Source organism: Quercus suber, unplaced genomic scaffold, assembly GCF_002906115.3.
Source record: "Quercus suber isolate HL8 unplaced genomic scaffold, Cork oak 2.0 scaffold_278, whole genome shotgun sequence".
NCBI classification, from domain to species: Eukaryota; Viridiplantae; Streptophyta; class Magnoliopsida; order Fagales; family Fagaceae; genus Quercus; species Quercus suber.
Genome location: NW_027069734.1, coordinates 365,560 through 434,692, shown reverse-complemented (window position 1 = coordinate 434,692; position 69,133 = coordinate 365,560). Strand labels below are relative to the sequence as shown.

Below are 69,133 nucleotides of genomic sequence, written 5' to 3'. Positions count from 1 at the left end.
TTATTACGGCTTCAATAATTTTTTTCAAGGTGTTTTTTAAGAAATATAAATTATAAGATTTAAAAAAAAAGGAAATTTATATATTAAAATAATAATAATAAAAAATTGCTTGCTCTTAATACCAGTCATCTTCTTCATCTTGAATTTCTCCACGTATGCTGTCACCTCTAGGGAATAACTCACCCGGGTGTTGCTCCCAACAAAGAAATGCTCATATGGGGCCTTTTGTTTCATCCAAACAAACCCTGTTTCTCTAACTCTTCCGCACTCTTCAAGGTCCTGCAATGGAAGAACACCCTTGGGGAAACCTAGCTCTTCCAAGAGATCTATGGAGTGGCGGTAACATTCTTCAGGACCATGCACAATCTCTGCCCCAGCACGCTCGTCCTGATCCCTTGATGTAATGCTATTGCTAGCCATTTTGAGTTAGTCACAGAACAAATTTTTTATGGGTTTGTGACTTTGTGTGTTGAGGAATGGAAAACTTGTATGATCAGATTTGTATATATGATGTATGGCATAGAGTCATAGACTATAGGGTTCGAGAGGTGGTTGGCTGGAGGTTGAGCTAAATAGGGTTATTGAAGAGAGTGGTTAACCAAATTAACGGGTACGTGCTGACTCTGTTGGCGTACTCAAGTTACCTGTACTGTATTTTTTTTGGTAACCCACCTGTGCTGTATTCATTCTTTGAAAATAAGAACTCATTACTCGCTTTATTATGGGTACGCTTAAATTCTCTTCCTTAGCTTTTAAGTAAATAAAAGTTACCAATACATGAGTTGAGTCCAAATCTTCTGTCCCATTTTTTCTGCTCCACTCCATGCTCTACCAATAAAAACTTGCCACATGTTCACCTAACTAATTAAATGCTACCATTTATTGACTTATTAATACTACCATCATTAATTAATGGTAGTAATTAATTAATTAGGTGAACATGTGTCAAGTTTTTATTGGTGGAGCATAGAGTGGAACATGAAAAGTGGGACAGAAGATTTGGACTCACATGGGTTAGCTAGCCAAACACGCAAGTTCGGAGTCGTTGATTGCGTGACTATGCGTTTAATTTGAAAATGAGACGGAGTTTGAAATGGGTTTTGGGCCATTTTGGGGGAACAAATGAAGACTAGTGTTATTACGGCTACAATAATTTTTTTCAAGGTGTTTTTTAAGAAATTATTGTTAATATACAATAATTTATATATTAACAATAACAATAATAAAAAAATACATAAATATATAAAGTTTACAATTATCTTCTACGAGTTTTCATATTTTGAAATCTGTGCATGATAGTCTCATTATCAATGCTACAAGCTACATCTATTTCAATATACACAACCAAGCAATCATTTATTCACTAAATGTTGAACAAATTATGAAGCAAAATTTAATTTTATTGGCATAAAAAAAAACTAAGAGTGTTCCCAAATTTTTTTTGAAGGGTAGACAAACAAAAAATTTTAAGTTATTATATATTAAAACAAAATTTCAGGACTGCCCTGGCCTTAAGGTGGCCCCGCCTTGGTTAGGAAGCACTAATTATCAAATTTCTAACTACTCTATTGCCATTAGTGTTTTATTAATTTAAAAATGGCACAAGTTTGAAGTCTAGTGTTAGGAAGCATTATTTATCAAATTTCTACCTACCCTATCGTGTTTTGGTAATGTAAGCTAGACCGATTTGTGAACGAAAAGGATGCTGTGGGTTCCGGTTTTTTCATTTTAAGAAAGAAATGTCACATTATCAAGAGTCAAGACACCAAAAGGAAAAAAGAAATGATTCTATTCATTTTAATATTCTATTTTTGGTGTGTGTCAAACAAAATCGTCACAATCTCTTCATCCAAACTTAGATGGGATTCGACATGAGAAAGTCTTTGGACACAATAAAACCCCATAAAATTTTCACATCAAGTTTGTTTTGAGTTGTGATGGATATACTTATGGTGGTTTGACATATTTCAACTTGTTGTAAAAATTTTGTAAGATTTGTTGGAACCCACAATGTTTTTGAGTGAGAATGAGAAAACAAATATGTGTGTATCTGTGTTTTGGGTTATCTTACAATGAGGAATTATTCAAGCAAGATTTTCAAGATGCCTGCTACTAAACCCTGTTTAGAATATTTTTATTTATTTTATGTAACATGTCTAGTTCTAGTATGGTACAATTTTTGTAGCAATAAACAAAGATAATGAATATATATATATATATGTGTGTGTGTGTGTGTGTGCACGCGCGCGCGCGCGCTCGTGTGTTGGGTTATCTTACATTACAGTGAGGAATTATTTAAGCAAGATTTTTAAGATGCCTACTTCTAAACTCTGTTTAGAATATTTTTATTTAATTTATGTAACATGTCTAGTTCTAGATGGTACAATTTTTGTAACAAATGTGGTTAGACTATTTTACTTCCTTTTGATAAGATACCTCGCAAAAACCATGGTAAGAGACTCTGAATTTTTAAGTGTAAAAGTAAACTTCTTTGTAATAAAATATATAATGTTAATGTGGGTTTCAGCTAGTTCTAATTGATAAAGTTTTTTATAGTTGAATAAAAAATTTGGGATTCATCTATATCAAAAATAAGTTAGTATTTTAATTTATGATGAAAGAGCAACTATGCACAAGTTGAAACCAAAAAAATAAAATAAAATAATGACCATCGGCCCAAAAAGAAGAAAAGTAGACATAGACGTTATGGACAACTCATTTCTTCCAAGGAAGTAACGAACAATCCAATGATTCACGATGGGCCCAACCTATAATCACACCGGGCCAGTTTTAGTCATGATGTTTTTTGGTTCTTTTGGACCCTAATTTGAGGACATTCATCTTAGACATGATCAAGGATTCAAGATCATACTCTTTTAATCAAAAGAAGGAAAAAGAAAAAGAAAAAGAAAAAAACTAAAAAGTGATCACGGTAATGATCAATCCAAGTGGTACTAACAATGTCATTGATTATGCAAACACTATTGATGCTCCCTCTGTATTCAACTTTCCAAACCCTTCATCTGATTTTGCTAATTGCTTCATTTTATATTACATTTCACATGTTAATAATAATAAAAAAAAACCAGGAAATGATAAGAATTAAGAAGATACGATGAGACCCCAGTTAATAGACATAAAAAATAAAGATGTGTCATCATAGTCATAGTTCATGTGTCTTTTTTTAGATTGGAGTGTAGGGCAAAGCAAAAGCATGTGGTCCGGCATGATTGAGTGTTTTGTTTTTGTTCCCCCCATCTCATACTCAATACTATATACTCTTTCATTTATGTATTAGCTAGTGTTCCATGTGATGAATTCTATCCTCATTATCTCCCACCATTTTACAAACCTCATTTTTTGTCTTTTGACTTTTGTTTCAGCTTTATTTTATTTTTTGTTCTTTTCCTAATCTTTCTCATCTTGAGGTAGGTAAAGTTAAAGGTTACTGCTGTGATGAGCCACATCCAAGGAAAAAGTTGTGGGTAGTATTGTTTTGTGAGGGAAGTAAAAGAAGAGAATAGTCAAAAAGATTAGATGGATGTCCAACCTTTTTCTATTGGTCATCGATTGGACCGCTGATATTTCACATTTTAAAAGCTAAGAATCTAAACAATGTAATAGTGAGATTAAAAAAAAAACACACACACAATATAATAGTGTAAATTTTAATTTATGGGAAGAAGGACTTCCTTTGATTTTCAACAAGTATTTTTAGATACGACTATTATAAAATTTTAGTTCCATATTTCGTGGTATAGTTAAGTGTCTATTTGTTTCTATAATAAAAAAAGTATCTATATTTTCTATGTAGCAACTCAACAAATAATTAGACTTTCCTTATACAAAGTGACAACTTGACAACTTGTTGTAAAACCACTTTGAGCAAATTACAAAATTCTCCTATAATTTGGGGATGGTTCTAAATTAAAACCTATGTTTTTAAACTATTACCATGAATTTTTTAAATCATCTCAATATAAACACTCAATGAGTATCTTTTTTTTAAGAAAATTTCTACTTATAATGTCTACTCCAAATGACAACTTTCTATTATCAGATCAAGACATCAATATACATACTCAATGAGTATCTATTAACTAAAACTAACATAAATTCACATAAGTTGTGACTAAAGTTATCTAAACACAATAAATATTTTCATGTGAAATTATGAGGTATTTATTATTACTATATAAGAACTGTGAAATTATATAAAAATCAAACATTTAATTATTGTTATCAAGATATTCATAATAAAATTACATATTATACATTCTAGTGTCTAAATTATATTATATCATATATTATATAGCATAGAATAAGAATTGCTTCATAAACGTTATAGTTGCATAGTTGGATGCACTCTCCTATTTTTGGTAATTTTTTTCTCTTACGTCATATGACACACAATAAGTATATTAAAATGATTAACAATATTTACTTTGAATAAAATTCAATTGCCAAAATTTTAAAAACAGTAGTTCTATTAAATTTGTACTACTAAGAGTTATAAATTTAAATGAATTTCATTAATTATTTTATACTATTTAATAAATATCCTAATTGTTTTGTTTTAATAGTAATGATTGGATGTATACATTGTACACGTATTGTGTAACTCAAGTTTTTTTTTTTTTTTTTGGGAAAACTCAAGTTGTATACTTTAACTTGAACATTATTACAAAAATTTTAAAAATTTAAAATACTATTCAAATTAAAAATTAATTATTAAAATTTCTACAAAGGGTTTTCATTCTTTATTTTAAAATACTTATGATTTTTTTTTTTGATAAAAATATATCTATGATTTTCATTAAACGATGCATATAACGAGTTCAGATCTTTTGTTCTACTTTTTTTTACTCCACTTTATACTCTACTAATAAATATTTGTCACGTGTTCACTTAATTAATTAAATACTATCATTATTGACTTATTAATAATATAGTTATTAATTAATAGTAGGTATTTAATTAATTGGGTGAATACATGACGAGTATTTATTGGTAGAGTATAGAGTTGAGCAGAAAAAATGAAATATAAGATTTAGTCCCGCATATAACTAGCATAACACTAATCAATTTTTTTATTATAAAATATTTCCATCTTTGTCACATTTGACTTTCTTTATTCGCTCAAATCTTTGACATGTAGTTTAATAATTATAAATAAATACTAAAAGAAATTAATAACACCCACATTCGGATCCTTTATTTATTTATTTAATTTGTGTGGATTAAGATAAATGGGCAGAACCGGACCTTCAAAGTTCCAATTCTTCGATTCGATCTACCTTTCTTTCTTTTCTCTCTCTCTCTCTCTCTCTCTTTCTCATTAGTCTTTAAAAAAAGAAAAAAAGAAAAAAAGAAAAAATTGAATCCACAAAATATATTATATAGCTGTGCTTTTGCAGCAATAATTATTGCATTTCATGGAAAGAGAGCTCTGCTCTCTAAAAAAGCTAGTCGAAGAAGAACGCACAAATAGAGATTATATCATAGGTAGTGTGTAATGGTGGTGTTGCCCATATTGACAAAAACGACGACGTGGTGGAAGAAGAAGAAGAAACAACAAAATACTACTAGTTTTGGTGGTTGTGGTGAGGGCTTAACGGTAATTTCACGGTGCTTCTTCTTGTTGATGCTATTCTTGTCAACCGGCGGTGATGGTAACAAATCGATCTTGCTCGTCGAAGCTAACAGTCACGGCGGCGGCGGAGGTGGTGGCGTCGGCGGAGGCTTCGGAGGCTGGGCTTCCTCGGCGTCTTCTAATGTCGGAATAGCCATCATCGTGACGGCCATGGCCGGAATTGCCTTGGCCGCCACCGTCGTCTACTCTCGTAGGTAACACCGAAAACCAAAAAACCAAAGCAAGAAATTGAAAATTGCAATCGATCTAAGCCGATTTCCAATTCATGAAACCCTAGAACACTGAGAAAAGTATTTCTTTTTTTTACCTTTGGATTCTACTTTTTCCGTTTTGTTTCTTAGGGTTTAGAATTAGGTAGATACATAGATAGATTGAAATATATGATTACGGAAGAGAAACCTGTAATGAGGGCCCTACGGCGAAGTCAAACTTCTTCACCGTCGTCAAATTCATCTTCATCTTCACCGTCGTCGTCGTCATCATCGTCGTGGATTCATTTGAGATCGGTTTTGTTAGTCGTTGCTTCGTCATCGTCATCGTCATCGTCCCCATCGTCATCACAGTCACAGTCACAGTCATCATCATCATCCTCACCAATTCCCACTGATCGGTGAGTTCCTGAATTTTCCACCAAAAAGTACCATTTGTTTTTTTTTCGTTTCAATTCAGTTTCGCTTTTCGCTACTTTTTTTTTTCTCTTCAGATCCCGATCTGTACAGTACTCAATTTGTTTTTTCTGATTCCAAACTACTATTAGTTAGTTGAAACACTCTCTTTCTTAGATTCAGATTCTCTCTCCCTCTCTCGCGCGCGCGCATAAGACTTAGCTTATACGGCTAGTTATACAGTGATTGTGACAGTACATTTTGTTTTTATTTTCTTTTTTTCCCTCAATTTTTATAATTTGTTTGTAATAAAAAATGTGATTGTGATAGTTGTTTTTTTTTTTTTTTCAATGTTATAAATTTTGAATTTTGAGTATGAAAATGTTAGAAATGAACTCCAGGCTATTTGTTTTGATTACGATATCATTTTCAAAAGCACTCATTATTACTGTCTATATGTAAGCATTGATGGGAGGATGTCTCTGTTGCATAGTGTGATGATAGATTTAGCTGTTGGGTGTGGTTTTCCTGTTCTTAAATTATTGGAAATGTGTTGCTTTCGGATTCAATGGGTTTTTCATGCACATCAAACATAGTCTCGAATTAATTAATGTTTGCACGCTTTGATAGATGCTGATTTTATTTTCGCTTTTGATGCATGCATATAGGGATAGTTTTTAATGATTGATGAGTTAAACTGATGCTTTCGCTCTTCATATAAGAGTGTTACTTGCTTTAATGCGCACATAAACGTTTTTACTTGTTTCCCCCCATCTGGGAAAAGTATTTAATTTGTTTCTTCTTATATTCAGGGGAAGTCTTAAATCACCTTGGTCACGTAAGAGAAGAAAACATGCCCTTCTTCCCAAACAATGGAAGAGGTTCTTTACACCAGATGGAAGGCTCAGCGATGGTGGAGCCAAGTTTCTGAAGAAAGTTCGCAGTGGAGTATGTCATTGATTTTTCTCAGACTTAATTATTTTTTAGATTTTTTTTTTTTGGTCTTTTTGGTTGCTTATGTTTTTCCCTGTATATTTGTTACTGCTGTGAAGATTTGATTCCTTATATCTCCGATTCAGGGTATTGATCCAAGCATTAGAAAAGAGGTTTGGCCGTTCCTTCTCGGAGTGTAAGCATTTCCATCACTGTATCTTTCTGTATGGATGTCTGTGTGTGCATTTGCATATACTCATATTTTTCTTTCCTCTCTTTAATTTAAGAACTTTTAGATATATTTAGTTATCTTCAATAATTTTTTGTTACATTTTTAGTCATTATGCTCAGGATAGCCTGGTCTTATGAATTGCTTGATCCATGGCTGACTGTAAGGCTTGGGTGATTTGCAATATTCATGTCTGACCCTTGTCCTGGATCCTTATTCATTCTTGTCTTAGACTCAAAATCTGGTTAAATGCTTATACTTCTCATAATTCTACAAGTGTCTAGTGCTTGTCATATGGGATGATTGAGAGGGCTGGGGTACTGATTGCTGGCTTGCAAATAACTGTCCTTGGGTGATTTGCAATATTCATGTCTGACCCTTGTCCTGGATCCTTATTCATTCTTGGCTTAGACTCAAAATCTGGTTAAATACTTATACTTCTCATAATTCTCCAAGTGTCTAGTGCTTATCATATGGGATGAATGAGAGGGCTGGGGTATCGATTGCTGGCTTGCAAATAACTGTGTCCTTGTCTGGCAACCTACATTTAGGTTTAGGTGCTTTTGTAACAAAACATTTTTATGTAACTACTTGTTTGAAAAATTCATTGTGTTGACTCTAGTTTGCTTGAAAGAAGCTTTAAGAAGTAGGCTTCCAGCACTACCATTATGGCTGCTAGGTATATTGACTTATGTTGAGAAATTCTTCTTGTCACATAGAGAAAACAGACATAAAGATTGCTATTTAATAGTGCTTTCATCTATGTTATTGGTTTTTTTTTTTTTTTGTTCAATGGATGCTGGTTGTTAATTTAATGGCCAAATTGCTCTAGATCTCCTTGCATGTATTGACTTATATATGCATGTGCAACAGCTATGACATGAACAGTACTCAGGAAGAAAGGGATTTGGTCAAAGAACAGAAAAGGTATGTATTGTCATTACATTCATTGGGGCTCTCCTTTGCAATTATTCAACACTTTTTGGTAGAGCATATTCATTCCTATGTTTTCCACCTCCCTCCCCTTCTTCCCTCCTCTTTTTCCCCTAGTTATTGTTCTTTTTTCCTGATGCAGAAGAGAATATGGTAGCCTGCGGAAGCAGTGCAAGCAAATTTTAAAACGCAGTGAAAAGAGCTTAAAGTTCAAGGAAACTTCTGGGATCAGCAGCAATGAGGGCAGTGGGGATTTTAGTCAGGTTTTAGATTCTTCTTGCTTAGAAGACATGGCCAGTGCCAGTAGGTCCCCTTCGATTTTTGGAAGAACATTGACAGAGGATCCTGATCCCCCTATCTGGGATCAAGCCCTTCAATCCCCTTCATTATTGGAAGAAGATGGTGATAAGAGTGGACTAACTTGTGAAGATGCCTCTGCTGGTGATACAGAGTCGTCGGATTCTGACTCCTCGGAAGAACCTGAAGACATGCAACCTTTACTTGCCACCAAGGGAAGTGAAGAAAATTATCTTGATGAGCCTGCCAAGCAGAATTCATCTTCCACTGATTTAGAAAACAAGTCTCCCTCCAACACTGAAAACAAGCCCAAACCATTCAATGCTGAAGACTTTGCCAAATGGCAAAGAATCATTCGTCTTGATGCTTTGCGGACAAATGATGAATGGATTGCCTACTCGCCTACACAGTCTGCAGTGTCAGAGATCAAAGCTCACCAGTTAGCAGATAGTGTCGGGTTGAAGGAATATGATCACTTGGAGCCGTGCAGAGTTTTTCATGCTGCACGCATGGTTGCTATCCTGGAAGCCTATGCACTACATGATCCTGAGATTGGTTACTGCCAGGGTATGAGTGATCTACTTGATCCAATAATCACAGTGTTTGAGGAGGACCATCAAGCCTTCTGGTGTTTCGTGGGTTTCATGAAAAAAGCTCGGCATAATTTCCGACTTGATGAGGTGGGAATTCAGAGGCAGCTGAAAATTGTTTCCAAGATTATCCAACGCAAGGATATTCATCTCTACAGGCACCTGGAGAAGCTTCAAGCAGAGGATTGCTTTTTTGTGTACAGAATGGTGATTGTTCTCTTCAGAAGGGAATTAAGCTTTGAGCAGACACTATGCCTCTGGGAGGTAATATGGGCTGATCAGGCTGCGATTAGAGCAGGGACTGCAAAGTCTACTTGGGGGAGAATAAGGCTGAGAGCCCCTCCTAATGAGGATTTGTTGCTTTATGCCATATCAGCCTGTGTGCTGCAAAAGAGGAAACTGATAATAGAGAAGTACAGCTCCATGGACGAAATTATGAGGGAGTGCAATAGCATGGCTGGCCGTCTCGATGTTTGGAAGCTTCTAGATGATGCTCATGATTTGGTGGTCACCCTCCATGACAAGATTTAGGAAAACCCTTCTCCAATGCTTAGGCCTTCTTTTCTTCAATCTTCCTTGGATTCCCTTTTCTTTTATGACTTTTAATTTGTTTGCTGCAACTATGAATTATCCCTTTAAAACAAAAGGGATCTCTCAGGTTGCTTCACACTGCTTGATACTAAAGTCTAATGGGCAATATCTATGATCAGTAAATTATGGGATTATAATGCATGCCCGCACTCGGGGCTCATTTGAGTGATGGTGGCGACACTTCTAATTTAGTTTGTTAGAATTAGGGTACTTGTATTTTATTTATATCCTCATAAACTAAGGTGATTTTCATTTTGCAATGTCTTTTCTGGACTTTAATTTGAACAATCAACCTCTAATATGTGTAATTAGTTCACTTAGTGACTTAGTGTGATTGTGTGATAATGTGCTCAGAATGGACCGGGATCCTCTTTGAATCACTGGAAATTGAGAGTATTCATAATCTAAATTGTCGTCTTTTAAATTTTTTTTAAAAAAAGGCTTAAGTATTAATGGTCTGAATTAAATTTTACATGTGCTAATTTTCTATGTCATACTCAATTAGATTCCAAAAAAGAAAAAAGAAAAAAAGCAAAGTATTAATCATAAAATTAACTCTCCGGTTTACTTGAAGTAGAGAAGGATCATATTCTTCCATGTGTATGAATTTCATGATTAGATTGTCATGGAGATATGAGTATTCTTCACAATTGGAAGCAACTGATCATATTTTCCCAACCCAAGTGTACGAATTTCATGACTAGATTGCCATGGGTTTCTCACAAAAAAAAAAGATTGCCATGGAGATTTGAGTATTCTTCACAATTGAAAGCAACTAAGTTGTAATTTATGCTTTGTCCATAATGTTTTCTTGAAAATGATCTATTTTTTAAGTAGTATTTTTTATAAACTTATCTCGTTTTCCTATATTTGGTAGCAACTTTAAATAAGTTAGAAAACAATTTCCTAACTTTCTTATTTAGCTTATTGTGTTATAAAGAATTTGTTTTTTTTTTTTTTTTTTAAAATAATGGTAAAAGATCTCTAAAAATAAGCCATACTTTTTATATTGAGCAAATATAGTTTTCCTTTAACTCATTTTTTTATACCGTCTAACAATAAAAAAACTCAAAAAATGATCTTTACACAAGATTTTCCATTGAAACAAATAGTGTAGGATATTAATTATTTAAAAAGAACTACTGGATATGTTCATATGAATTGTATTTGTATGGATAAAGATCCAAAATTATATATTAGGTCTTATTCGAGGACGTGAGAATGTTCAAGGAGGGAAAAATAGTTATGAGAGATTCTAGTTTAGAGTCTCATAAATAGGAAAAGGGGTAGAAGGCAATCCGAGAAGAAATTCCTTGACAAATATGGCTCAGATATGTATTCCAACGATGAACGTGATCTTCATAGAAGTTCCAATGATAGGGACATGTCTCACGAATATACGAGAAGAAAGGGAAACAAAAAAATATCTAAAGGAAAATTGCTACCATCGCATTAAATGCACTGCAGCTACTTTTCTGACCACATTTATATGGAGAAGACCTCTGAATAGTTCTGCTTTGGCTACCACGACTCACAGAAAGTTAGAGAAGGTATCTGATGGGACAGACACTCGAGTAAGGGCTCAAATGATCAACAAGTGTAGGGTTGAAATGACCTAAAATGAGATATATAATGCAAGAGACCCTCCATGAGAGGGGGATCAGAAAAATAGAGAGAGAAGATTGTAGCAATCAATATTACACTTGTAAATAGTTTAATCAATTTATATGGAGAATTATCTCCTCGGACAGTGAAATTCAGTTCGTTTTATGTTCCTTGTTCTTACTTGATCATCTCCTGAATCCATATTAACTGTTGTCTAATTCATTAGGGCCTAGTTCTTTGACCTATTCTCTACAAATTTATTGTACTTGGCTCATTGGGCTAACATCCCTTATCTTTTGGGCTTGGATTGTAAAACGTGACCTTACAGTATTGAATCATAGTAATGTAACACATTGTATGACATTTAGTCTAATATTAATGTAAATTCATAAACATTCATTTTTTTTTTTGAGAAGATATAAACATTCAATTTATTCATAATCAGTTTCTCAAAAAGAAAAAAGTTCATAATCATAACAACACAAAACAACCAAAATATAAATTTATTTTTTTATAATTTCACAAATAAATGATTCAAATCTTCCCATAAAAAAAAAAATTCAAATCTTAAATATCTTCATGCAAGTGTTAGTTTAGAACTAAATGACATATTTACCCTTCTTTAAAAATAAAAATATGGTAATCTGTCAAAACAGTTAGGCAAAACTACACTATTAGTTCTTAAAGTTCACTTATTGAGTACTTTTAGTCCCTAAAATTTTAAGTGAGCACTACCATTAACTTCTATTATTATTTTAGCTTATGTGTTTAATGGAACAATGACATGACATGTTTAAACTAATGTGGCAGCCTTTTATTTATAAAAAATTACACATTGGAGCAACCTATTTCTGTTACCCACCCAATTCAAACCGGTTTCTATCGAGTCTCCTTTGCCCGTTATTAAGCTTCATGATCAATAAGCAGAAGAGAGAGAATAGAAAAAAGAAAATTGTGAAGCGAAAGGAAACCTAAAGTCCAATGATCACGTGCCCACTTGCTCAAAGGAAACCCAAGCCATCAATTAATGAAAAGAAAAGTGTTGCAAAATGTTCGTAAAAGTCCCTAACTTGATTTCTCTAAAGAGGTTGAATCACTCTTCCTCTCTGATTTGCATTGCAAGATCAAGAAGGCTCAGCCTCAAAGAGTGTTTTAATTATTAGTCAAGAGATCAACTTTGCACAAGTAATTGTAATCTTGTAATTGAGGTTAATTTTGAATCTATCCACTCTCTTTTCTAGTTAGGGCTTTAGATCTTGATTCGGTGGAATTATTCTATGATGATGCCGAAAAAATCACCAGTGAGCCACACGTACTCGCACTCTCAGAATGCAACCTGCATAACACAAGAAAGGAGAAAGACCTAAACAGAGAGCATCGGTGTGGTGCCGGCCAAATACCCTCCGAAGGTCAAGTTAGAATCTTTTACAACTCCAGAGTGCTAGAGAGGGTCAATTACACGTACCTTGATTTATAAGGGTATTGGGGCTTTTATAGTAATCGAAAGTTGACCTCTTTTACTCGGAGTAGAGGTCTTTCCCAGTAGAAATCCTCTTAAGGAGTCCAAAACGTGATGGGCAAGTCTTTTCCTTATAGGGAAGATTCTCATTAATGCACGCAGCTAATAGAGTCCTATTTGCGTCGGGATTCCATTTTGTGGTGTATGCTGCAAGTATTCCCATCTAGGGTTTTTTTGGAAATCATGAAATAACAAAGTCAGGTCCCTTCTGGATCCAGTACCCGTTTGTATGGAGTCCGCCCAGGTACGGATCCATCCAGTATATATAGAGGCCCGTCCACATGAGGGTCCATCCATATGAAATTCTTCCTCTTCAGTTGCCCCCTTCACCCTGTGGGTCCGAGGCATCAACAAGGACACATTGGGTGACGGTAGGATAAGGCTTCATGAACTTAGTGTAACCTTGACAGTCATGATAGTAGACCATCAGATCATATGACACGTGTCACTTTCTCATTGGTTCTTCTCTCAGATCGGAGTGTTGCTTCGTCTTTCGTGTAATCCCTATATATATATATTGATATTCTTACAGAAATCAGTGGGCTGAAGATTCCCGGGTCTTGATCTTGAAGAGAATCCTGTAAAACAAAATTAGATCAGAGGAGACCGGTGGGTGCCGGCCCAGGGTCCTCTGATGGCAAAGTTAATATTGTCGCTAGTCGTCTAAAGAAAGAAGGTGCTATCCAGAAAATGTTTTTTTAGAAGAATTTTTCATACCTCGCTTCTCTGCCAACGTGCCCTTTATATAGTGTTCGGCAAAAACGGTTACCTTGTAACTTCTCCAGTTGTTGCGGGTTTTGAGAGTAACCGCTTGCAACCGCTATGGCAGTTATAATACTTAGATTTCATAAGTGATTATTTACTGCAGAATGGTTGCTAGAATATTGCACTCATTGAAAGCAGACGCAACCCTTCATCTCGTCCGTTTTACCTCTACCAAAGATGAGATGCTATCATAGTGCCTGGCTCGTCCATCCTTAAGGACGGACGGGCCATTTTCACAATGCCTCATCTTTGTTCCTCAGGATGACGGAGGCAAGGACGAGTATTGACTCCATTGGTGAAGCTCTTTTTTCCTGTGGTGAGGTTTCATAGACGACCCGAGCTATCTTTTCCTTCCCCATTGTTTGGACGAGTCGTGTGGACGACTTAGGAGTTAGACATTTTTTTGCCTTTTCATCAGTTGCCCCCTGTCCACATGGGTCGTTCAACTAATGGGGTGAGTTTGTTCAATTCGTCCTTAGACGTTCGCAGCTAACTTAAGATAAGAGCATATGCCACGTGTTAGCATCTTATTGGTAATTAGTCTCGTCGATTCATTTCTTCGAGGTAGATGCCACGTGTCACTTTCGTATTGATGACGTCGTTTCAAATGCCCAGGTCAACATCCTATAAATAGTTGAATCTCTCCCGTGCCCTTCACATTTCTAGAATTTTCTGCCCTTAACATTCCTCGTCTAGAGCCTCGTCTAGGAGTTTTCACGTGTCTATAGCCCTCATCCGTCTTAGAAATAGGTATTCCTTCCTCCTTCGTCTTGTAGGTTTCTTCAATTTTTCTTTTCAAAGAAAATGTCAGCAACAGTTATCTCTTCGTCTAGTGATAGTGTAGAGAAAGAGATAGACGAGTATTACGACGAGACTAGCTCCAATAATTCTAGTAGTTCTAACGATAGTAGTGGTGGGAATTCTTCGGACGAGTACATTTCTGGAGTTCCTGGTATTCCTTTGGAAGTTGTTCAAGATCAACTTCGAAAGGCCTCAGGGTCCCGGGCAGGTACCTCGTCCAACACTCCTCCTAATGCCTCAGACGAGCAGACCACTGTCTTTAGTTGTGCTCTAGATATCCCCTCTAAGACAGACGAGCAGAGGTTGAACAATCTTAGGACGTGGTACCAAATTCCGGACGAGTTTAACCCCAGACTGCCAGTCCGTGGAGAATGGTGTTGTGACCCTCGTTTTGGGATAGGCGTCTATGAAGCCTATCTTTTGGGGGGCCTAAGATTTCTATTAAATTCTTTTACCAGAGAGTTACTATGTAGGTTAGGTTTAGCAGTATGTCAGTTTAATCCCAACGCGTGGAGGTTATTTTTTTTTTTTTTTTTTTAAATAATGGTAAAAGATCTCTAAAAATAAGCCATACTTTTTATATTGACCAAATATAGTTTTCCTTTAACTCATTTTTTTATACCGTCTAACAATAAAAAAACTCAAAAAATGATCTTTACACAAGATTTTCCATTGAAACAAATAGTGTAGGATATTAATTATTTAAAAAGAACTACTGGATATGTTCATATGAATTGTATTTGTATGGATAAAGATCCAAAATTATATATTAGGTCTTATTCGAGGACGTGAGAATGTTCAAGGAGGGAAAAATAGTTATGAGAGATTCTAGTTTAGAGTCTCATAAATAGGAAAAGGGGTAGAAGGCAATCCGAGAAGAAATTCCTTGACAAATATGGCTCAGATATGTATTCCAACGATGAACGTGATCTTCATAGAAGTTCCAATGATAGGGACATGTCTCACGAATATACGAGAAGAAAGGGAAACAAAAAAATATCTAAAGGAAAATTGCTACCATCGCATTAAATGCACTGCAGCTACTTTTCTGACCACATTTATATGGAGAAGACCTCTGAATAGTTCTGCTTTGGCTACCACGACTCACAGAAAGTTAGAGAAGGTATCTGATGGGACAGACACTCGAGTAAGGGCTCAAATGATCAACAAGTGTAGGGTTGAAATGACCTAAAATGAGATATATAATGCAAGAGACCCTCCATGAGAGGGGGATCAGAAAAATAGAGAGAGAAGATTGTAGCAATCAATATTATACTTGTAAATAGTTTAATCAATTTATATGGAGAATTATCTCCTCGGACAGTGAAATTCAGTTCGTTTTATGTTCCTTGTTCTTACTTGATCATCTCCTGAATCCATATTAACTGTTGTCTAATTCATTAGGGCCTAGTTCTTTGACCTATTCTCTACAAATTTATTGTACTTGGCTCATTGGGCTAACATCCCTTATCTTTTGGGCTTGGATTGTAAAACGTGACCTTACAGTATTGAATCATAGTAATGTAACACATTGTATGACATTTAGTCTAATATTAATGTAAATTCATAAACATTCATTTTTTTTTTTTGAGAAGATATAAACATTCAATTTATTCATAATCAGTTTCTCAAAAAGAAAAAAGTTCATAATCATAACAACACAAAACAACCAAAATATAAATTTATTTTTTTATAATTTCACAAATAAATGATTCAAATCTTCCCATAAAAAAAAAAATTCAAATCTTAAATATCTTCATGCAAGTGTTAGTTTAGAACTAAATGACATATTTACCCTTCTTTAAAAATAAAAATATGGTAATCTGTCAAAATAGTTAGGCAAAACTACACTATTAGTTCTTAAAGTTCACTTATTGAGTACTTTTAGTCCCTAAAATTTTAAGTGAGCACTACCATTAACTTCTATTATTATTTTAGCTTATGTGTTTAATGGAACAATGACATGACATGTTTAAACTAATGTGGCAGCCTTTTATTTATAAAAAATTACACATTGGAGCAACCTATTTCTGTTACCCACCCAATTCAAACCGGTTTCTATCGAGTCTCCTTTGCCCGTTATTAAGCTTCATGATCAATAAGCAAAAGAGAGAGAATAGAAAAAAGAAAATTACGAAGCGAAAGGAAACCCAAAGTCCAATGATCACGTGCCCACCTGCTCTAAGGAAACCCAAGCCATCAATTAATGAAAAGAAAAGTGTTGCAAAATGTTCGTAAAAGTCCCTAACTTGATTTCTCTAAAGAGGTTGAATCACTCTTCCTCTCTGATTTGCAATGCAAGATCAAGAAGGCTCAGCCTCAAAGAGTGTTTTAATTATTAGTCAAGAGATCAACTTTGCACAAGTAATTGTAATCTTGTAATTGAGGTTAATTTTGAATCTATCCACTCTCTTTTCTAGTTAAGGCTTTAGATCTTGATTCGGTGGAATTATTCTATGATGATGCCGAAAAAATCACCAGTGAGCCACACGTACTCGCACGCTCAGAATGCAACCTGCATAACACAAGAAAGGAGAAAGACCTAAACAGAGAGCATCAGTGTGGTGCCGGCCAAATACCCTCCGAAGGTCAAGTTAGAATCTTTTACAACTCCAGAGTGCTAGAGAGGGTCAATTACACGTACCTTAATTTATAAGGGTATTGGGGCTTTTATAGTAATCGAAAGTTGACCTCTTTTACTCGGAGTAGAGGTCTTTACCAGTACAAATCCTCTTAAGGAGTCCAAAACGTGATGGGCAAGTCTTTTCCTTATAGGGAAGATTCTCATTAATGCACGTAGCTAATAGAGTCCTATTTGCTCCGGGATTCCATTTTGTGGTGTATGCTGCAAGTATTCCCATCTAGGGTTTTTTTGGAAATCATGAAATAACAAAGTCAGGTCCCTTCTGGATCCAGTACCCGTTTGTATGGAGTCCGCCCAGGTACGGATCCGTCCAGTATATATAGAGGCCCGTCCACATGAGGGTCTATCCATGTAAGGGTCCGTCCATATGAAATTCTTCCTCTTCAGTTGCTCCCTTCACCCTGTGGGTCCGAGGTATCAACAAGGACACATTGGGTGACGGTAGGATAAGGCTTCATGAACTTAGTGTAACCTTGACAGTCATGATAGTAGACCATCAGATCATATGACACGTGTCACTTTCTCATTGGTTCTTCTCTCAGATCGGAGTGTTGCTTCGTCTTTCGTGCAATCCCTATATATATATCACCCATCCTCCTTCATTTTCACATTTTTCACTGAGAGTACACTGTCAGAGCGAATCCGTCATCCTTGTCAGAGAATATTCCGTCCTCTTGCTACATTCGTCATCAAGGTCTCTCTGTCATCTTGCTGATTTGGTAAGTATTCTACATTTTCTCTTTTTCTCTCCTCTTTTTATCCGTCAGAAAAGTATTTTACTTTGATAGACTTTTATTTTTTCCGTCGCCTTTGCTGGATCTGTCAATCTTAGGTTTTATCATCTCGTGTAGGCGATGTCTAGTGTGTCCAGTAATCAATCCGTTCTCTGTGACGGGGCGAATTACGAGGAGGTATACCCGTCAGGTCACAAAGACCACTACAATACGGGTGAATATAGGAGTCCGTCCGCCTTAACCCAATCTTCAACAAATGAGGATATGGAAATGGCAGAACTAGAGGAAAGCTCTGACGATGGAGGGGAAGAACCCATAATACCCGTCGCAGGTGCTGATGGACCCAAGGAGTTCTTCATGCTACCAGAGTGGACGGTGAATGCATTTTTGTCAACCATCAAGGAAAAACATTTTAATTCCCTTAGAGCTAACTACCAGATTCCAGACAATATTCCCATCTGTCTACCCCATGAGTCAGAGTGATGTTACTACGAAGGGGTGGCAGCTTTAGGAGTATATGAACAGATGCTAAAGGCAGGTTTACGGTTCCTGTTAAGTTCTCTTCACCGTCAGCTTCTTAAGAATCTCGACCTATCCGTCAACCAAATATCTCTAAATGCTTGGAGGGTCTTCATAGCTATGGAGGTTCTTTATGGTGTTATGACGGATGGTGCCAGAAGGTTGACGGTGCGGGAGTTCCTCCACTACTATCGTCCAGATGAAATCGATAGATCACTGGGAATGTATAGCTTTATGGCTAGGAATCCTTTGTTAAAGGTTATATACGATACCCTAGACTCCAATAGGGACTGGAAGAGTTGTTACTTCTTCCTTGAAGGTGATGAGTGGATGGGCCGTCCAGGGGACACAGAATATATGCCCGTCGACACAACTTGGGGTGTGTTACACCCGTCTGGTATGGACTCGTCCTAGTGTTTTAAACTAGTCACCCGTCCAGTTGATTTCAGCGTTTCAACTTACCTCATTTTTTTTTAACAATTTGCAACCGTCTTCTTTTTTGTAATTAGACGGCGTCCACAAATTGATCTCGAGGAGTTCACCTTTCTTGAGAAAATTTTTAACAAGACCAAGCCGGAGGAAAGGACTTGGGTGAAATTAGTCACACTTGATGCCATCCACTGGTATTGTGACGGACTTGAACCTTCACCGGCAGCCAAAAAGTATGACGCCCGAGTTCGCCAACGTAAGTCCGTCATGAAAATTATACTCGGACGACTCTATTTTGATCTGAAAAAACTATTTACTTATCTAACTTTGTCCCTCTACCTTCATAAAGATGGAAGATGCAAAGAGGAGGGCCTTGATCAAGGCTAATGCTACCAAGAAGAAGGAGTCCGTCGAGGTGGACCCCACAAAGCCTGGCTCAAGCAATCTGGCTCAGAAGAGGAAATATCTGCTAAAAGGGGACCGTCTACCCAAAAAGCCAAAAGTCCCTCTGGAGCCCGTCGTAGGGTTAATGGCTGGGGGTTTGAAGACGGTCACCCCAGCCAAGACGGGGGCTGGCAAAGGCCTCATGAAGGGTCCATCTGTCCAACAGGAGAATCCGCCCGTCCCCCTCCTTCGAGAGGACTCCAAATATGCTCTGAAGAGATTGTCGTCTATCATTACTAATGAAGACTATGAAGATCTAGGCGATCACTCGACGGAGGCAATGGGCAAGACGGGTTTGTTCAGCATTGCTCAGGTAGTTCCCCGTCTGTTTTCACCCGTCCACTTTCCTTAGTTTAAAGCTAATCTTCCCTTCCTATTTTCCAGGCTATGATCATGGTGAAGGGGCTGATGGGACGGTGTCTGAACCGTGAGACCACTTTGGACCATTTAAAAAATAAGATGACAGTAATGGAGGAAGAGTTGGACAAATTGAAAGCTGGAAGGGTTGCTCAATTGAAAAAACTTTCGGTGACGGAGAAAGCAAGGGACGACCTTTACTAGAGGACAGAGGAGCTAAAAAAGCTCTTGGAGGAGAAGGAAAATGATATCCGTCATGCGAAGGAGGTCGCGATACAAGAATATCATGACTCCGACGCCCTCCTAGCGGAGCTCGGGGTCTCTTATGGGGACGGCTTCGATGACACCATCTGTCAAGTACAATTCATCTACCCCGAGCTTGATCTTTCCGCCGTCAATATTAATGCCCAGGATCAATCGTCTGTTTAGCCCGTCAATTCAGAGAATACACACGAGCTGTTTGGTGAAAATGCACCCGTCGACCATGCCCATGACGAAGGAGTCAATGTTGAAGTACAAAAGGAACAAGCCCGTCAGAAAACTGATGTTTTGATTGAGAGCAAGGACGGATCCCCTGCCCTGGCTGCATAGTAGATTAACTTTTATTATTATATTTTTAATCATTTTTGTAAGAATATGTGGAGAATAACTTTCATAATTTTCCCCCGTCGTGTTTTGGGGCTATGTAAACATTTCCCTTTAAGGGCTTTTATTTATGTTGAACTATGCTAGGTCCGTCGACCTTTTTGATGTTTTGTTTTATGGAATATGTCCGTCTGCTTCATTTAATCCTGTTGACGCTTTTGTTTTACCTTGTTTTTACTCGATTTTTATATCCGTCCAGGTTGTGGACTTAGAATTTTCATCATCTTGGGATAATCCGTCCACCTTGTGGACTTAGTTTATGTCCGTCCAGCTTGTGGACATAGAATTTTCATCCTTTTGGGATGATCCGTCCATCTTGTGGACTTATAATTTTCATCCTCTTGGGATGATCCGTCCATCTCATGGATTTATAATTTTCATCCTCTTAGGATGATCCGTCCATCTCATGGACTTAGATTATATTCGTCCACTTGTGGACTTGGAATTTTTCATCCTTTTGGGATGATCCGTCCATCTTGTGGAACTAGTTTACATCCATCCAGCTTGTGGACTTTATAATTTTCATCTTTTTGGGATGATCTGTCCATCTTGTGGACTTAGTTTATACTCGTCCAACTTGTGGACTTGGAATTTTTCATCCTCTTGGGATGATCCGTCTATCTTGTAGACTTAGTTTACATCTGTCCAGCTTGTGGACTTTATAATTTTCATCTTCTTGGGATGATCCGTCCATCTTGTGGACTTAGTTTATACCCGTCCAGCTTGTGGACTTGGAAATTTTTCATCCTCTTGGGATGATCCGTCCATCTTGTGAACTTATAATTTTTCATCATCTTGGGATGATCCGTCCATCTTGTGGACTTATAATTTTTCATCCTCTTGGGATGATCCGTCCATCTTGTAGACTTAGTTTATACCCATCCAGCTTGTGGACTTGGAATTTTTCATCCTCTTGGGATGATCTGTCCATCTTGTGGACTTAGTTTACATCTGTCCAGCTTGTGGACTTTATAATTTTCATCATCTTGGGATAATCCGTCCATCTCGTGAACTTATAATTTTTCATTCTCTTGGGACGTTCTGTCCATCTTGTGGACTTATAATTTTTCATCCTCTTGGGATGATCCGTCCATCTTGTGGACTTAGTCTATACCCGTTTAGCTTGTGGACTTGGAATTTTTCATCCTCTTGGGATGATCCGTCCATCTTATGGACTTAGCTAATTAAGTAGGAAAAATACAGTCGTGTCTGAATATTTCTCTTTTTGAAAGAAAACTATCCATGTAGAAAAGTACCTGCCCCCTTGAGCTTAAAAAGGCACTTGTAGAAGAATTGTTTGAAGTAAAAACTAGCAATAGCAAAACTAAGTAATAGAAAAAATTTGTTCAAAGTAAAAATTAATAAAACTCAATGTAATAAACTAGAAACTGGGAACCGTCGATGCTCTTCATGTCGTCTCTACTGGTAGTATCTCCATAGGTGCTCCGCATTCCATAGGTGCTGCAGCTTCCGTCTGTCCAGAGTTTCAAGATGGTAGGTCCCTTTCCTTTGCCATTATGAGATCCTGTATGGTCCTTTCCAGTTGGGGCCGAGCTTTCCTTATGAAGGATCTCTGGTAGCTCCCATTACCTTCCGTAGCACAAGATCTCCGATCTGAAAGTCTTTATGTCTGACATGGGAGTTGTAGTATTTTTCCATGAGATTCTGGTATCGTGCCAATCTTTGCTCTACTGTAGCCCGGATCTCGTCCACTAGGTCTAGCTGAAGTCGCAAGGCCTTTTCGTTCTTATTCTCGTTGTAGTTCTCCACCCGATAGCTTGTTGGTGTGTGGGCGACGAGTAGTGATTCTTAATACCCAGCTTCGAACATAAGTCCCTGAACGCATTGTTGTCGAACTGCTTTCCGTTGTTGGAGACGAGCACTCTGGGTATTTCGTACCTGCATACGATATTTCTCCATACAAAATTTTGGATGTTCTTCTCCGTGATAGTGGCTAGGGCCTCTGCCTCCACCCACTTAGTGAAGTAGTCGATACCGACTACCAGAAATTTCAGCTGCCTTGCTGCCGTTGGGAAGGGGCCCATGATGTCTAGTCCTTATTGAGTGAATGGCCAAGGGGCCGTCATGGGTATCAGCTCCTCAGTTGGTTGCCTGATCAGATTACTGAACCTCTGACATTTGTCGCAAATTTTGACGTAAGCTTGCGTGTCCTTTTGCATTGCAGGCCAATAGTACCCTGCTCGGATAAATTTGTGCACTAAAGATTGTGCCCTTGAATGGTTTCCATAGATACCCTCATGGACTTCTCTTATTACGTAGTTTGCTTCCTTGTGACCTAAACACCTCAGGTACAGTCGTGAGAATCTCCTTTTATATAAGACATCATTGATCAACACGAATCGTGAGGATTGGACTTTCAGTTTCCTAACTGCGTCCTTTTTGTCTGGTAGTGTGCCCGTCTTCAAGTATGTTATTAATGGCGTAGTCCAATTGTTCTCAGAATTCACCTCTTGCACTTTTGTTCCGTCATCAATAATTGAGGAAATTTGGACAAATGACAATACTTGGTTGGGGACTAGCATAGATTCTACAGAGGCTGCTTTTGTCAGACGGTCGGCACATTCGTTCTCCTCCTTTGGAATTTGAATGAATCTGACTTCGAGGCTGCCAATTGATTCTTGACTTTTTCCAGGTACTTCTTCATCCTTTCATTTTTGCACTCGTAGACGCCATTAATCTGACGTGTTATTACCTGGGAATCGCAATGTACGACCATGTTTTCAGTACCTGCTGCCTTTGCGAGGTCTAATCCTGCCACCAATGCTTCATACTCGGCTTCATTGTTGGTCGTTGGGAAGTCCAGTCGGATCGTGCATTTGATTTTATCTCCGTCAGGGGTTTGGACCACCACACCGGCTCCTCCAGCTTGCCTATTTGAAGATCCGTCCGTATGGATGCTCCACTATCTGAGGGCGTCTGCCCCCTTGCCTTCTAATTGACTATATTTAGTGATGAAGTTTGCCACAACTTGCCCCTTTATTACAGTTCGCGGGCGGTATTGTATATCAAACTCGCTTAGCTCTATTGCCCATAGAGCCATTCGTCCAGCAGCCTCAGGGCTGCTTATGGCTCTTTTTAATGGCTGATTCGTCACGACTATGATGGTATGGGCTTGGAAGTATGGCTTGAGTTTTCAGGTTGCGGTTATCAGTGCGAAGGCCAACTTCTCCATTTGGGGGTACCTCTCTTTCACCCCCCGGAAACCCCTACTTATAAAATAGACGGGTCATTGAGTTCCTTCCTCTTCTCTTATTGAGGCCGCACTAACTGCCGCTGGCGAAACCGCTAAGTAGAGGTAGAGTTCTTCCCCTAGTTTGGACGGGTTGAGCAATGGTGGAGAGGCAAGGTATTTCTTCAAGTCTTCAAATGCTTTCTGGTACTCATCCGTCCACTTGAATGATTTTCTCAAGATGCAGAAGAATGGTAGAAATTTGTCCGTTGCGTTAGAGACGAACCTGTTTAAGGCTGCAATTTTGCCATTCAAGCTTTGCACTTTTTTCATCGTCCTCTGTGGTTCTAACTCCATGATAGCCCGTATCTTCTCTGGGTTGACCTCTATACCTCTTTGGGATATCATGAATCCCAAGAATTTTCCCACTGTTACCCCGAACACGCACTTGCTCGGATTCAGCTTCATGTTATATGACCGAAGGGTGTCGAACGTTTCTTGGAGGTCGTCCAGGTGGTCATTTTTGCGCAGGCTCTTTACCAACATGTCATCAATGTAGACTTGTACGTTCCTCCCAATTTGGTGCGTGAACATTTTGTTCATTAGTCTCTGGTACGTTGCCCCCGCGTTCTTGAGTCTGAATGGCATCACCTTGTAGCAAAAAAGCTCTTGGCTGGTGACAAAGGAAGTTTTTTCTTGATCGGCTTCCTTTATCTTGATTTGATTGTAGCCAAAAAAGGAGTCCATGAAGCTTAGGAGCTGCTGTCTGGCCGTTGAGTCTACTAGAGTATCTATCTAAGGGAGGGGGTAGCTGTCCTTCGTGCACGCCCTGTTGAGGTCCGTGAAATCAACGGACATTTGCCATTTCCCGTTAGCCTTCTTGACCATGACTACGTTCGCCAACCATTCCAGATAATATACTTCTCGAATGAAATTCGCTTCTAGTAATTTCCTAACCTCTTTCACTATCGCTCTGTCTCGTTCGTGAGCGAACACTCGCTTTTTTTGTCAAACGGGTGAGGATGCAGGGTTTACGTTAAGCTTGTGAACTATGACTAAGGGATCAATCCCGGGCATGTCCTCGTGACTCCACGCGAATACTTCTTGGTTTATCCTGAGGAATGCTGTGAGGGCTTGACGTATTGGCTTGCTGGCCAACGTCCCCATCCTAGTCGTCCGTTCAGGCCTTGATTCATCGAGTGCTATCTTTTTCAATTCTTCAACCGGCTCTGCTATGGTCCGTTGCTCTTCTATACAAATGGTCTGCTAGGGATCTTTCATTTCTAGCATGGCAACGTAGCATTCACGGGCGGCCACCTGGTCTCCTCGTAACTCCCCAATCCCGTAATTTGTAGGGAACTTGATCATTAGGTGGTATGTCAATGTTGCTGCTTTCCACGAGTTAAGTGTGGGTCGTCCAAGAATACCATTGTAGGCGGACGAGCAGTCGACCACAAGGAATGTTACGTCCTTCGTGATCTGTTGAGGATAATCGCCCACCGTCACTGAAAGTGCGTTCGAGCCCAACGGGAATACCTTTGTTCCTCCAAAACCGACCAGCGGAGCATTCGTTGGTATCAATCGCGTCCTGTCAATCCCTATTTGTTGGAACACTGGATAGTATAGGATGTCAGCCAAGCTGTCGTTGTCGATTAACACTCAGTGAACATTGTAGTCCCCCACATGTATGCTGACAACTATCGCGTCATCGTGTGGGTGGTGAAGTCTTCTCACGTCTTCTTCGGAGAACCTAATGATGGGGCTTTCCCTCCGTGCTATCTTAGGTACGAAGCGTATTAGTTAGACGTTCTGGACCATCCGGAGATATGTCTTTTGAGCTTTTTTGGAGGAGCCAGTAATCGTGGTTCCCCTTACAATCATCCTTATGTCTCTAATGGGGGGTCTAGGACGTTCATTATCCCGTCGGGGTGCCTGCTCTTGAGGATTCAGATCCTCCCTCTCCTTGCTGACAAATTTCTGCAACTTCCCTTGTCTGATAAGGGCCTCAATTTGTTGCTTTAGGTCGTAGTAATCGGCCGTGTCATGACTGTGATCATGGTGGAAGTGGCAATACTTGTCTTTACGTCGCTTGTTTGGATCGCTTTTTAGCCTCCCTGGAAACGTCAGTGCTCCCTCGTCCTTGATCTGCATCAGGACTTGGTCTATTGGGGCGTTCAGTGGTGTGAAGCTTGTGAACCTTCCTCCTTAGGGTTTAAGGCACCTTTTGTCCCTTGGGCTCCTGTCCTCGGTCTCTTTTGCCCTTGGTCCTGCTGTGCATTTCCCTGTCGCTTTCTCTTCCTGGGTTTTTCTTTTCAAGCCAGTAGTGCGTCTTCCGTGTTCATGTACTTAGTGGCCCTGTAGAGTACTTCTAACATGGTCTTTGGGTCATTTTTGTATAGCGAGAACAAAAACTTACCCTTTCGTAACCCGTTTGTGAAGGCTACTACCAATATCTTGTTGTCAGCTTCATCGATCGAAAGTGCTTCCTTATTGTAGCGAGTTATGTAGGATTTCAGCGTCTCGTCCTCTCTTTGCCTAATGCTCATCAAGCATGCCGTGGACTTTGTGTACCTATGTCCCCCGATAAAGTGCGATGTAAATTGAGCGCTTAGTTCCTTGAAGGTGCTAATGGGGTTCGGCATCAGTCGACTGAACCATATCCTTGCGGGGCCCTTCAGAGTTGTAGGGAAGGCGCTGCACATAATTTCGTCTGCTACCCCTTGAAGGTGCATCAAGGTTTTGAAGGTTTCCAGGTGGTCTAGAGGGTCCTTGACCCCGTCGTAACTTTCTATCTACGGCATGCGGAACTTATGTGGTAGGGGAAAGGAATTGACGGGGGCGGTGAATGGAGAGTCGATCCGGTTGACTAGGTTGTCAAGATCGCTGGACACTCGTCCCTTGAGGTCATTCATCATGACCTCCATCTGTTCCTTCATTGCCTGCATCTCTGCGACAATAGGAGGCGGAGCTGTATTCATGAGGGATGGGAGGCTCACGTTTTGCCGTTCTGGCCTGCTTGGGGCATTGCTGCCTTTAGGCCCCTCTCGATCTCTTCGCATGAAACTGGTACCTTCCTAGTCCTCCCTCTGATTGTTTGGTGCTGCATTTTTCTGGCGCAGCTGCTCTTCTAAGTCGTGGTTTTGCTTGGTGAGACGTTCCACTGCTGCGGCGAGAGTTTGGACATGTCTCTTGAGGTCAGTCGTAGGTGGTTCCTCTCCTTGGATGTCGTTGGTTGTCGCCATTGAGCGAGTGAGCACCATGCAACTTTTTGTCCAGGAAGCGATAATATGGCTTGTGAATCGTAAAGAATCGTCGTTTCCCACAGACGGCGCCAACTGATGATGCTGAAAAAATCACCAGTGAGCCACACGTACTCGTACGCTCAGAATGCAACCTGCACAACACAAGAAAGGAGAAAGACCTAAACAAAGAGCACCGGTGTGGTGCCGGCCAAATACCCTCCGAAGGTCAAGTTAGAATCTTTTACAACTCTAGAGTGCTACAGAGGGTCAATTACGCTTACCTTAATTTATGAAGGTATTGGAGCTTTTATAGTAATCGAAAGTTAACCTCTTTTACTTGGAGTAGAGATCTTTCCCAGTAGAAATCCTCTTGAGGAGTCCAAAACGTGATGGGCAAGTGTTTTCCTTATAGGGAAGATTCTCATTAATGCATGCAGCTAAGAGAGTCCTATTTGCGCCGGGATTCCATTTTATGGTGTGTGCTGCAAGTATTCCCATCTAGGGTTTTTTGGAAATCATGAAATAACAAAGTCAGGTCCCTCTTGGATCTAGTACTCGTCTGTATGGAGTCCGCCCAGGTACAGATCCGTCCAGTACATATAGAGGCCCGTCCACGTGAGGGTCCATCCATATAAGGGTCCGTCCATATGAAATTCTTCCTCTTCATTCTATAACCTAGATGATGATGTAAAGTTAAAGTTAACTACAAAATATCATCAAAGATAAAAAAAAAAAAACCAAGAATAAAGAGGTGGTCATAAAATTCCTAGGGGCAACGCTTTTGCCTTAGAGTTGCAGTCTTGACAAGCAACTTGGAGAGATCACAACGACAGAAAAGAAGGCTGGTGACTAGACGACGTTTGGAGTTTTTCAAACCGGTTTTGATTTGGGAAAGAGAGATCCATTAGACTTGCGAGAGATCCATTAGACTTTTTTTTTAATAGAAATAATTACAACATGTTGCTAATCCTGCAACTCAAACCATTTTCTCCTAAACCCTAAGCACTTTGTAAATGGAAAGGTGCCAATTCAACTACAAAGCTTTTGGCAAGATCTATTAGACTTTATTGAATTGGGTGGGTAATACAAATAGGATGCTTCTAATTTGATGTGTAATTTTTTATTAATAAAATAGTTGTCATGTGAATAAAAAAAAAACTTGTCACCACTTCGATAAACAAGTAAGCAAAAAAACTAGTAGAAGTTAACAGAGAGACTTATAATACTTATTTTTTAAACTTTAGAAACTAATAATATTCATTTAAAATTTTAGGGACCAAAAGCGCTCAGTCAACCAATTTTAGAGACCAACAATGTATTTTCACCAAACAATTAATTATTTTTTTATTTTTTATAATTTTTTTTTAAAAATAGTTTACTAATATGTATTTTAAGGGTAGAAGTTAGTAAATCTCATAAAAATAATAGAAATCCATTTTCTAAAAATGCAAAAAACCAAGCCCTTTAATCGTAGCTTCACTTCGAAACAGTGAAGACTGAAGAGTGCGTTAAATTTTTTCTCTCTTTTGTTTTAATTAAGCTCTCTCTTTCACTTTGCAAGTCTGCATTTCCTTTCACCTTTCTCATTGCCATAATTCCCAGAAAAAAAAAAAAAAAAAAAAAAAATCACAATGTCCACTACAACCCCAGAAGAAAAAAAAAAAAAAAAAAAAAAAAAACCTCACAATGTCCACTACAACCCCAGAAGAACCCGAATTGCAAAACGGAGTCGTACCCGAACCAAACTCGAATTCCGAATTAGAACCAGAACCACAACCCAAACCATCAGACCCATTGCCTCAGCCTGAATCACAACCAGAGCAAGAGGCTCCAGAACCGAAGCCAGAACCAGAACCAGAAATCACCGATGCGGATCCAAATCCCGAAGATCCGAAACCAAGTCCGATCCAATCCAATGGATCCGAGAACGCAACAGACAAAGAGGCTCAAATTTCGAAGCCGGAGCTGCGCAAAGACGAAGGGAGCCGAACTTTCACGATGAGAGAGTTGCTCCACGGTTTGAAAACCGAAGAAACCGATGCCACCTCGCCTTACAGGTCAGCTTTTCGATTAAGTCTTTCAAATTCAACACTAATACGTGCTTAATTTAGCTAATAGAGTGGAAATGATAGATCTCATTGTTTTGGAATTAGTTGAAATCAAAGTGATTCAAATTCAATTACTGTTGAATAAATTACTGTTTGATGAGCTATTTAAAGATATGATCCCGGTGTTTTCGTTGAAATTTGAATTCTGATTGACAGAATTTACATAGAACTGTATATAATGCAATCTCTAGATCCTACATAATTTGGAATGTTGTGAGATTGCCGCTTCGATTGAATTGTTTTCGGTTGTTTTGCCAAAGTTAGGATTCGCTGCGTCTTGTTAAGTGCAGCTGACAGCATTATATAGAACAGTATACGCGCAATCTCTAGATCATACTGAATTTGCAATGTTGTGAGATTGCCGCTTTGATTGAATTGTTTTTGGTTGTTTTGTCAAGATTAGGCTTTGCTACATCTAGTTAAGTATAGCTGACAAAAATTAATATAGAACAGTGTATGTGCAATCTTTTTCTTTTCTTTTTTTATAGTTAAAAATAATTTTATTGAAACGAGACTACCTCGTGAAGTAGCCTAAAGAATTACAAATGGAAAACTATCTACATATGGATCAAATCTATAAATGAATTAATAGAGTTACTATTTGTGAGACTTGACACAAAGGACCACTCATGAAGAGAACTAACAAAGGATGCATGCAGTTGTGTTGATGTGCACTCCACATCTTCAAAGGTCTGCCGATTTCTCTCCTTCCATATAGTCCACATCAAACATGATGGAGTAAGATTCCAGATTGCTGAATTAGGTCTCTTACTCTGCCACTCACCAAATAAATCAAGAACCTTCTCCTGTAGTACCCACTGAACCCCAAACATCCTAAATATCAAACTCTAAAACTTAAGAGGCCACATTACAATTAATCAAGAGGTGATCCATGGTCTCCCCACTACAACACCAACTCACCATTGAGTAACCCCTCTTGATGAGGTTCTCGCAGGTAAGAATTTCCCCCCTAGCCGCTGTCCACACAAAGAAAGAAACCCTCCTAGGAGCCTTGGTTCTCCAAATTTCTTTCTAAGGGAAGGACATTGATAGTGTGCCCCGTTAAAACTCATAAAAAGAGCGAAACTAACTTCCACCTCATCCTATCACTCCCCTCCCTGGCGGGAATACGAGAATCTAATAGATGGAAAAATGAAGCCACCGCATCAATCTCCCAGTCATTAAAATTTCTCCTGAATTTCACACACCAACTCCTCCTCCCCCTTCCTCAAGTCTTCCAAAGATGATTCCACAGAAGCATTCTTATCCACTGTGGTTTCAAAAAGTACAGGAAACAGCAGCTTGAAAGGCTGATCCTCACACCAACAATCATGCCAAAATCAAATTTAGCCCACATTAAACCAAATGCACTCATAGGGGTGATCACCCCTCAAAAGAAATGATTATGCAATCTCTAGATTGTACTGAATTTGAAATGGTGTTAGATTGCCACTTTGATTGACTTGTTTTTGGTTGTTCTGTCAAAATTAGGATTTACTGTGTCTAGTTAAGTATAGCTGACAACATTTACAGAACAGTATACGTGCAATCTCTAGATCCTACTGAATTTGCAATGACGTGAGATTGCTGCTTTGGTAAATTGTTTTTGGTTTTTTTTTGGGGTCAAAATTAGGCTTTGCTGTGTCTAGTGAGGTATAGCTGATAACAATTGTATGGAACAGTATATGTGCAATCTCTAGATCCTACTGAATTTGCAATGGCGTGAGATTTTGGCTTTTATGTGACTTGTTTTCGGTTAAATCATATTTAGGATTCGTGGTGTCTAGTTAAGTTTAGCTGACAGCATTATTCAGAACAGTATATGTGCAATCTCCAGATCCTACTGTATTTGCAATGACCTTAGACTGCTGCCTTGTTGACTTGTTTTTTTTTTTTTTTTGGGTCAAAATTAGGCTTGCTGTGTCTAGTTAAGCATAGCTGAGAGCATTATATAGAACAGTATATGTACAATCTCCACATCCTATTGAATTTGCAATGACGTGAGATTGCTGCTTTGATTGACTTGTTTTTGGTTGTTTTGTCAAAATTAGGCTTTTCTGCATGTAATTAAGTATGGCTGACAAAAATTAATATAGAACAGTATGTGTGCAATATCTAGATCCAACTGAATTTGCAATGAGATGAGACTGCGGCTTTGATTGACTTGCTTTTGGTTGCTCTGCCAAAATTAGGCTTTGCGGTGTCTATTTAAGTATAGCTGACAACAATTATCCAGAACTGTATATATTGAATCTCTAGATGCTACTGAATCTGCAGTGATTCTTTTTTTTTTTTGGTGCCCGACTCTACAAGTGTATGCAGTCCTATTTTCTATGCATAAAATCTGAGTTGGTGCAAGTTCGAAATAGCAAACAGACCCATCAATTAATACTGAAACTATAATTCTGATTAGGTGGTTGCCCTTTTGTTTTGATATATACATATTTCATAAATTATCCTGTTTTGTAGTACTCTTCTTTGAACTCATCTACAAGTATGAAGTCTTAACTTTTGATGTATACTTATTTTCTTCTACAAAAACTTCGTTTTTTACTCTCTGCTTTTTGTTTGTTTAGTCAAGAAAGCCCACAGCAACACGTGGATCAAAATGATGCTGCCATGGACCTAATTAGTAGTGTCACGGGTGTAGATGAGGAAGGTCGGTCTCGCCAACGGATTCTTACATTTGCTGCTAGGAGGTACTGTCATTCTTAAAACCTGGATGCATTTTTCCTATATACCTTCTTTTCACTGTTAAAACAAGTATTAATTGGTTGTGTTCATTGTGTCCTAGAGCAATTCTTATGTGATGTATAATATGTCTAAGCACTGGCTTACACTTGGAAATCTATATGCAATCAGACCATTAGGATGTTTCAGAGTCTTGCTTTTCCAATTTTTTTTATTAATTTTTATCTATACTTGAATTTTGTAGGTATGCTTCTGCAATAGAGAGAAATCCAGAAGATTATGATGCACTTTACAATTGGCATTGGTTCTTCAGGTCCAAAATACCATCTCATTTTATTCTTATAATTTTAACATCAATGGATTTAATTATTTCTCTCACTCTCCTAAAACTTCAACTAGACAGCTTTGGTGTTATCCCACTTAACTTATTATCTGTAATATATTCATGACCATGATGTATTTCAAGAGTGTTTTTGGTGCACATTATAGCAAGAAAAGGCACTTTCCTAATCTGTTTTTTGTTGTTGTTGTTGGGGAACTCCTAATCTGGTATTTATGTCATGATTTCAGGAGAATTGTTACAGTAGGTTTCCTTGACTAAAATTTACATTTTACCTGAAATGGGGTTAACATATTTAATATAAAACACGAAGTGATATTCAACATTTGGGTTAATTTCATCCAATTATTTACTGTAAAGTGTGTGAGTTTCCCTGTTTATTGTGATGGAGAAAGTCTGTGTGCTACTGTTATTTTAGCACGCTGTATTTACTTATAAGTGCATTTTACTTTGCCTTATGATTCTCATACTGTATGCAGGAAAGTGCAGATAATGTTAGTCAAGATTCTACTTCACCTTCTAAAGATGCTTTGCTTGAGGAAGCTTGTAAGAAGTATGATGAGGCTACCCATCTCTGCCCTACGCTTCATGATGTATGTTCCAACTCCTTATGACAATCTTATTAAATGACTGGTGAAAATGGGATTTGAGAAGTAGTATTAGCAACCAGCACGATTGCTGCTTACAACATCTATACCATTTAACAAACTTGGGGTGGGGAGCCTTTTGCATGGAGAATCGGAGGATGCTTAGAGTGCATCTGTTAGTAATTATGCCAGACCCTATGGATATCTATGACCATGTAATCTGTTGTCAATTGGGTCTTTGGATTGCCTAAGTTTGCAAGATACACACACACACACACACACATATATAGTACTCTTCCTGGTAAAATGTAAGGGAATTATGCTAAAATGGGGCATCTTACAATTTCCATCTTTGCAGATCTTATTTTTCATGTTTGTACATAAGTACATGGATGCTTCTGTATAAGTTTCTATTTATGATCTATATCATGTGAAAAAATAATATGCTATCTTACTTGCAAGGCTTTCTATAATTGGGCTATAGCAATCTCTGATCGGGCAAAAATGCGTGGTCGTACAAAGGAGGCTGAAGAACTATGGAAGCAGGTTTGATTATATGATCTTAGTTGTCAGTCATAGTTTTGATTTCCATTGTTGAAACATCCATTGCCCTTCTCTAGTTTTTTCTTTTGCCTGCTGCTGCTGCTGTTGTGTCAAGCTGACTTTTGGCAGCTGGATATGGATATAATTTTCAGAAGAGAATACGACTGTGTTTTTCTTTTGGTACACACACAAGCACCAAAAAATAAAGCACTGTGGATAGAAAATAATCCTTTAGTTACCGTATAGGCATTAATGATGCTTGACAAAAATTTTCTCTTCCTTATATTTAACATTCTTGTCTACCACCTAAGTTGTTTATACTATTTATTCTTCTCTTTAAAAAAAAAAAATACTAAAACAACAAAGCCTTGGTCCCAAAACTTTGGGTATGGATCCTCAATAGATTAATAGATTAATTTGGGTTGACCACATGTATTTTTCTGCACCATTCTATACTATCCAAAATTATACTTATGTCACTTCCTTAATTTACATGTCTTTTTAACTACTAGTATTATTTTAAGTGTTTCTCTACATTTTTTCGTTCCCTCAACTTGAATTAAATCACTCCTTGCTGGGTTGAGATTGNTTTTTGTTGTTGTTGTTGTTGAGGAACTCCTAATCTGGTATTTATGTCATGATTTCAGGAGAATTGTTACAGTAGGTTTCCTTGACTAAAATTTACATTTTACCTGAAATGGGGTTAACATATTTAATATAAAACACGAAGTGATATTCAACATTTGGGTTAATTTCATCCAATTATTTACTGTAAAGTGTGTGAGTTTCCCTGTTTATTGTGATGGAGAAAGTCTGTGTGCTACTGTTATTTTAGCACGCTGTATTTACTTATAAGTGCATTTTACTTTGCCTTATGATTCTCATACTGTATGCAGGAAAGTGCAGATAATGTTAGTCAAGATTCTACTTCACCTTCTAAAGATGCTTTGCTTGAGGAAGCTTGTAAGAAGTATGATGAGGCTACCCATCTCTGCCCTACGCTTCATGATGTATGTTCTCAACTCCTTATGACAATCTTATTAAATGACTGGTGAAAATGGGATTTGAGAAGTAGTATTAGCAACCAGCACGATTGCTGCTTACAACATCTATACCATTTAACAAACTTGGGTGGGGAGCCTTTTGCATGGAGAATCGGAGGATGCTTAGAGTGCATCTGTTAGTAATTATGCCAGACCCTATGGATATCTATGACCATGTAATCTGTTGTCAATTGGGTCTTTGGATTGCCTAAGTTTGCAAGATACACACACACACACACACACATATATAGTACTCTTCCTGGTAAAATGTAAGGGAATTATGCTAAAATGGGGCATCTTACAATTTCCATTCTTTGCAGATCTTATTTTTCATGTTTGTACATAAGTACACGGATGCTTCTGTATAAGTTTCTATTTATGATCTATATCATGTGAAAAAATAATATGCTATCTTACTTGCAAGGCTTTCTATAATTGGGCTATAGCAATCTCTGATCGGGCAAAAATGCGTGGTCGTACAAAGGAGGCTGAAGAACTATGGAAGCAGGTTTGATTATATGATCTTAGTTGTCAGTCATAGTTTTGATTTCCATGTGTTGAAACATCCATTGCCCTTCTCTAGTTTTTTCTTTTGCCTGCTGCTGCTGCTGTTGTGTCAAGCTGACTTTTGGCAGCTGGATATGGATATAATTTTCAGAAGAGAATACGACTGTGTTTTTCTTTTGGTACACACACAAGCACCAAAAAATAAAGCACTGTGGATAGAAAATAATCCTTTAGTTACCGTATAGGCATTAATGATGCTTGACAAAAATTTTCTCTTCCTTATATTTAACATTCTTGTCTACCACCTAAGTTGTTTATACTATTTATTCTTCTCTTTAAAAAAAAAAAATACTAAAACAACAAAGCCTTGGTCCCAAAACTTTGGGGTATGGATCCTCAATAGATTAATAGATTAATTTGGGTTGACCACATGTATTTTTCTGCACCATTCTATACTATCCAAAATTATACTTATGTCACTTCCTTAATTTACATGTCTTTTTAACTACTAGTATTATTTTAAGTGTTTCTCTACATTTTTTCGTTCCCTCAACTTGAATTAAATCACTCCTTGCTGGTGCATTGATTGCTCTTATTTGCACTTGACCAAACTATCTCAAGTGACTTTCTCTCTTTTTTTCATCAATATAGGCCACCCATATCTTTAAATAAATTTCTCCATTTTGTATCCCATCTTTTCTTCTATGTCCACTTTCCATCTTTACATTTTTATTTCAGTTAGGCATCCACCTTGCTCTTATTCAAGGATTCAATCCTATATGATCTCTCCATCCTTATGAATTATCGATACAAGATACCGAAAGCTATCCCTCTTTGATATCTCTTGACCATCAAGTTTTACAACCCCCTCCATCTTTGTTTTTCCTTGTAATAAATTTTCACTTTATATACTCTATTAATATACTTAACCTAAAACTTACAGATTCTAAATCATCCCTCCAAATTTCCAATTTGGTTTGGAGTGGCATCCACTCCAGGTCTAGGTTAGTCAAATAACATTATATCATCTGCAAAAGGCATATACCAATGAACTTCATCTTGAATTAGCCTAGTATGTTCATCCATGACTAGTGCAAAGAGATATGAACTTAAAACTTATCCTTGATGCCGAACCTATTGTGATAGGAACTCATTTGGGAAGTTTCCATTTCTTCTCACACTAAGTATAGCTCCATACATATCCTTAACCTTAATATACTTTATAGTAACTCCTTTATATATATATATATATATATAAACCACCACATCTAGGTACTCTACTGTTCTCTAAATCAATAAAAACCATATAAAAATATTTACTCTTTCTTGTTAAATAAAAAACAAAATCAATATTTTTCCTAAACAAAACATAATGCTCATATAAGTGCCTTTTGCTTAATTTGATATTGCAGGCTACAAAAAACTATGAAAAAGCTGTCCAACTCAACTGGAACAGTCCTCAGGTATCTATGAATAAACTTGTTAAGCAAGTAATTTTTTTATAAGTAATTTTTTTTTTTGTTTTATTTGTTAAACTCACAACAAGCTGGATGAGGGGGATTTGATCCATAAGGCTCTTGGCTTGTTAAGTTAGTATTATGATTTCATATGGGGTACTTGAACATTTTAATTGAGGTCTGCCCTTCTTTTCTTACCAATTCTATGGTTCTTTACTAAAACACCTTTCAATGCATCAAAAAGCACAATGAAATCATTTATGTTTGGATTCTTTGGTTCTAACTCCATGTGAAATCTATTTCAGGCATTTTTTGTTTTATTTGTTAAACTCACAACAAGCTGGATGAGGGGGATTTGATCCATAAGGCTCTAGGCTTGTTAAGTTAGTATTATGATTTCATATGGGGTACTTGAACATTTTAATTAAGGTCTGCCCTTCTTTTCTTACCAATTCTATGGTTCTTTACTAAAACACCTTTCAATGCATCAAAAAGCACAATGAAATCATTTATGTTTGGATTCTTTGGTTCTAACTCCATGTGAAATCTATTTCAGGCACTTAATAATTGGGGACTTGCTCTGCAGGTATTTTAATTACATTGACATTTACTTAAAAATTAGCTTCTTCTTCTTCTTCTTCTTCTTCTTCTTCTCTCACTCTCTCTTCTAAGTTTACATCTTATTTTGTTCCCTGTGCTGAGAGTATTTCAACATTTTTCCAAATATTTCAGCACCTGTGTTTATGTTGGGAAGTTTGATTAATTTTATGTTTTAATGTGAAATTTAGGAACTCAGTGCAATTGTTCCAGCACGAGAAAAGCAAACAATTGTAAGAACTGCAATTAGTAAGGTACAAAAGAGAGATCAAAGTGCTTGGATGATTATACATCTGATGTCTAGGAATAATTTCCATGAGTTCTACTCTTATGATATCTTTAACTGGTCTTCATATGCAGTTCCGTGCAGCGATACGGTTGCAATATGACTTCCATCGGGCAATTTACAACCTTGGAACTGTTTTGGTCAGTTCCTAACTTATCATTCCATATTTCTATATCATGATCTTATATTTGTTATAGTTGAGCTGTAAACTATGAGATATTAGGGAATGAGGGTTAACAAAGAGAAAATGAGAAAATAAAAACACACACACAAAGAGAGAGATATTTGAGAAAAGGTGAGTACGTTAATCAATCCCTAACCTTAGCACATATTTCTATTAGAGTTTACGGTATGCTTATAATAAAACTCTTATGCTATTGTAAAATGAAATGCTAATATAAAGAATAACAATTAGCTCTAACACTCTCCTTAAGCTAGAGCAGGCAAATCAACATGCCCAGCATGAAAGATAATTGCTTAAAGGAGGCACAGGTTAATGGCTTTGTGAGATATCATTTTACTAATCATCCAAGTGAACAAAGTGAGCAACGATTTGTTTCTTCATCAATTTATCTTGGATAAAGTGAAAGTCAACCTCTGTGTTTAGTAAACACAAGATTGTTAGCAAAAAAGATAGTAGTTTGATTGTTACAATGTATTTTTTTTTTTGAAAAGTAAATAAGATTTATTGATAACAAAAAAGAAACACCCAAGTACACAGGAAGTGTATAGGGGTGAACAAATCAAGTACAAAAATTACATAAATCAAGTAAATCAAGAATTGAATATAAGGATTGGTTTCGCCAAGCAAATAACCGGTCCAAAGGTTCTAAAGAAAATAACTTGAGATTTGGCATGGATCTCTCATTATCTTTAAAGCACCTACTATTTCTTTCCCTCTAAAAACACCGCATCAAACAATGGGGAACAACTATCCATATATGACCGTTTCGATGATGACCAAACCGACTTTGCCAACCAGTTAGAAGCTCAACAACAGACTTTGGCATAACCCAACTTACTCCAAATAAACCCAAAACCATAAACCATAGATCCTTAGCAATCGGACAATGAAGGAAGAGATGGTCACAGAGGAGAGATTGAACTCATTACATATCGGAAGCAGTATGGGCGTATAGCTCAGTACTTAGCTTCAACATTAGAATAAGTAACAACATTATGTTTTTTACTGCACCAGGTAACAAGATTACCACCAATAAAGGTATAATAGCCAGAGGTGGGCCATCTATCAAAATGACTACCAGCACAATCAACATCACTAAAACCTATCTCAAACAGAGAATAGATAGTTTGTACAACAATCCTTGTCTTGGAACACCCTTCAAATGATGTAAGATACAACAAATGGCATCATAGTGAGGTTGACAGCTAAGCATACCAACTGCATAAGTAATATCAAAAGAAGTAATGGTAAGGCAAATCAACTTCCCAACCAAATGTCGTTATTAAACAACATCAGGAAACAAATCACTGTGCTTGCCATCAAGTTTACCTGTATGATCCATAGGTGTATTGACAGGTTTAGCATCCAAGAGACCAGTCTTAGACAAAAGATCAAGAATTTATTTCCTTTGAGACAAAAAGATGCCCTGAGAAGAATAACCAACTTCAATACTGAAAAAATAATGAAGAGCACCTAGGTCTTGTGTGGGATTGCTTATTCAAATAGCAATAATATTGTCCACACAAACAATTAAGACAATAATGCCATTGATGGAGTGATGAACAAAGACAGAATAAGGATCAGGTTAGGAATCCAAAGGTTCTGAAAGCGAGGAGTGAGAGATAATGCACTCACACATGGAGAGAAGAAAAAAAAAAAATAGAGGATAGAAATGTAATTGCATGGCTGAAGCAAAAAGGCACACAAATTCTCTCTACTTTCTCCCCAAATTCATCTGGGCCCCACCAAAATTCCTCCCTTTTTCTCTCTAAACCAAACACTCAAAAATACCATTTTCTCTCCCCCATTTTCCATCCCCCCAATAATCTCCCAAACCAAACGCACTCTTATGCTAATGTAAAATAACATGCTAATATAAAAAAATTAACAAGCAACTCTATCAAGAATTATATATATATTTATTCTACTTATCCAATAAAAAAAATAATTTTATATATTTCTATTCAGTATCTTTAAATTGGAATCATTGGATCGCATAGAATACTTCTCTTACTGTAGCATCTCATGCAAGTTGAGTGAAGTATAAATCCCAAACTCATAGAGTGATTATCTGCAGTATGGCTTAGCAGAGGATACATTACGAACTGGGGGATCAGTCAATGCTAAAGAAGTTTCACCAAATGAATTGTACAGCCAATCTGCTATCTACATTGCAGCTGCTCATGCCTTGAAACCAAATTACTCAGTAAGCGTTATGTCTTGTTGTTTCTAACAATTTTGTTTGTGGTACTTAGGTAACAAAAATTTGTCTTCAATTTAAACATGAACCAGTCAAGAAATCCAGAGTTGAAAAAAAGAAATACTTATCTGGAGTGAGATTTAAAGGGTCTTGCAATAAACATATTTTTCTTTGCCCTTATTTTTTGATTTTCTATTGATGTGTACATTGGTTTCATTTTTCCATTGATGTTCTAATGATGTTTTAGGTTTACAGCAGTGCCTTGCGGCTGGTGCGTTCCATGGTTAGTATTTACTTTTTGGAATAATAATTTTGGAGTTATTTCATCCTCAAAGTTATATATATATATATATATATATAAGTTTAGGGTTGCTTCTAATCTCTTGAATATGACAAATTACAAAAAAAAAAAAAATAGAGGATAGAAATGTAATTGCATGGCTGAAGCAAAAAGGCACACAAATTCTCTCTACTTTCTCCCCAAATTCATCTGGGCCCCACCAAAATTCCTCCCTTTTTCTCTCTAAACCAAACACTCAAAAATACCATTTTCTCTCCCCCATTTTCCATCCCCCCAATAATCTCCCAAACCAAACGCACTCTTATGCTAATGTAAAATAACATGCTAATATAAAAAAATTAACAAGCAACTCTATCAAGAATTATATATATATTTATTCTACTTATCCAATAAAAAAAATAATTTTATATATTTCTATTCAGTATCTTTAAATTGGAATCATTGGATCGCATAGAATACTTCTCTTACTGTAGCATCTCATGCAAGTTGAGTGAAGTATAAATCCCAAACTCATAGAGTGATTATCTGCAGTATGGCTTAGCAGAGGATACATTACGAACTGGGGGATCAGTCAATGCTAAAGAAGTTTCACCAAATGAATTGTACAGCCAATCTGCTATCTACATTGCAGCTGCTCATGCCTTGAAACCAAATTACTCAGTAAGCGTTATGTCTTGTTGTTTCTAACAATTTTGTTTGTGGTACTTAGGTAACAAAAATTTGTCTTCAATTTAAACATGAACCAGTCAAGAAATCCAGAGTTGAAAAAAAGAAATACTTATCTGGAGTGAGATTTAAAGGGTCTTGCAATAAACATATTTTTCTTTGCCCTTATTTTTTGATTTTCTATTGATGTGTACATTGGTTTCATTTTTCCATTGATGTTCTAATGATGTTTTAGGTTTACAGCAGTGCCTTGCGGCTGGTGCGTTCCATGGTTAGTATTTACTTTTTGGAATAATAATTTTGGAGTTATTTCATCCTCAAAGTTATATATATATATATATATAAGTTTAGGGTTGCTTCTAATCTCTTGACTATGACAAATTACAATTTACTCTCATATAAGTATTACAACAACAATGTCCATGTGCCCTTCTGTCATCATCTGTTAGAACCTTGCCATTAACCCATCCAAAAACAATTTAACTTTGAACAGAAAATAGTATACAAAAAGAAAAAAATAGAGTTGTCTATAGGTAGGTTAACAGCAAAAATGTGATGGGGCATAACAGAAGGGGCACATTGACAATGTTGTAATTGCCAATGGTGTAAATGTCAAGTTTTTAAAATTAAGGTACCATTCTAGAATGACTTCAAACTTAAAGGGTGTGAAGTGAATTTTAGCCTTTTTATAAAAAAACAATATGTGGCTGCCTCCATATAATTTGCGTATGGTCAGTTGTGAAATCAGTTTCTAGCATTTACCTTTTTTAAGTTGTTCAATATTAGGTTGAGATATATGCGTATAAATTTAGCAAATGTTTTTTTATGGCTGTCAAGTGATGTTCTGACCTACTGATCCCATGCATCAAGCTTGTCATTAGTTTGAGCTATAAGGCCATTCTTGTGTGACTTATATTGCAGCATTTACAAAACAACCAAACTGGTTTTCGTGACAGAAATCCTTAATGGAACTAAATATTTCAGTCCATCCTAGTTTTGGAACTCCTCCCCGAAACTTATTCGATCCTCACTTGTTCAACTAAGACTACTGCCATTATTTTATCCCCCCTTCCCCCTACATGTCATGCCTCTTTTTCTTCTTGATATTGTGGTTGATTGTATGTTCACAATGGTACATTTAGCATACCCAATGAAATTAGATTTTTTTTTTTTTGATAGGTAATAAAACTTTTAGTCAAGGAACTGAACATCATGTTCACAATGGTGAACATTCTGAACAAGAAACAAATACAACAAGTTCAAGAACTTAAGCAAACAGATAATTTCATTTTTCCTAATGAAATTAGATTATTTCTTCAATCAAACAATAGCATGTCTCTATGTATGTTTCAATGATGTTGGTTGAGGGAATCATTATTTATATAATAAAGTTGACAGAACTCAACTCTTGACAGCTACCTTTGCCGCATCTTAAAGTTGGGTATCTGACTGCACCACCTGTTGGGAAACCAGTTGCACCACATAGTGATTGGAAACGGTCACAATTTTTTTTGACTCATGAAGGGCTTTATCAGGTAAACTTTGATGTGTTTCCTTGTTGTATGGTAAAAGTAATAAGATAATCTGCATATCAACAATTGTACATTTGTTTCTTTGCTGTGTGTTTACAATCGTAAACACATTGCATTTTTTATATCAAAAAAATTTTATTACCTATAAAAAAAAAAAAAGTGTACATTTGTACTTAAGGATCATTCTTTCTTTATTCATTTTCTTTTCTTGCTTTTCCTCTCATCAGATAAGCAAAATTGAGCAAAAACAATCAGCACAAAGCCTCTCTGGAAGATCAGGAGATGCAGTGAATATTGACAAAAGGACCATTGGAGTTGACATTCCAGATATTGTTTCTGTATCAGCATGTGCAGATCTGACTTTACCACCCGGTGCTGGCCTCTGCATTGATACAATTCATGGGCAAGTTTTCATGGTAAGCATTATGATTTGTGTTTCAATGAGAATATTATATTTATATTGTCTTGTGTTGTAATTTAGATGTTACTTAAAAAATAAATAAATAAAAAGCTCAAACCTGATATTTCTTAGCCATCCAAAGATCTCTGATTTTGCATGCTATGATTTGGAGTTTAATACTATGAATGTCACACTGTAGCACATTGGAAGCAAACATGATAATTATAGGCCATACAAAGATTATCTTAGCATTTGCATGTTATGATTAGTACTTTACAATGTCAAACTGTAGGACTCTTGAATTCAATTACTCTTTGAGATGCTTGGAGCAACAAATTAAAATTTAAAGTCAGGAATCTGGATGAAAAAAAAATTATGCCATTTTGTCATGTACTCTGTGGGGAACTTGAAATTCATTTTTCCTAATTCTATTAGTTGGATTTTTTGGTTTTAAACTCATGTTATATAGGTTATATTACATGGATGTCATCTAAGATCAGGCTCAGATATTATGTGACTAACGACCTATATATCAGGAACTTAAAATGCGCCATGCTTTCCATTTTTTCATTGTTCATTTTTGGTCTTTATATAAATCTTAAGCTTGCATGTTTCTAGAAATATTTGAAATTTTATTGTCTTTCTGCGTACTGGTCTTTATTATATCTTAAGCGTATAAGATGCCATTATATGAATCTTTTTCTTCTGATGTTGAATTTATGTACTATTAAATTGTAAATTCTAAAGATATATAGCACTTTAATATTTAGGAGACTGAGCTAAACTGAGCTATATGCTATTATGCCATTCTCAATTTCCTTGACTCTTTTCCCAGAAAAAAAAGAAAAAGAAAAAGAAAAAGAAAAAAATACTCATATTTTATTCTTAAAAATTTTCTATTGCAAAAGATTACCTAAAATATTTTATCACTTCCCTTAATTTGCTAGAAGATATGGGAGATGAAAACAATTATGTTTTATTATTCTTCAGTGAATCAGTATGGTCACTATTCATATTAGGATCTTTATTCAAATGAAAAAAAGTGGATTGAAGCGCTGGATTTTTAAGTAGGGCACCTGTTAATTTATATTTATTTTCTCATTAATTTTACAGGTTGCTGACTCGTGGGAATCCCTCGATGGATGGCTTGATGCAATCCGTCTAGTTTACACGATATTTGCACGTGGTAAGAGTGATGTTCTGGCAGGTATAATAACTGGCTGATCATTTTCATTAGATGTGCTACCAGTGCATTGTTTTTGTTGAGATTATTAACAATTAATTTATTGACATGTGGTTGCTAGAATGAAACTGTTGTATTATAAAATTTTTTGGGACTGTGTCATGGTAAATCCAATTTTCTCTAGGTCATTGGTTTGGCTTGCTCAAATTTTCAGCTATTGTAATTTTTGTTTGTTTGATATAGCGTACTATCGATATCTCTGACCCCTTTAATAAAATCCTTCCATATTTTTATTTGAAGCGAGTAATTAAAGCATGCTGTGGATTGGATTGACCTATTTTTCATGGCTTTGTGTGCACTTACTAATAAAATAAACTGACCTTTCACCGCAGCCTAGTTTATGTTGCAACATAAACGTTGATCTTCACGCATTTCTATGTTCTATTTCAATGTTCTCATAATTCTCACAAGTATAAATTGTGGTACTACATGTATGGATCAACAGCCCATGTGTACGTAGCCAAATAATGAAAAAAGAAACAATGTAAAGAAGACTTAGACTGTACCAGTTTTGTTCCTCAAGAAAAAAAAAAAGAAAAAAAAAAAAACTACCAGTTCTACTAGTGGTGCCAAGGGTTAATTGTGATTTAAGTGTTTAATTGGTGGAATATATTTGGAAAGGATAATGAGAAGAAACTAGAGTTCGAGGAAAATGCTTCATTCAACATAAAGGCATAATAAACGGATTACAAGTATTTATATTAATTCCGACACAAGTTATAAGACTGCTTCACTTATCAAGTATTTAGGCACATATCACGTGTTTAGGCTTTAGTTAAACACTAATCAAGTAATCAGTGGTTGGTAGTTTTCGGTGTGCTTAAGCCACTTTTATTACACAGACAAAGATCTATAGTCTTAGGCTCCGTTTAGATATAACTTATTTTGTTGAAAATTGAAAATACTGTAGCAAAATAATTTTTAAATATGTGAATAGTGTCGTAGGACTTATTTTTAATAAAAAAGTTACTGAAAAGTAGAGTTTGTGAGTCTTGTAAACAGTACACGAGACTCATTGATGTGGTTGAAAATGAGTTAAAAAGTCAAATAGTGCGGCTACTGTTTATGCACAGTGCATGAACAGTAGCCGCACCTTTAGTTTTGCTGAGCTAAATGCGTGCCAAAAAAAGAGTAAAATAAGCATTTGTGCAAAACATGAAACATGAACGTGGATCCGAACCCACAATTAATGCACTGCATCGAATTTGTGAATTTCAAAGGAGCTTACTAATTGCTTTAAGATTGGGATGAAGTGATTGTACCGCGTGTTTATGAAAGTTCGCATACCCAAGAAACTCCCCCTCCCCTATCTCGGTGTTTCTTTTATATTGCTTGTGCCATTGCTTCAAATCTAATGAGCCATAGCCCCATGGAAAAAAGAGAAAAAGAGGGAGGGAATCCCATGGGACACTGGGGGATCAGCCAAGCCTAGACAATGGAAACTGGAAATAAATAAGATGCATTCTTATTGTCGTTTGAGAAAGGATATAATCTGTTCCGCTCTCTGCGCATCACTTTTGTATAATTTTTGTTGCACTTCGCACTAACAACTAACAAGTTGGTGCATAACCATGTGCCCTTTAATGTTGTTACTATTCTCCCCACAAATCTTTCTACTGCTTTTTTCTAGGAAGGTACAAATTTCATACAAATGGGAGGCTTTATTTTGGCCAAAGCAAGAACTGAAGCAGGAAGCGTCCAAATTCCCTCCCCGCAAATTAATCCAGAAGCAACTGCAGGAACCATCAACTCGGCCTTCTTTGAGTTAACCTTGTACCACACAAACACAATCAAACTCCCAATTCCCATATCAATCGCAAAGTATGCCCCAACTAAAAAGGGCACTGCCATGACCATAGGAAGTGGCATATATTTTCCAATCTTTGGTGGCGCAAGATCTCTCACTACGTTAACTCCTACTGCAAAGGCAAAGAAGCCATAGCAGAGTTGCAGGCAGTGGCGAGGGAGAGCTGAGAAGCCTTCAACACCTAGAATGGCCATGTTTCTGTAGATCAACGCATAAGGAGCTTTGAAGTCTCCATTTGGGTTTCCCACATCAAAGGCCTTGTAGAAAAGGAAGAAGCTAAGGGGTGCCATTACACAGCCTAATGCCGTGCCAATGACTTGGCTCAAGAACATTGCTCTGGGAGAAGTACTAGTCAATTGTGCTGTTTTGAAATCTTGCATAAGAGTGCAAGCCACAGAAACAACAGATTTTATTATACCACACCCAATAAGTCCTGCCACCAAACCATCTTCTTTTCCACTCAATGCAGCCAGGACAAAGAGGGCTACTTTCCCATAATTATACGCCATGTTCATATCCGTGAGGCCGGCTCCATAAGCGTTGCAGAATGCTAGAGATGGAGCAAGGAAATAGGCTATGACAACGTAGTACCATTTAAGTTGATGGAACATCAGTGGGATCACTATTATAGATACGATGGCAAAGATGATGTAGCCAGTGAGTGCAACCCACATGGGAATGTTTTCTTTCAGGAATACTTCGTTCTGTTTCAAAACTTCAATGGGGTTCCCTTGGTCGTCCACATCTGCAGTAGAGAAGAAGATAATATGTTAGAAGTATAAACTCGTAAATTAATATCATTCTGAGGTACTGAACGCAGGGCAGAGTACAATTTCGCAGGGAGTGGAGGGATTTCAAAAAGATGCCAAAAATTTTTACTACATTAGTTTCGGCGCTTTCAACGAAGCTTTTAAAATAAAGTTGAGTATGCATTGTTTGGGTCTACAATGTAGAAACCAATGCAACCTTTAATAAATCTGATCACAATTAGAAATGCATTGGGCCAGCGGGCCCATCAATCTTTTAAGATAGATATTGTAATCTAGTAAAGTAGGAATTATTATACGATCACAACTAATTTCACAATATTCTACATGGTAAATTGTAAATAGCTACTTGTTACTTTCACATAGATTTATAATTTTTTTATTTCCTACCACTCATAGTCAGTTACATTAAATAGTTGTGAAAATAAGTATGAAATTATTCGTAGTCCTAGAATTTTTCTGAAGCAGCAATGGAAAAGGAAAATTCAAAGGCTGCCGCTTATATTACCCATCTTGGCGTCCTTGTTCTTGAATTTGCCATGGATGTTAATGATTGTGCATGCCAATATCTTGATGAAATTGTAAATCCCATCACCTAGGATTAAAGCAACGGATAGGAAAACCTGCAGAGAAAATACAGAGTAAATGGAAGAACATGGGTAGCAAAATCCAATAGGAATGTGTGCGTGTTATGGAGAGAGAGAGAGAGAGAGAGACCTTGTAACCATACAAACTCTTCATGTCACTTTCTTCCAAACTCTCAGAGAACCAATGTCCTTTAAGCCGACCAATGAGTGGCCACATTATTCCATTGGAAAGCACAGCTCCAAGAACCAAAGACAAGTTTACAAGGTGGGAACAAATCATCCCAGCTCCAACATAAGTCAAGCCAAAGTCGAAGAAGAATCTGCAAAATCCGATATTAATAAACTAAATACTAAATAGCATCACTACCATGTACAGTTCAAAGAAGCAGAGAATAAATCAAAGACGTACGTGTGCTTCCACGCTTGCAATCCAAAGGTAGGGAACTGTCCAAATCCACAATTATTTTTTCCACTGAAAAACCACTTAAAGAAACCCCACAAGAAACTAATCGAAAAATATTTCATAAACCCTTTCACTTGCTTCCTGCAAAAAATAAAATCCTGTCTGAGCTTTGATTCTTTAGTGGTTTTCTGTCATAACAAAATCAGAGATAATAATTGTGCAGTTTGGATTAGCTTTTTTTTCCCTTGGTTTATTTTGTTTATATACAAACTTTGTAAAACCTTTTTTAGGTATTACTTTATTTTTGTTAATAGCAAAAAAAAGCAAAAAAATAAAAAAAAAAAATAAATAAAAAGAGATGTTAAAGGTTTTACTGGTTTTTCTACAAAATGTTTACAAAATAATGTCACAATGATATAATTGGTGTACTGCAAGAATATAATAAATAAATAAAATGCTAAAAATATCACATATTTTACTTTATAATCATGATGAACTGACATAGTAAAGAATATAATTGGTTGATTTAAAAAATATAATAAATGAATGCTTATATTATTGAGAGAATGATAAAATAATAAATATTGTTGATAACTTTTTATATTTTCTATAAAAGTGGTGTCAAAATTTTTCTATTATAGTTTATTCATCTGTTAACATGATTCTTGTAAAAATTATATAATAAAATTTGTAGTTAAATTTTTAAATTATTGAGAGAATGATAAAATAATAAATATTATTGACAATTTTTTATATTTTCATAAAAATGGTGTCAAAATTTTTCTATTATGGTTTATTAACAATTTTCTTAAGAATATTTGCTAAGATGATTCATGTATATTTTTGTAAAAATTATATAGAAAAATTTGTAGTTATTTAATATCATTCTTTTAACAATCAAGACGATGGAAGAGGTGTACCTTGCCATCTTATCCCCCTGACTGTGGAAACCATTAATGAGAACCGCAGTTGCCAAGCCACTTGGATAAGTCAATTTGAGATCTACTATCATTATCTGTTGAACAGTGAGAAATAACATACATACAATAAGAAAAATGTTGAGATCTGCGTAGTGGTCCAAAAAGGGCAGAGAAAAATCATGGTGGGAGAAAAATCCATTGACTTTGCAATCAGCATTAACTCAGCATCAATCCCAAAGACAATGATCATAATTCATCTCCATTTGAAATAGAATTTTTCCTTCATGTTTTAGGTTAATTAAATGTTACAAATCTAAAATATTATAAATTAAAAAATACATATTTAATGTTATATTATTTAAAATTTTAAATAATATAGTATTTTATACATCATTAGATCAAGAAAGAAAATTTTAACCGTGCCCACTCACACCCAAAAGAAAAGTGTTGATTTCAATGACGAACTTTCCAGACTTTTTTTCATCATATATGATGAATGAGTAGAAACACAAGTAAAAGTTGAAATAGTCATCAATAAGAAGAAAGGAAATCTTCATAAAGTAATTATTAAAACCCCTAGTGTTGAAATAAGGTAAAAAGCACTTTTCTCTCAAAAAAAAAAAAAAAAGGTAAAGAGCACTTTCTAATTCCTTCAAAATTGAAGATGAAAATTGAGACCACCAAGAAGATGTACCTTCCTCAGGGGAACTAAGACAAAAAGTCCAACAAAGCAGACTACAAAGAGGTAACCAGTCATCCAAACAAATCCAGGCTCCTTGACACTCTTTATTGAGTTTCCCTCGTTGTTGACCCCAGACAACAAATATGTCTTCTTGTTTAATGCCAAGAGATAAGAAGCAAATCCACCTACAGCCCAAAAGAGAAAAAAAGATGTCTAAAAAGTTCTTGAAAAAGAAAAAGTGAAAAAAAAAGGTTAAGAGATATTTTCTAAGATGCAAAGTAAAACTACAAATATTAAAGCCTCAAACCTCCAACAGCAATGCTATAGCATGCAACTGCACAAGTTTGTATCATAGTATTCTCTTGCCGACTGAAAGGCTTTGACACAAATCCTGCCTTTTCTAGTATTTTTGTCCATGATCGGATAAATACAAAAGCAATAAGTGCTGCAGAGACATTTAGATTAGGAACCAGCCCAGTTGTGAGGTTCAACTTCATGGCTATCACACTGTACATGGTTCCAATCATGATGCTCACTACCATTCCCCTTATAGTTATTTGCTTATTCCATGGTTGCTGGGTTTTCTTCCACCCTTCAGAAACAACTGTTACTCCTTCTAAGTCTTCTCTCTCGTTAATCTCTCTTTTTTCTTTTGCTTCTTCCATGTTCATGTCTTCTAAAGAAATTGTCTGTGCCACTAAAAAGTAAAAACACTCTATGTTAGAAGAAATAAACTTCTAAATTCTGAATCATTGAAATAAAGTATGATATGATGACAGGTTTAAGGAAAAAAGCTGGTGATTCCATGCATGGACTTTACCTTGTTTCTTTTTGTATATGTGTATGCTCTTCTAGCTAGCTTCAAAGGAGGACTACAGATGCCATGCAATAAAAAAAGTTTGTTTTGGCTTCTGTTAATCGACAATTCAAAACCTTTTGATTGAACACAGCTTGCAATGACCCCTCGAATTAATGACCAGACAGGATATTCTCCTCAATAATATATATTAAGCTAGTCCGTACCTTTTTTTTATGAACATGCTAGCCTGTACTAGGTTCAACTTGACACTGAAAAATTATACTTAGCAGTAGTGAAAATATCGTAGTTATAATCTATTTTATTTCATGCACTTACAAAAGGCTAGAAGAGAATGATTTAATATATAGTGTTGGATACTTAGGTATGTCACTGAATGATAACAATACTTGGTATTTATAACATTTTATAACTTTGAAAGATTACTTCACTGGTGAGTCATGGGTGTGACCAGCTGACCTTATCATTGACTATCTCTTTATTTCTCCTCCATGAGCATTAGATGGTTATGATAATGTTTTTTTTTTTTTTTTTTTTTTTTTTTTAATATATTTTTTTATCCCAGTGGGGTTGGCTGAGTGGTTGGACACTTGGTCTTAAAATGACTGTCTTGAATTTGACTAGGAGTTCCCTAGTTCAAATCCAGATATCAGCACTTTGAAAAAAACTTTCTGAACTAGCAATTTATCCTGTTATAGACCCACTCGTTGTGAACAGTAAAAAACCAACAAAAAAAAAAAAGATAAGTTTTTTTTTTTGCTAGGAGAGATCAAATCCAGATATCAACACTTTGAAAAAAACTTTCTGAACTAGCGATTTATCCTGTTATAGACCCACTCATCGTGAACAGTAAAAAACCAAAAAAAAAAAAGATAAGTTTTTTTTTTGCTAGGAGAGATTCTTTAACTTAAGACAAACTGCAGCTACGTGGTTCACTGCATCCAATAGAGTAAGAAAATGATAGGTGCGGAGAAAAACGGTGACGGTCATTTCCTGCAAAATATAGTGGTGATGAAAAGTCAAGCAGATTCTCAATCAGTAGTAGGTCACATGATGGAGTAAGGTAATAGAACCAATGCTTTTCGCATTATTTTTTTGTATAGGTTACATACAAAAACAGTATACATGGTGTTTTTTTATAAACTGATAACGTGATTTTAAATCACGTTTTAATAATATTTATAAAGCATTTTACCCTTTAACAAAATTTTTCTATCTCAAATTTTTGCTCACATAAATAAGAAGACTTCTCTACTTTTAAAAGAAAACAATCTAATGTTTAACTATTTGTATAAGAGTATCTACATTGGTGGAGCCATAAATTTAGTAATATGTTTTCACAAAAAACTATTTTATCTATCTTACTTTTTCAGTTTACAAAACACCAAACATCAGTAGTTTTATTTAAGTTTTTAGCACAATAAAATAATATAAACAACATAATAAAATAATATATCTACTACAATAAAATAATATATTCACTACAAAGCAGTATGAACACGTAAATAAAATAATATATTTAATATAAAGCAGTATGAATACGTAATTTAATAATACTTTTTTAACCTATGAGCTACCGTGAACCACCACGGTAGATGTGGAGCCAAATTATTTGGCTTTGGCTCCACCAAAGAAGCCATAGATTTGAATTTGATGGTGCTAAAAATAGCAATATAGTTTTTTAGCACTACCAATACTAATGCTCATAGAACATTTTCATCTTTTTCCAATGAAAACAAAGTTAAATGGCCTCACATAAGACTAAAAGTATTGTCATTTTGACCAGTTTTCAAACTATTAACAGTTTACACAATTTTTTTTACACCAAATTTTACAATTGTCAAAGCAATACTATATAGTATATATAGTATTTTTCATAATAAATTTTACAATTGTTGAACATTCAATTTTCATTTAGTTTCAAAAAAAAAAAAAAATCATTTAAGCCCACCACTTACACTATTTTATTGTCTACCAGTTATAAAATTTCTAGTGTCAACTTGTGAAAATACCAACTCTCCTATAGGTGGGTTCTACATAATCATTATTTTTATTAAAAAATGGCCTCCTTATATTCATATATAGCACTAATACCATAGCCTCCACTCTTTTCTTATTTTTTTTTAGTTTTTAATTTTTTTTAATCTTGTTTTTGCTATAATCCAAATTTTAATTGTTTAAAAGAATAGAGAAAAAAATTGTTGAAGTCAACATTATTTTTTAATAGCATTCATCAAGGTAGTGAGGATACAAAATTGCTAGTACATTGTTATACCCTTAACAATTTTACAATAATTTATTTTAAGAAATCAAATTGATTGTTTAAACTCTATTTATTTAGATTAATCTCTAAATTACATTAATATATATTTGTGTATTTAGTTTGCTATTAATAACAGTTAATCTTTTTTAGATTAATTTTGCTTTCAACATTGCCCCCTAAATTGAATTCCTAGCTCCATCACTGTCACTAGTGATATCATTTTTTAACCTAGAAATAATAGTGTGCCACGTAGATAATTGTAAATTTTTTTGTAATTCTAAATTTATTGTATAGTATTTGACATCTATAAGAGAAAATTATCGTGTATAAATAAATATTTTTCCATAATACATTATTGATTCTTAGAATTAAACTCATGAGCTTGAAGTCTCTAACATATTTAAGGTAATCACTTTTAATCTCTAATAAATTTACTTAAACTGATAGATTTTAGTACTTATATATGGAGTAATAAAATGTCATTTTTTAATTTGATCCCATCATCTAAGGGATTATAAGTAATCCTAAAGTTTAGGATTCAATAGTATATTTTACTTATTGTTTTCATTCTAAAAATATTTTTAAAAAATTAACACAATGAAATTCACCATTTCTTATTAATGATTATAATATATTTTTTTTAATAAGAGAGTAGACGATATTTAGTTTTAACCCTATCTCTATCTCCACTCTATCATTCATTCAGAATTAAAAAATCCTCATGATAGGTGATAAAGGACGTGTATAGTTATTGGGATGTTGTATATGATTATCAGAGGAATTTCTTATTATTTTATTTATGTAATTTTCGAAAAGGCTTGACTATTTCGATCTAGTGGTGAAACGACGAAATTGGCTGTCAGAAAAGAGTGTAGAAAAAAAAAAAAATTATTGGTTATTGTAGGGATATCGAGCCCGGGAGTTTGTTATCTATTTGTATATTGGGCCTGTGGCCCAAGCCGAAGACAAGAGTTTGTCTGAGGAGGAGGAATCTTTGTCAGAAGAGACTGTGTTAGAAAATAAAGAGGTTAGTTTTGGTCATAATGGCTCAATAGGATGGGCTAAGGATAAATGCCTCCTTTGCCAACCAAAGCCGAGGTCCGAAGAGGTAGTCTGTCAACCAAGGTAACATTACAGGAAGTTCTGTTAGTGCGGATAAGCATTGCAGAGACATCAGACAGGGAGGAGTCCTAAAATATCTAAAGAGAAAGCTGTTGCCTCCGCATTAAATGCACTGCAGCTAACTCTTTGGTCACATTAATGTGGAAGTGATATCTAAACAGTAGATTTCAGCCCTACAACTACTATACGAAGACTTATGGGAGGTGTTGATGGGACAAGTATCAACACCAACTATCTGGCATACATGTGGAGCAAAAAAATGAAAGGAGAAGAGAGTATAAAAGAAGGAGGGAGCAATGAAAGAGGGGGATCAAAATTAAGAGAAAAACACTGTATCATCAAGAACTGACTTTGTAATCAAACTTGAAAGAAATATATAAGAACATATCATCTCAGACTTTGTCGAGGACGATTTTCTTCAGCATAAACCTGTCTATTTACATTTTCTTGTCACCTAAATCTACTTTAGTGTTTGTCTGATTCATGAAAACCTAGTTTTCCAACCCACTCTTTACAAATTCATTATTTTGGGTTTTTTGGGTTTAAGTCCATCAATCTTTTGGGCTAGGGATCTAAATCTGGTCCTTACAATTATTTCTTGAAAATACTAGTGGTAGTGAATGTCAATCATATTCTCTTTCAATAAAATATTATATAATTTTACATCTATATGATTTGATAGGTTATGAATTTATCAAAACAAATTTATAGAGTTTGAATTTGTTATCTATCTACATTTTACCTCTCATTTATAATTAAAAATTCCACATGCGATACAGAATGTCGAACATGGCTTAGAGACATTATCTTATTCATTGCTTATTGGTATTTGTAAAAGTATTTGATGGGATTGACGAAATCAAGCATAGATGAGGAAAACTGGGCCGACGAGACAGATTTACACTGACGAGTTACCAGTTCACTGACAAGGCTTAAACACCTCATTCAATGCTGCCTATAAACGTCCTGGACGGTTACAAAACCAGTTGTACAGACCGTTGGGATAAAATTAAAAGCAACATGATGGGGCCAGAAAACGTTACTCAGAGGGGTGTTAAGAACCACCGTAATTGCCCAATGGCTAGAGGTTACAACAACATATATAAAGCCCCCATATGGCCAAGAATAAGGTATGTGCACATTGAGATAATTACTGTAAGATTTCTCTGATACACTATATTGCTCATTCTTAAATAATTTCGGATACTGACTTTGGCATCGGAGACGTTGTGGCAGGCACCACACTGGTGAGCACACTCAAGGATACATACTTGCAGGAGGCCGGAGATCATTTCTGTCTACATACATTGGCTGACGAATTCACGCTTCATCAGTTTGGCACTGTCTATGGGAAATTCGACATTTTCGTGTTCAATACAGAAAAATAGTCTCACATGGAGTCTAATCTGGATTCTACAGCCTTAGCTCAACAAGTTCAAGCCCTTGCAGCCACCGTTGAAGAACTGACCAGGCAAAATTAGGAGCTGAAACTACGGCTTCAACAAGAAGAGAATCAATCTAAAGGGAACCGAGACGACGAGGGAGATAGCCATAGAAGAAGTGACCACCAAAGGCTCGCTACTCCAACCGAGCACAACTCGGACCTTCTCCAAGAGATGAGGCGGGAGATGGACGAACTTAGAAATGCCATCAAGGAGAAAACAGATCGAAGTGTAGATCGAATGGTTAGGGCAACAGATTCACCGTTCAACCCAGCGGTCCTTGAGTGCCTAGTACCGTCAAAATTTTGGTTGCCCCAGCTTGAACCATTCGATGGGCTAAAAGACCCTCAGGATCATCTGAACACTTTTAAGACGACCCTAGGGCTCCAGCAGCCCCTAGACGAAATACTGTGTCGCTCCTTCCCCACCACCCTCAAAGGAGCTGCAAGGGAATGGTTCACAAAGCTGCCAACGTCGTCCATTGACAATTTCGAGCAGTTGAGCAATGCATTCTTGTGTCACTTCATTGGAGGACAGCATCCTAAGAGAACCGCAGATCATTTACTTACCATCAGGCAGGGAGAAAAGGAAACTCTAAGGTCATACGTGAAATGCTTTACTCGCGAAACACTGGAGGTGGACGATGCAGACGATAAGGTGCAACTGACGACCTTCAAGGTAGGGTTGAGATCCAGAGAGCTCGTTTCGTCACTCACAAAGAATCCCCCAAAAACGATGGTCGAAATGCTCCTGAACGCCGAAGACGCATTAGCGGCCATCAGGGATGGAGGGAGACCAGGGGACAAAGAAAGGAAAGATGATGATCGTAGAGGGCAAAAGCGGGAGCGCCTAAATCATTGGACCAATGACGGAGTCAGGAGGAAGGATGACAAAGGACCGCAAGCGGTAAAATTTACCCCTCTTATTATGCCAGTCGATAAAATCTTAACGCAGATTAAGGACGAGCATTACCTTAAGTGGCCGCGACCATTGCACTCATCCCTTAACGTCCGTGATAAGAATAAATACTGCCGATTTCACAAGGACCACAGCCATTACATTGAAAATTGTCGAGACCTCAAAGAACAGATTGAGGAGTTGATATAGAAAGGAAAGCTACAGAAGTTTGTCAAGAAAGGGGAATACAGTAGATTCCGAGATGGAAACAAGGGTCAGCACGAGTCCACCTCCGGGGGCAATAACCGTCAGTAGCAGCCTCCTCAAAATGTGATAGGGAAAATATAGATGATCGCAGGAGGACCCATGGCAGGTGGGTCATTCAAGTCCCTTAAGAAAGCATATCAATGACAGGTGAACAACATCCACATGACACCCCCGTTGAAACAGAGACGAACCGATCAGGACATGATTTTCAATGAAGGAGATGCTAGGGGAGTGAAACAACCTCACAATGACCCCCTGGTCATAGCACTTACAATAGAAGGATTCAACACAAAGAGGATCCTCGTGGACAATGGAAGCTCTGCTGACATCATTTACTTCCCTGCGTTCCAGCAGTTGAAACTGGATCCAAAAAGATTGCGTCCATTTGACTCCCCCCTTGTCAACTTCAGTGGAGACAGGGTAAACCCCAAGGGTATAGTGACGTTGAAGGTGACAGTGGGAACCTACCCGAAGCAGTTGACCTGTGATCTGGACTTCTTGGTGGTAGATTGTCCCTCAACCTACAATGTAATCATTGGAAGACCAGTGCTCAACAAGTGGAAATCATCCACGTCAACCTACTGCTTGAAGATAAAATTCCCAAAGGAGAATGGGGTAGGAGAAGTCAAAGGAGATCAAGTTTTAGCTTGGGAGTGTTACCAGGCCGTCGTGAGCGCAAAGGAGAACCATACATGGACGATCGAAGAAAAGGAGAAAGAAAAGATGGAGGACTTGGAGACAGTAGAATTATCCGATGAAGAACCAAATAAGACGACCAGGATAGGGACGACTCTAAGTCTTGAGATGAGAACAAAGCTGGTTCAATTTCTTAAAGAAAACTTAGACGTCTTTGCTTGGAGCCACGATGACATGCCAGGCATATCTCCAGAAGTCATCCAACACAGGTTGAATGTAGACCCGGAAAGGAAGCCCGTCAAACAAAGACGAAGAGTTTTCGCACCCGAAAGAGATCAAGCGGTTACTGACGAAGTTAACAAGCTCTTGGCCGCCGGCTTTATCCGTGAAGTATATTACCCAGATTGGCTCGCAAATATCGTCCTGGTGAAAAAAGCTAATGGAAAATGGAGAATGTGCGTAGACTTCACAGCCCTGAACAAAGCATGCCTGAAGGACAACTTCCCTCTCCCGAGAATAGACCAGTTGGTAGACTCCACAGCTGGGCACAAGCTTCTGACGTTCATGGATGCTTTCTCTGGATACAACCAGATAAAAATGGCAGAACAGGATCAGGAGAAAACAGCCTTCATCACCAGCTAAGGGCTCTATTGCTATAAGGTAATGCCTTTCGGATTGAAGAATGTAGGCGTCACTTATCAGAGATTGGTAAATAGAATGTTCAGCAAGCAGATAGGCAGGAACATGGAAGTATACGTAGACGACATGCTCATCAAGAGTAAAGAGGAACTCACCCATCTGGACGACCTCAAAGAGACATTTGCTACTCTCAAGCAATATCATATGAAGCTGAACCCCAGTAAATGTGTCTTTGGCATAGCCTCGGGGAAATTCCTGGGATTTATGGTGTCCCAGAGGGGAATCGAGGCGAATCCAGAGAAGGTACAAGCCATAATCAATATAGCCTCGCCCAAGACCGTCAAGGACGTCCAGAAGCTGACAGGAAGGATTGCAGCCCTCAATAGGTTCGTCTCTAGAGCGACGGACAAACCCTTCTTCAAGACATTGAGACAGGCTTTCGCCTGGACTGACGAGTGCGAGGCCGCATTCCAGGAACTCAAACGTTACTTAAGCAATCCACCACTTCTAAGCCCGTCAAAAGAAGGTGAGAACTTATACTTGTACCTGGCAGTGTCAGATACGGCCGTCAGTGGAGCCTTGATCCGAGAAGAAGACGGGAAGCAACTCCCCGTCTATTACATCAGCCAAGCCTTCCAGGGAGCTGAGTCCAAGTATCCTTAGATTGAGAAGATCACGTTCGTGCTGATAGTAGCTTCACGAAAACTCAGGCAGTACTTCCGAGCGCATCCCATCCTGGTAATGACGGACCAACCAATCAAGAAGTCCATGAGCAAGCCCGAGGCGGCAGGGAGAATGGTCCAGTGGGCGATTGAGCTCAATCTATTTGATATTGAATACCACCCCAGGACGGCCATAAAAGCACAAACTTTAGTAGACTTCATCGCGGAATTCACCCACCTGGATGAGGACGGCTTCACCATCGAACACAAGCAATGGACAATACAGACCGACGGCTCGTCAGCCTATAAGAGAGGAGGAGTAGGGGTAGTCATAATCACCCCCGACGGAGAAAAGCTAAAATATGGAGTTTAGTTGAAATTCCTAGCAACTAATAACGAGGCCGAATATGAAGGGATTCTGACGGGGTTAAGGCTTGGAAGAGAGTTTGGAATTAAGAACCTGGTGATCTAGAGTGATTCGAAGCTAGTAATTGGGCAAGCCAGGGGAGAATACGAAGCCAAAGAAGAAAGGATGCAGAGGTACCTCAGATTGACAAAGAATCTAGCTCAAGAGTTCGAAAAGGTAGAGTTCATGCAGATCCCCAGAAGCCAGAATGTGATGGCAGACGGAGTCTCAAAGATAGCCTCGTCAGATGAAAGAGTGGTGGAAGAAGGCCTGATGATAGAAGTTCAGAAAAACCCCAGCATTGAAGAGATTCCAACATCTGCAATCCAGAGCTCAAACAGCTGGATGACACCCATTGTATCCTTCCTTCAGGACGGGCATCTCCTACAGAACAAAGAAGAAGCCAGGAAGATCAAAAAGAGGGCAGCTAGATTCATAATCCTCAATGATGCCCTATATAAAAGAGGCTTCTCCATGCCTTACCTAAGGTGTGTCGACAAGAAAGAAGCAACGTACATCCTGAAGGAAATCCACGAAGGTGTTTACAGGGATCATGCTGGCCCCAGATCCCTGACAAGAAAAATAATTCGAACAGGCTATTTCTGGCCCACTATGCAGGTGGACGCGGTAGAGTTAGTCAAGAGATGTGACAAGTGCCAACGGTTCGGAAACGTTCAGCGACTTCCAGCAGAGAAATTGACGACGATTTCATCCCCATGGCCGTTTGCACAGTGGGGAATCGACATCGTCGGCCCGCTACTCAGGGCAAAAGTCAGGTAAAATTCTTACTAGTTGCTATTAATTATTTTACAAAATGGGTTGAAGCAGAGGCACTGGCGACCATAACCGAAGCCAGAATCCAGAGCTTTGTATGGAAGAACATCATTTGCAGGTTCGGGATTCCAAGGACGATCATATCAGACAATGGACGACAATTCGACAGCCAAGGTTTTAGGGAATTTTGCTCAGGCCTAGGCATCAAGAATCAATTCTCGTCCCCAGGTCATCCACAGGCGAATGGACAAATGGAGGTGACGAATCGAACGTTGCTCAAGATTATTAAAACGAAGCTGGACGATGCGAAGGGTGCCTGGCCAGAAGAATTGCCCAATGTATTGTGGGCCTACAGGACAACAGCGAGAACACCAACAGGAGAGACGCCCTTTAGACTCACCTACGGCACTGAAGTAGTGATCCCGGTTGAGGTGGGAATAACTAGCATCAGACGGGAGGCATTTGTTGAAGAAGTCAATGATGATCATTTGCGACTCAACCTGGACTTCCTAGACGAAGTAAGAGATAAAGCTTGTAGCAGAATGACAGAATATCAGCAAAAGATGACTAACTACTACAACAAGAGAGTGAAGCTCAGACAACTTGACATTGGTGACCTCGTCCTTCGTAAAGTAACCCCGGCTACCAGGGATTCCACTCAAGGGAAACTCGGCCCCACGTGGGAAGGACCCTACTGGGTCGTCCATTACTCCAGGAAAGGCAGCTATTATCTGGAAACCATAGACGGGCAAAGACTCCCTAGGCCGTGGAACATAGAACACTTGAAGAAATACCATCAATAAACGCAATTGTGAAATGTATTCATTATTCATTATTGGAATTAATAAATAAGTTATTTAGCTAACGTTTCTCTATAAGCAGGTGTATGCGATCACAAGGCATAAAGAGTCAAAAATGACTAAGTAGCAAGATTCCGCTCTGACGGATGTAAGCTGCTGACGATGACAAGATCCTTGAAAAAAGGTGTAAGTCATAGAGTCAAAAATGACTAAGTAGCAAGATTCTGCTCTAACGGATGTAAGCTACTGACGACGACAAGATCCTTGAAAAAAGGTGTAAGTCATAGTAAAAAATGACTAAGTAGCAAGATTCTGCTCTGACAGATGTAAGCTACTGACGATGACAAGATCCTTGAAAAAAGGTGTAAGTCATAAGAGTCTAAAATAACTAGGTAGCAAGATTCCGCTCTGACAGATGTAAGCTACTGACGATGACAAAAGGTGTAAGTCAAAAAGAGTCGAGAATGACCAAGTAACCAGATTCTGCTCTGACGGATATATGCTATTGACAATCATAAAATCCGTGAAAAAGGCTTAGTAACAGAATCATGCCGTGTCGAATATGAGCTGCTGACGTATATCATTCCAAAAAGGGTGTATCTTATAGAAACAAAAAATGCTAGTGGAAAGAAGGAGATGCAAGAGCTTCATTAAGCACATCACATGAGCAGTTAAAAGCATGCAACCTACAAACGCAGGTAAATACAAGAAGTAAGTTAAAACCAAAAGCAAACAAGCAAATTACCATTGTTTTCACAAACCCATAAACGCTGAGTTAAAACAGTGTTCCCAAAATAAAAGAAAAAGATGTTTCAAAAATAGATTTACAAAAAAGGCCACGACGGGCATTGATCAACAAACAAAATAAATATTTCTGTTAAAACATAAGTAGCAGGTTCAGGCTTCAGGAGCTGGAGGGGCGTCAACAGCAGCAACATCGTCAACCGGAACATTCTCTGGACCGTCACCAGCAGGAACCACGGATTGAGCAGCTTCATCAGCGGCCATCTCTTTGTCCACTTCTTCCAAGTCTAGGTTTTCGATATCAACTCCAGTCGGATGTTTGACCATGTACCTTTGGAGGAGCTCAAAGCCTTTAAACTACCAACTGAAGATCACTGTATTGTACTCGTCAGTGGTTTGGAAGGCCTCAACTGATCTAGCTGTGATTGTCCTCAGCGATTCCCTGGCATTTTGAAGCTGCTCGTCCTTTTCCAAGTTCAGCTGACGCTCCACTCTAAGGTCGTCACCTAGGACCTTGACCTTCTCCTTTAAAGAAGTAGTTTCGTCCATTGAGTCGATGAGGCTCTTCTTCAGCTTTGAGTTTTCACCCTCCAAAGCTTGCACCCTTGACGAAAGAGATACCAGCTTAGCCTCTTGGGTAAGATACTCAGAAGCGATATGCAAACCTTCTCCCAAAGCCTGAAAAGAAGTACCAAGTCTCGAGCTCACTAGACCTGATTTCTGACATCATCCTACCCTCTTTTACTAAATTCTCAAACCAATCAACTGATTGACACAGCAGAGGCAATAAATCAGCCACTACAACAGCCAAACTGCTACCCTCGTGAATGAAATTTTCGAGATATGGAAAGTTTCCTAACGCCCCCCCTAGTCGAGCAAAAAGAAACGAAATCGAAGGGCAGTCTAATCTAACCTTAGAACTATTGAACATAGAAAACTAGAAAACACAAAAAGTAAGGAAAATTTGGATACCCCAAGGCCAAAAGGAAGCCAAACAAAAGAAAGAAAAACAGCAAGGAAAGAAAAAATGAAAAATCAGAAAATTGCTACAATGTGTATAAGCAAAATAAAAGGAAGCAGAAGGAAGAACTTACCTTGAATAAAGAAAACTGTTGCACTGCACACCAGTCGGAGGAGAAATCGCAGAAAGAAAGGGTGAAGAAGAAGAGGGTCAGAGCAATAATTGAAGGATTTTTTGAAAAAGTAAGGGAAAAATAGGAAGAGGGGAGGTTTTAAAACCAAGGATTGGGAAGCTAAAAAACCAGCGGGAAAATCAATAAGACCCATCATATGGAGCATTAACTCTCCCAATCAAAATATGTCACGTAGGCCACAACCCAAAAGGCACCGCCGCAATGCATTTAATACGGCTCAAGAACCCAACCGCTTACAATTCCAAAGCTTTTCACCTTCCCTGGTCAACACGACATGTCATGACGACCACGAAATCCGGGGGCAACTGATGGGACTAACGAAATCCGGGGGCAACTGATGGGACTAACGAAATCAAGCATAGACGAGGAAAACTGGGCCGACGAGATAGATTTACACTGACGAGTTACCAGTTCACTGACGAGGCTTAAACACCTCATTCAATGCTGCCAATAAACGCCCTAGACGGTTACAAAACCAGTTGTATAGACCGTTGGGATAAAATTAAAAGCAACATGATGGGGCCAGAAAATGTTACTCAGAGGGGTGTTAAGAACCACCTTAATTGCCCAATGGCTAGAGGTTACAACAACATATATAAAGCCCCCACATGGCCAAGAATAAGTTACGTGCACATTGAGATAGTTACTGTAAGATTTCTCTGATACACTATATTGCTCATTCTTAAATAACTTCTGATACTGACTTTGGCATCGAAGACGTTGTGGCAGGCACCACACCGGTGATCACACTCGAGGATACATACTTGCAGGAGGCCGGAGATCATTTCTGTCTACATACATTGGCTGACGAATTCACGCTTCATCAGTATTTAATAAATATTAGTCCTTATCTAGTGGGATATTAATTAGAATTTTTGGGATTGTCGTTATTTGGAAACTTGGTCTTGAGCCTTGAAATTGATCCTTAAGTTGTAAAACTAAAATAAGGAATCTTTTAACAATAAAAAAATCAATATTTTTTTAGTGGATTCCAAATCTCTACCTTGATGATTCAAGGTGCTGTAGGGTTACTTACGCACTAATTAACCCTTCTTTCACTACCACACTATGTGTCATAGGGTTAATTTTTCACTCAAATTTTCTGCCTGTGATGGCCTTAAGTCTCTGACTTAGTCTCAGCCAACACCACACACACACTTCAATAACACTTATAACAGATTATATAGGGACGTTTAAACACACAGCACACACAATATTTATAGGAAACCCACCCCCAACCTTTATTACTTAATCTCAAGTACAAAAAAAAAAAAAAAAAAAAAAAAAAAAAAAAAAAAACCCTTTTACAAGCCTAGAGAATTACACCAAATTTTCCCAAGGCCAAATATATTTTGCTGTTGACAACCCCAACAACCTTAGGGTTAAATACACAGAATTAACTACTATGACAGTTACTGCCTAGTAACTGCCCGGGTCTTGGACAATCTGCTACTTGTGTTCTAACTTAGGACACCTTCAACTGATGCTATCTTGGTTTGCTCTCCACGTTTTCAGCCCTTACATAGCAAGTCTGATCATCAGGAAAGTTAGGAATTTCTTGGTAACTGCTTAGTAACAGCCATTGCACATGCATAACCCATGTCTCAGCAGACCATAGGGCCTCTGCCTATCCTGCAGCAGCCCACTCAACATGTTCCCACATGTTTTAGAGAGCTTGGCCCATGCTCAAGGTCTTCCATCAACACTACAACCCACATAGAATACCCACATGTAGCACACAAAGTAACTGCCATCAACCCACTAACACTTGTCCATGCATTTAACCAGCCCCACTAGCCCAATGCCTTGCACACAACATTCAATCATCACAACAGCCCAGCCCTGCCTTGCACTCAAGCCACCAAGCCCACACACAAGAAACTAGCAACTAAGCCACCAATGCTATGCATCACCACATATGGCCAGCACCACCTGCTGCTGCCTATATCATCACAACCATCTCTGCCCACCATGGTTCTCCTTTGCCATGGCCTTGGGGCATCATGTGGAGCAAGGTGCCTTCACATGCTACCCCTCATCACTGCTCATCGATCCAATTCGAGTAGGAAAACTGGGCAGGTCTCCCTTAAAGAGCCCTTAGAAGCATTACTAGTCAGGCATGAGGAGCCATGAGTGTGTTGAGAAAACATGAAGCCAAGTGATTGGCCCAACACTAACCAAGCACTCTCATTCCTCATGCCATCATCAGCAACACATAATGCTCCTAACATTATGTCAGGTTGTATCAGAGCCTTGACTAGCTAGGTCTCATGGCCAAACAACAAATTTGGCAACAACTACCTAATTAACAACTATAAAAAGGTGTAGGACATCTGGGCTAAATTGAAAGTAACGTTAAGATCCAAAATCTTGTTGGTCCAAGAATTCATGCCAATAGAAATTGTTGAAGCAATAGGAAAAATTTGTGTAAGAAATTTAGCTCACAGTGAGCCTATTTGTAGATGCATTCCTAGATACTACAGAATTCCAATTTTTGATGGCATAATGCACAAATGGGATTTCATTAATTGGATTTTTAATTTAAGATATTGTTTTAATTATTGGAAGATCCATAATGATGAAAAAGAAATACTTCAATCTAATAAGTTAGAGAGTGATGCGGTCAATTGGTAGGGCACATATAAGATTGATTGTAAAAAGAATATTTTCTAACTCGAGGAATGATCAACTTCTAGGGTTTGGTAATACCTCAATCAAGATTTAAGAGGACTTTTTAACAACAAAACGGTTGAAAAAACACAATAAAGATGATTAAACTGATGACAATAGAATCAATAATTAAGAAATTAAAGAAATTTACTTGCATTAATCAAGATAGCAAACGAGTAAAATTCTTCACTTCTTATAACCACATTTCTTTATTTTAAAATCTTTTTACTTGAATGAGAAGAGTGGCATTTACCACATTGCCACATGTAATATAGGTAATGAGAGTTTTTTCTCATGGCATTTTTAGTTTTTTTACATGTGTTTCATATTATTTCTTAAAGCTTAATTATTGTTGTACAGTACACACAGCTTGTAAAATCATGTTTATTATTGTACAATATATGCTGTCTATAAAATTGTATTTTGAGTAAAATCGTATTTTGAAAATATGATTGCAGTATGTGTATGCATATATTGTTTGATAATCATCACTCTTTTTTAAATGCAAAAGAAAATTGGGTTATTTAACCATGTGTTTGGAAACTTCTCTGCAACCTCATTACATTAATTAGTCCCCACGTGTTGGCATTTCTTTTAAGCCATATGCATGAGTTGGTTACTTCCACACCAGTTGACACGCATGGCTTGGACACTACATGTGACAACATGTCTTGCCAGATGCCATGAAATTGATCCTATATGCTCCCGAGGTTGCTCTTCTTCTACACAGATACCTAGTGCTTTTCTTCGATTTGGAGGATTCTACAAAGGGATAATTAATGGGGCTCTTGAACCTTGTCTTGAGAGATATATATTGACTTCGATCGAGATCATGGTGACCAAAATTTAACTAAAGAAAATGACAACACGCCACAGTGCATGGTCTCGATAGACTTATCAAATTGTCGAGGTCGAGGTCCATCTCTGCTTCGAGGCTATTTCGATTTTCGAGCCACAAACTCAATGTGGTTTCTTCTCACTTCATTATGAGGCCAATAATGGTCATGAGCCACATTATGAACCATGTTCAACTTAGCCTTCTTATTGGCCATATAACTTTCTTTTAAACAACACATTGTTGTGGTATCAAACAAAACAAAACCAAAATTAAAATTTACCAAAAAAAAAAAAAAAAATTCTAACATTATCCGGACTTCATAAAATATTTTTCAATACAAACAAAGATGATCTAGTGTCGAGGTAAGTATGAAAGTCAATCTTTTTTTTGATAAGATATGAAAGTCAATCTTGGCAGAGAAAGAAAAATATTTTGATTGATATTTTTATTTTTTTTTATCCTCTAATTATTATTATATATTACGTTCTTCTAGAGGATTATAGACTTCAAGATGAATTAGGTATATAAATTCAAATGAACAGGATTACATTGAAAATTTTAACATCCAGGTCCAACCACCACAACAAGATTATCGGCCAAAAAAATAATATGTTAATGAGTTCTAATCTCTACTTTCAGTCATAAGGTAAGATATCGTTTATGTGGTTGACATTGTTAAACCAATGTTGAAGGAAATATATAGGAAAGGTTGAAGAATATCATGCCTCACTTTTCCAACAAGTTCAAGAAAATATCCGAGAAAAAACAACCAAATTCTTGAGGGAGTTGATGTTAGATTCTATGAAAATATAAAAGAGAGTATAGAGAAAAGAGAGAAGATGCAAGGATGACGTGGTGCGGCAGGCTCAACTGCCTATGATTACCAAGGAAGCCCTTAACAATTTCATAATCATTATAATCTCAATTCATTAGTTACAATGAACTAGTAAAGTTTATATAGATATTAAGAGTTAAGGTTAGATATAATACATGAACTAGTCTACAATAAAATTCGGCCCCTTAGGCCTAGCTATACACATAATTGACATAAACCTAACACCTCTAACAAATTTTTCTAACAAATTTGTATTAACGACTTTCGTTTCATCAGCTATGATCAGTACCTATATAAGAAATTTTAGTCTATCCCATACAAGTTCGATGGCTGATGTTTTCTACGTATTCTTGACTCTTTGAATTTAAACTCTCAATTATCAGTTTGCAAAATGATAGGGTTTTTTTTTTTTTTTTTTTAATAAAAATTTTTTGTAATAGTTGATTCATTTTAATGGAAATCTCATCTTTATGGTTTTAAATTTTTTGTTTTAATTTTAAAAAGCGTCTTGACTTGTTTCTTATATCATTAGATCAATGTAACCATGGATAATATATGACAAGGCAAAGGTATATGATTTCGTAGGAGAAAGGGAACCATGATTTATTTAGTTAATCATCATTCATCAGTAATGACAACAAAAGGTTTTTGATTACTTAGAAGAAAGAAACCATGATTTATCTAGTTAACGACAAAGCCCCCCAAAAAAGAGAGAAAGAAAAAGAGAAAAAGAACAAGTGTTTGATGGATTGCATGTCGAGTGGGTGGTGGGGTTGTGAATTCTGATTTTTCAAAATCATGTGTTGGGCACAAACACAAGCACAAGCACAGGCCAATTGTGGTTTTAAAACAATGCACTACAGCAACACATGATTTAGACACCATCTATATCGCTTGTGATTTGAAAGAAATTGGACATGATCAAAATTTGATTTCTTTTTGGGGGTTGAAAGAAAATATTGGTTGGAATTTTTGTAAACCATCCAAAACCTTGTATGGCTAATATTCTTCAATCTTCAAGACAAAGATAACCAGCCTCTCCTTTTCGTAAATGTTTTTGAAAATTCTTTCAGAAAGCAACTTGTGCAGCAATTGTTGATGAATCTTCTAAGCCCATCACACATTCACACTTAATATATAATTCCATCCTTTTCATTCTCTATTTGATCATTCAGATCACTTGGATAGCCCCGAACCCCATATATATATATTCGATTCTCTATATATCTTTCAAGCTATGTCTGCCTTGGATATGGACCGTAGGAGTGTTGAAACTTGAAAGTGCCCTAATGGGATATGATCCTCTCCTTTTCAAATAAATTCGTTTCGAGTCAAATTAAATATTATAAATTTAAAAGTTTTTAAATGACGCGGCATTAATATACACAGTTAGAACCTAAAAGAAAAAAAAAATCTTATCGACGTTCATTTCACTTGAAATGTAGTACATCAGTTCAAGATTTTATTCAAGTGGAACTCCACCAAAAGGAGCTTAGCCTTTAGGTGGTCCTAGTACTCTTGACTCTTGAGTATGCATAGAATGCAATTGCAAAGCAAAGGCAACTTTCGCGTGCCATATTATTGAGCCAATATGAACCACTTATTACTTTTGAGGCTGATTTCTCTTACTTAGTACTGGTACAGAATATTTTGGTCAGGAATATGGACCCTGAGTGCAACTTTTGGTAGGCTAATGCTTTTGATGGGTTGGCCTATCTAACACCATTCTTCTTGGTAGCGTTTGTTTTTGCATTCTTAAAAGGAAAAAGAATGGACAGAAACAAAAAAAAAAAAAAAAAAATCGTACCAATTAATATTGCTGATATATATCAATCAATTGTATAAAGTATACCTTTCAAAAAAAAAAAATTGTATAAAGTATAAACCAAACCTAACAGAAATATAGCTTTTAGGTACATTGATGATCAGTTCGTGAAAATATCACAATAATTAAGCACTAACATAAGACAACTAATTAAATAAATAACTTTTTCAAATTTAAAAAATAAAAATAAAAATCGTGCCAATATATATTTTAAATCAATTTAGGTGCACCGTGCATGTGCATTGACCAGTCTAATGTGATATTTTTACATATACTAAGGTAGGTGAAAACGCATTTTTATTTTTTAGTCCTTTATCTATATGACTATATGTCGTATTCTAAGTTTGGATCTTAATTATTAATTGTATCGTATTATAATCATTGATTATCCAAAAAATGAAATAAAAGTATTGCTTAATGGTTGGTACTTTGAAAACAGCTGTTCAATGTAACACTTATCTCATATATGATATATCTGTAAATTAGTGATGAGGCAGATTTTTGGCCTCATACGACTTAGCATTTGCCGATGTAACATAAGATGACACCACTAATAACTCAAAGAGACCCCTGTGTGTGAGATTTTTTGTTTTCTATTGCTTAAAGTTTTTACCTACGGGACCACGCTCGGCCATTTGAAGTTTGAACCCGCACTATTTCCATTGTGGAAAAAAGCAAAAATAAAGATTGTCAAACTAAACGGTTTTGTTGGAGCATGCCGGTAGGCTTGGTACTGATCTTATCAACCAAAAAAAGAAAAAAAAGAAAAAAGAAAAAAACTTGGTGGTGACTAGTGAGTTGTGACTAGTGACCATGTGTGTGTCATATAAAAATAATATAATTCTTCCTTTCAATGATTTCATGAGCCCTATAATTGCGACCCAGCGTACCAGGCCAATATTCAGCCAAAAAAAAAAAAAGTACCAGGCCAACGATAAGGACAAGTGGCGGTATAAAATAATATCAGCAATATTATTGCGTCTGCATAATGATTAATGACGGACGGTCAGAGATCTGGAGATATAAAATAACTATCATGATTAGATTTTTTATTCTTTCTTAAAAAAAAATGTTTAGATTTTTATTTTTTAATAGAAAATAATATTGTTTTAGAATACCGTGAGAACGAATAAAAATGAATAATTTTATTAAAAAAATATAATTCTACCCGGCATTTTATTAGGAAAAAAAAGTAGTTTTATTTAGTTATTTCTTTATTGTAAGTATTACAGGAGAGAGAGAAATATGAAATGAGTAAAAGGAGACAAATAATAAGAAAGATGTATTACATGAATTTTGTTAAGTATAAAGTGAGTTTAAGTAATATTTAAATAAATAAATAAACAAATTTCCCATTGCCTTTATCTTCTTTGAGCAGTGGTGTAAAATGAGTAAAGTGAGACAAATAATAAGAAAAATGTATTACACGAATTTTGTAAAATATAATGTGAGCTTAAGTAATATTTTAAAAACTTCATTTCTCCATTTCCTTTATCCTCTTTGAGCAGAGGGGTGAAATGAATAAAGTGAGACATATAATAAGAAAAAACCTTATTTTTCTATTACCTTTATTGTCTTTAGGCGGTGAGGGAAAATGAGTACAGTGAGACAAATAATAACTAATAAGTAGCATGTATTACATGAATTTTGTAAAATATAATGCGAGCTTAATTAATATTTTAAAAAACCTCGTTTTTCCATTGCATTTATCCTCTTTAGGCGGTGGGGTGAAATGAATAAAGCGAGACAAAAAAAAAAAGAAAAAA

At 36.9% G+C, this 69,133-nt stretch overlaps 5 protein-coding genes across 7 annotated transcripts; 4 read left to right on the top strand and 1 right to left on the bottom strand.

The window, feature by feature from the left end:
• The first annotated feature begins 5,255 nt into the window (after positions 1–5,255).
• Positions 5,256–10,091, top strand: LOC112022178 (rab GTPase-activating protein 22). Of its 2 annotated transcripts, none has more exons than XM_024054755.2 (5): positions 5,256–5,847; positions 7,071–7,206; positions 7,338–7,387; positions 8,294–8,347; positions 8,496–10,091. In XM_024054755.2, exons 1-5 carry the CDS (start codon positions 5,516–5,518, stop codon positions 9,769–9,771), a joined length of 1,848 nt encoding a protein of 615 aa, XP_023910523.2. In that variant the 5' UTR covers positions 5,256–5,515; the 3' UTR covers positions 9,772–10,091. The 2 variants fall into 2 exon arrangements, with proteins under 2 accessions (XP_023910523.2, XP_023910524.2); XM_024054756.2 differs by having other exon boundaries at positions 5,730–6,263.
• Positions 10,092–28,368: 18,277 nt separating this feature from the next.
• On the top strand, positions 28,369–43,649 carry LOC112022181 (protein HLB1). The gene is made up of 14 exons (XM_065781778.1): positions 28,369–28,782; positions 31,410–31,532; positions 31,769–31,823; positions 32,329–32,457; positions 32,914–32,997; positions 35,957–36,007; positions 36,558–36,587; positions 36,790–36,852; positions 36,959–37,024; positions 39,146–39,274; positions 39,516–39,551; positions 41,651–41,770; positions 41,995–42,183; positions 43,281–43,649. The coding sequence occupies exons 1-14, from the start codon at positions 28,412–28,414 to the stop codon at positions 43,389–43,391; spliced, it is 1,557 nt and encodes a 518-aa protein (XP_065637850.1). The 5' UTR covers positions 28,369–28,411; the 3' UTR covers positions 43,392–43,649.
• Positions 43,650–44,853: 1,204 nt separating this feature from the next.
• LOC112022177 (metal-nicotianamine transporter YSL1) lies at positions 44,854–49,758 on the bottom strand. Of its 2 annotated transcripts, none has more exons than XM_024054754.2 (8): positions 49,397–49,758; positions 48,884–49,273; positions 48,589–48,761; positions 47,895–47,989; positions 46,981–47,115; positions 46,702–46,891; positions 46,493–46,607; positions 44,854–45,962 (listed from the first exon to the last, which is right to left on the bottom strand). In XM_024054754.2, the coding sequence occupies exons 2-8, from the start codon at positions 49,245–49,247 to the stop codon at positions 45,037–45,039; spliced, it is 1,998 nt and encodes a 665-aa protein (XP_023910522.1). In that variant the 5' UTR covers positions 49,248–49,273; positions 49,397–49,758; the 3' UTR covers positions 44,854–45,036. The 2 variants fall into 2 exon arrangements, with proteins under 2 accessions (XP_023910522.1, XP_065637849.1); XM_065781777.1 differs by having other exon boundaries at positions 48,884–49,265.
• Positions 49,759–54,394: 4,636 nt separating this feature from the next.
• LOC112022163 (uncharacterized) lies at positions 54,395–55,327 on the top strand. Its single transcript, XM_024054740.1, has one exon. It carries the CDS (start codon positions 54,395–54,397, stop codon positions 55,325–55,327), a length of 933 nt encoding a protein of 310 aa, XP_023910508.1.
• Positions 55,328–55,546: 219 nt separating this feature from the next.
• On the top strand, positions 55,547–56,662 carry LOC112022164 (uncharacterized). Its single transcript, XM_065781789.1, has one exon. It carries the CDS (start codon positions 55,547–55,549, stop codon positions 56,660–56,662), a length of 1,116 nt encoding a protein of 371 aa, XP_065637861.1.
• The last annotated feature ends 12,471 nt before the right edge of the window (positions 56,663–69,133 follow it).

Bases quoted from the DNA above. Each gene is read 5' to 3' on its own strand.
- LOC112022164 (XM_065781789.1), top strand. From the start codon at position 55,547: ATGACACCCCCGTTGAAACAGAGACGAACCGATCAGGACATGATTTTC.
- LOC112022177 (XM_024054754.2), bottom strand. From the start codon at position 49,247: ATGAACATGGAAGAAGCAAAAGAAAAAAGAGAGATTAACGAGAGAGAA. The intron at 48,762-48,883 runs GTTTGAGGCTTT...TTTGGGCTGTAG, and splicing joins CTATAGCATTGCTGTTGGAG to GTGGATTTGCTTCTTATCTC. The intron at 47,990-48,588 runs GTACATCTTCTT...ACTGTTCAACAG, and splicing joins TCTTAGTTCCCCTGAGGAAG to ATAATGATAGTAGATCTCAA.
- LOC112022181 (XM_065781778.1), top strand. From the start codon at position 28,412: ATGTCCACTACAACCCCAGAAGAACCCGAATTGCAAAACGGAGTCGTA. The intron at 28,783-31,409 runs GTCAGCTTTTCG...TTGTTTGTTTAG, and splicing joins GATGCCACCTCGCCTTACAG to TCAAGAAAGCCCACAGCAAC. The intron at 36,008-36,557 runs GTATCTATGAAT...AATCTATTTCAG, and splicing joins TCAACTGGAACAGTCCTCAG to GCACTTAATAATTGGGGACT.
- LOC112022163 (XM_024054740.1), top strand. From the start codon at position 54,395: ATGAGGCGGGAGATGGACGAACTTAGAAATGCCATCAAGGAGAAAACA.
- LOC112022178 (XM_024054755.2), top strand. From the start codon at position 5,516: ATGGTGGTGTTGCCCATATTGACAAAAACGACGACGTGGTGGAAGAAG. The intron at 5,848-7,070 runs GTAACACCGAAA...TCTTATATTCAG, and splicing joins ACCGTCGTCTACTCTCGTAG to GGGAAGTCTTAAATCACCTT. The intron at 8,348-8,495 runs GTATGTATTGTC...TTCCTGATGCAG, and splicing joins TTGGTCAAAGAACAGAAAAG to AAGAGAATATGGTAGCCTGC.